Raw genomic sequence first — 72,089 nt, 5'->3', positions numbered from 1 at the left:
TGAACTTGGCGTAGAGCTTGTGTTCTCGAAGTCGTTGTAGCACCATCTGAAGATGTAACTCATGCTCCTCTTCTGACTGAGAGTACACGAGGATGTCGTCGATAAACACAATCACACAGATATCGAGGAAATCCTTGAATACTCTATTCATCAGGTCCATGAATGCTGCAGGAGCATTGGTTAGTCCGAACGACATAACCAGAAACTCGTAGTGTCCATACCTAGTGCGGAAAGCCGTCTTTGGAATGTCCTCCTCTCGGATCCTCAACTGATGATAACCCGAACGGAGATCAATCTTAGAAAAGACCGTCTTCCCCTGAAGCTGATCGAACAAGTCATCGATCCTAGGTAATGGATATTTATTCTTCACCGTCGCCTTGTTCAACTCCCCGTAGTCGATGCACATCCTCATAGATCCATCCTTCTTCTTCACGAACAAAACCGGGCTCCCTGTGGTGACACACCGGGCCGAATGAACCCTATGTCAAGCAACCCCCGGAGCCGAATCTTCAATTCCTTAAGTTCGACTCGGAGCCATCCTATACGGGGCTTTAGAAACCGGATCCACCCCTGGTGCCAAGTCAATCACGAAGTCAATCTCCCGCTGAGGTGGTAATCCTGGAAGTTCTTCGGGAAAAACGTCCAAAAATTCCCGAACCACTCTGATGTCCTCTGGCCGAATGGTGTCTGGCCGAGTGGTGTCCACCACTACGGCCAGAAACCCTAAGCACCCACCGTGCAATAGTTCTCTCGCTGACATAGCCGAGATCACCGGATCCGAGATCCCCGAACCGAACCCACAAATACGAACGGTTCTTCACTTTTCGGTTGGAAGACCACCATCTTCCTCTTACAATCAATGCTCGCCGAATATTTAGATAGGAAATCCATTCCTAAAATAATATCAAATTCGACTAAGCTCATCTCTATCAGATCAGCGCTTAACTCTCTACCATCTATCCTGATCGCATAGACCTAATCCACCTATTGGAGATAACCAATTCTCCGCTGTGTAACAGTGGTTCCAAACCCCGATTCATATTTATCAAAGGGTCTACCCAACTTACTAAAGACTCGGCCGCCACATAAGAACGTGTAGCCCTTAATCAAACAAAGATCGAATAAAACGAGTTGTTAATAAAAATCGACTCCGTAACAACCGATGGGCCGGCATCCGCATCACCTGCGTGATAGCGAACACCCCGGGCTGGAGTGGGTATCGCTGGAGCTCTCGGTGCCTCTGGCCGGAGCTGGGGACATTCCCTCTTGAAGTGCCCGGGCATGCCACAATGAAAGCATCCCTGCCCCTTGCACTCTCCCCGATGGTGCCTCTTGCAGATAGGGCACTCGGGGTAGGAGAATCGGGTCTCATTACCACCAGGACGACTCCCTCTGTTCTGGTTCCCCCGGAACCTCTTGTTCGACTCCTCGAGCCGCCGAAGCGGTGGGTGCCCTCTTCCTCCGATCAATGGCCGAACCACTACTCCCCCGCCGAGGCCCGATGCGGGAGGGGTAGGAGCTCCGCCACTAACCGAGCATCCGGGCCGATTCCCGACATACACCCCACCGCGCCCGCCGCGGTGCCTTCTCCACCATCCGAGCATAGGTGGTGCCGTCGTCGATGGTAATCATCATGTCATGCCTGATCTTGGGATTCAACCCGTCCAGATACTTCTCCTTCCCGCCGAAGCTCTGCCTGACAATTCCCGAGGCTAACCTCGCCAACCGGTCAAACTGAGTAGTATACTCAGTGACACTCATGTTCTCCCGCTGGGTCAGGTGAACGAACTCTTTCCTCTTGGCGCTTCTGACCGCCTCATTATAGTACTTCGCGTTGAAGAGTTCTTGGAACCTCTCCCAAGTCATGGTGGTGACGTCATGGATCTGAGACACCATGTCCCACCATACCAGGGCGTCCTCCTGGAACTGAAATGTGGCGCACACCACTCTGTCATTACCGGTGACACCCATGAAGTTCAAGATTCGGTAATCACCGTCGCCACCGCTCGGCTTTCGACACATCTGGACCTCCCAGGAATACCGGAGGTGCTTGCTTCCGGAACCGCTCATATAAAGGTTCCAATCCGTGGGCCGCCACTACCATCTCGGCCGAGCGGCAGGGGCGAGTGCCGCCGGAACCATCGGGCACCGGAACCGCAGGAGCACCCCGCCGTCTCAACCTCTGAATCTCGAGGTCTTGTTCTTCGATCCGGGCTTGCATCTCCGCAAACCGCAACTCCCAGTTCGGGGCTCCCTGATCGGCTGGGGGAGCCTAGGCAGCCTGTGGCGGGTTTTCATCACCCCGGCCACGAGCCCTGCCTCGGGGACCTCTACCTCGGCCCCGAGCAGGTGGGGGAAACCGAGCTCCCTCTCCCTGATTCGACCCCACGGAGTTGCCCCGACTCCTGGTAGTCCGCCTGGCGTCCATCTAATTAGAACCGCATGCGAAACCAAGAGTTGGCATATCAGGTCGTATTCAAGGCGAGCTTACTAATGCCGCTTAATTTGGAAATTAGAAATGAAACATGCGCCTATTCTACTATCAGGCTACTAACATGCTTCCTAACAGGCTTTTCTTTTTTATAACTGAATAAAATAAACTACTAAAGCAATAAAGGCTTACTGAACCGTGAACCGAGCTAACTGCTGATGATGATTGTACATGTCGTGACGATCTTCGGAAGACAACACAGCGGCTCTGATACCAAATTGTAACACCCTAACTATCTTAGGCGTATTACGTGATTTTTAAACGTACTGTGCAGCTCGTTGCTAATCAACGAGGTTTATGGAAAAACGTGATTAATTAAAATTTTGCTTTTTCATTAATCTTATAAACCATTTTACAAAAGTCTCGGGATCCCGATTTATAAAAATATTTACAAACGTTTTCACTGTTTAACTTTTACATCAAAATGAAAGTCGTCTAACGACAGTTACAAAATCTCAGCCGTGCTGTCCCGAGGATCGTACGCTCCAGGCCTAACCGCCCCGACATGTACAATCTCATAAGCTCGCTCACGGTCCATCAAGAATCGCCTTGCCTTTACCTACACATGAACATAAACCGTGAGTCGACGTACTCGCAAGAAAAGCATAATAATATCATTCATAAAACCGATCGCCGTGTCCAACACGATACCGAGTCCCGCCATCCGCCATGTCCAACATGGTGCCGAGCACTACCGCCATGTCCAACATGGTGCCGAGTTTTGAACGTTCAGGGGACGGTACTATTGACAAGTATCCTCCCGATCGGCCGAACCGGCCATACTCCGCCGTCTGGTCATACTCCAGCTGTCGTACCGACGGGATAGGTCAATAAGATCGAACCACCAACCGTTGTCGGCTGATCGGCCGAACCGGTCATACTCATTCTTGGTCATACTCCACCTCGTACCGACGTGACGGGGTTGGGTGGTTCGAAGCCTAAATACATATCTAATGTAATCTAACAAAGCTTCCTACATGCACGCTAAACATGTAATCTACATATGCATACCGTTATACTAATCTTACTCGGATTCCGATTTCAGTGTCTTGGCCAACCCGACTGAACCGAAGCCGACCCGGCGGACATCGGCTCCTAAACCATAAAAATCACAACGCTATAAGTGACACGCTAAATCACTTCCCGGACTAAAACTTGAAACTAAAAGTTTCCCTATCGATAAAAAGCATGGCAATACCCCTAAAAACCCAAAAACGAGGAAAACTAGGGTTCGAAAAATCCCCAACCTAGACCGGTTGCCCAACCTAATTCCGGTTCGGGAAATTCGAACCCCCATCCGGACCGGATGCTCAACCGAATTCCGGTTCCTCGCAAAAGACAAACATAAAATCTCATAACTTGACCAATTCGACCCCAATTGGTCCCAAACTTTCCAGACCTGATCTATAGGTCCCAAATAACAATTCTAGAGCATCAAACCTACCCAGAAATCACACATGCAAAATTCACCATTGGAGCTCAAGCTTTGAGTTCCAAACTCAAGCTTGAGCAAAACCACTTAAACAAGCAATCCATAGGCTTAATTCAACATAACTAAGCATAAACTAACCTCTGCAAACTAACAAGAACAACAGCAACAACACAGAACATAAACACAACACTTTCCTACCAAAATTCATACTTTTTACATAAAAACAACAAAGCTTAGCTCAATCTAACTATCATGCTTCAAAACAACCTAAAAAGCCTTAATCTAACAAGCATTAACCTCTGAAATAAACCTCAATTCACAGCAGTAAGAATCACATAAAAAACCAACATGCATTTCACATTTTCACACATTTTCTTCAAGAAAAACAAGCAAGAATTAAAGCCAAGAGTTACCTCAATTAAAATCACTATGATCTTGCTAAAAATAACTTGAAATCAACAAGGAAATCCAGCCCTAGCTGCTCCCCAAGCTTGGCCGAACAAGAGAGGAAAGGAGAGAGCTTTGTGTGTGTGTGTTTTGGAATTTCTTGATTTTTTTGACTAAGTGTAAAATTGAGAGAAAAAAGGGATTTAAGTCATATAAATCATTTACTTTCAGCCAACTAAAAATAATCAAATAACTTATAATTTCCATTTAATAAATCACATAAGACAAAACACAAATGGGGCAAAAAGACCATTTTGCCCCTCCACCATAAAATCATGAAAATCATACTAAAGGGGTATTTTTGGGACATTCTAAATTCCCGGCCATTCCCAACATTCCCAATGTCTAAAACCCGTCCCCAAAATACTAACATACTAAGTTGTGATTTCTACTGAGCCAAACGCCGCGTTCCAAAATACCGGACACCGGAAATGCGAAACATAAAAGCTACTAATAACATACTCATGCATATCTGAATTCCATAAATAAATTATTTAAATGGCTATAAATAATTTCATGATTAACATAAATAACTGCTAATTTCTAAATTAACTAAGCGGGCTTTACATCCCTGTTCATCAGTGTTTTGGATTTACACTGATGTGATAATCAGCGATGAAGTATACTTACACTTGGAGTAAGTGTTATGTTCTTTCCAGGACATTGGCAAAGTATACTCGTTTCGAATATACGGAGTATACATTGGACTGGACCGATATTGAACTTAGATAAGATATTATAAACTTACCGTTGTATCTTTGCAAGTCAATATCAGAAGTTGATCTTAGATTAAGAGAATTTAAATCTATATATGCTTAGGCTCAATCTCAGGAGTGCTATTCATGTTCTTTGATTTATTAGTTAAGCCTACTTTTGGGTCAGGGTGATACGTATATTTTGGGAACATGATAGCATAACTGAGTGGGACTGCTGAACATAAATATGGAATCTATAGCTTCTACTGGTGTATAGAAGTCAAGTGATGATTCCCTTCGAGCTTAGTTAAATAGAAGTAAATGGATGAGCTCTTGTTTCAGTGATTACATATTAGATCACTAAAATATCATTTACAGGTAACTAAGTGTTTTAAGGGGCAAAATACATTGAGGGGTGGAAACGGTAAATTTATCCCATCTCGATGTAAATCATCTATATAGAGCATCTTTTAATCACATTAAGATTATAACAATGGTTAAATGAGATAGCATATCTATATCGTGAAACATATAATATGCTCTATATAAGTCTGAGAGTGCAATTCCAAGTTCTAAGAGTGGAATTAATAAGTTAGGGATTTACTTGGCAAATTCGGTTCAACTTATTGGAAGCTCAGCAATATAGATCCATGGTCCCCATTCTAGTTGAGATCATACTGTTTATAAGACTCTATAATTGATTTATGATTAATCAATTATAATTCTAAAAGTTAGACTATGTCTAATTTGTGAATTCTCACTGTTTAAGGATGAAATTGTAAATAAAAGGGTTTCTAGGTTTAATTATTAATTGGGAGACTTTGTATGTCTAATTAATAATTATTTTAAATGACAATATTATTTGATAATCTATTTTAGTTATCAAATAATTATTTTACAAATGCTGCACTTGCCAAGAAATCTCGGCGCCTTCCCCTGCAAATCCCTCCTCTGGGCGCGCATGAAGGCTGCGTGCAGCCTGTTGCACGCCCAGTGCTAGGCAGCAACCCAAAAATTGCGATTTTTGGGTTTTTTCTCCAAAAATCCAATTTTTTTCATGGGATTGTTTCCCAAAATTCATTTTTCCATTTTTTAAATATTTCTAAATTGAAATATTTCCAATTTTAAATATTTCCAATTTGAAATATTTCCCTTTTTCAAATATTTCCAATTTAGAATATTTCCAATTTTAAATATTTCCTATTATGGTCAGATTTAAAAATTTGTTAACTTCTTTAATATTTATATATTGTTTAATTATAAGATTAGATATTTTGATATTTAACATATTTTAAATTAAAAGATAACATTGTCTTTTTATTTAAAATATTATATTAAAATTATCTTATATGACAAATTAAATAATTAATAAATTTGAAATTAACATAGATATTTTTATAGATATACTTACCATAATATTTTCAAATTCAAAATTTGTTATTTTGTTAAATATTTAATTATTTATAAATTATAAGTTTAAAAATGATATTTTTCTATATATATCATTTTTTTTTCTTATTGGAAATTTATAAATCATATCTTAAGTATTTAAATAACTTAGATATTTTTGTAGAAATTTGAATATTGCTTAATTTGAGATATTTTGACATATAATTATGGTAATTATTATTCATTTATTATTCCTAAAATAATAATTATCTAACCAAATCTATTTTAAAATTGGTTTATTTTATTAAATTATAAGATTTGAAAGTGATATTGAAGATTCTTTCCTTTCAAATCATTGATCTTATTAGATATTTAATTTAATTTGATTCAAATAAACCTAGATATTTTAAAATTAGTTTCCTTTATTTTGAGATTTTTAGGGTTTGTTTTAACAACCCTAAATTTTCAAAATTTATTTGGTTAGTTTAAGAATAATAATTTAATTATATTAATATCTTATTTCACATCTGTTACATGGACAATGTTTGTTTATTTATTAATATTGTTTATTCAAAAAAAAATTTAACAAACCTATTATTTATTTGATCTAAATTGCTATGATTAACTTGTTGACAGATCCAATGATCTGATTTTAATCATAGTCCAATTGTCAATAGATCTTATAAATAATTTGTAACAGGTAAATTTTTGTACTTCTTTCATCTGTGTAAACCTAGTAACATGATAGGGCCCATCCAAATCATGTGACCTGTGTGAGCCTATATGTTTGCTATTGGGGTTAGATGCATATAGGAAACCCATTTAAGTTTTACTAAGTAAATGGACTAGGTTGCTAAAATAAAATTTGATATAAGTAATTTTATTTAGGCCCAATTAGATTTGGGCTTATTCAATGAATAACAATTATTTATTTTAAGGTCAAATTCCTCTTTTTTGGGCCTTGTGTGAGAGTTGGGGGCCAATAGAAGTGGGTACCACATACTGAACCCAGCTCTCCCTCACATGAACTACCCTAATTGTGAAGGCCCATTTGCCTTATTTAAATAATTGTATTAGGTTAATTATATTAGTCTAACCTAATTAAAATTGAATTAGCAACATAATTAACTTTTAAAATATATGAAGTTTATTTTTTATTTTTAATATTTTAAAGTTAATTTTAGAAAAACACTTAGTTAATGATATATATTCTAGATAGTCATTTCTATACTAGTTATTATTTCTAATATTTGTTGCTCCAGAATTCGCCCAAAATACGTGGACCAGTCGAGAGGGGACACGTGGATCAGATAACCTGTAAACATTTGCTAAGTCTTTGCGCGTCACAAGAAAGGGCTGTTAGCATGGGTCCTGGAGTAGGCTCCCGGAGTACAAGGTACTCCAGGAGGCGTGCATAGCGTGAAGGCTCTCCGGGATGTGTCAGGTCTCTCCCGAGCAATCAAGTCGCATTTAATGCTGCATGGGAGGAAGCGTGTTGGGACTGTAACACGCAATAAAGTCTGACGGCACAACCCCCAAACAGCAGCGCTACAGTAATGATCATTTAAGTCTAGCGACGGCTACTCTGCGAAGAGTCACGTCAATCACAAGGCAAAAAGGACATTCTTCATAAAAGCCCTACAGCACCTAGGGATTTGACCATGCATCACCCATGGTATATTCATCGGAAATGCCCAACTTTATGGATACTTACAGACACATGTGTAAGAACAATCCTAGGGATTACCCCACCAAAACACTATAAATACCCCCTCAAAGCTCATTTAATGGGGTCGAGAATCTTGGTTTGTAGAAGAGCAAGAAGAGAAAATACTCACCAAGAACATTCTCTGTATTTAAGAGAAAAACATTCTCTCAAGTGTAGAATCTGTATTAAATACATCCATTAATAACAGAGGCTCGTGGACTAAGGCTCATTAACGCCCCAACCACGTAAAAAATCGTCATCTCACTTTCTTACAGCTCTTTATTATAATCATATTTTAATAGTTGCCGAAAACCTCGGTCAACATTTTGGTGCTTTCATTGAGAGCTGAGGAAAGCTGCTACATAACAAGCATTTAACTTCACAACAATGGTGGAGACAAGAGCTACACGTCATCCTCGCCCTCTAGAAGACGCTCAAGATCCCAATGAGGAAGATGTAGCCTCAAGGGCAGCAGAGGAGTCCGAGGAAGAAGAAGAAGAAATAGTTCCCGACGAGAACTACGAGGAACACCTCGACGAGTATGCCTATGACGGACGAAGCTACTCGGAGTTGGTGCTCCTTAGACAAAAAGCTATCGATCATGAAGCTGAGATCGAAGCTCAGAAAGCGCAAAATCAAAAAATGCAGGAAGTGATGCTAGCCACGCAGAAAGCCATGGAGGCAGCTGGTATTCACGTGCATCCCAAGGCGATGGCCGCTGGGCTCGACGGGGAGCCAGCGACGTCTTCGCCTAATTCCCAAGAAAGACCTAGGGAACCTAGCCCTATAAGGCACCCCGCCGAGGAAAACCAAACAAAAAACCCTACTTCTACCCCCGGTCGGAAGAAAAGGTGCGGGATCCGCGAAGGGTCCGCTCGGATTTCCTAAAGGGAAAGGTCCGCAGAGGGGCAAGCCCCAAAGAGGGAGTCGTGGCCCTCGGGATCGAGGGACCGGAAAAGCGTTTCCGTGCACCAGAACTGTGGGGTAGAGGAAGAAGAGGACAGAGATGTCCTCCCATTGATCCGAGAAATCAAATCAATGGGAATCAAGGTGACCTCCGGATCACCTTGACCAAAAAAGATACGGGCCGTGGTCTCCTCGGGTGCGTAGAACGAAGGGATTATGGCGGAACTTGCCATACTTCGAAAAGATATTGCTCGAGTCTCCCGGAGGCAGAAGGGAGACGACTCCGACTCGGACAGTGAAGATCGGGAGCCTTGTGCCAAACATATCCTGGAGGCGGAGCTCCCTAAAAACTTCAAGATGCCCGAAATGGCGGCATATACTGGGAACTCCGACCCCAGTGATCACTTGTCACGGTTCAACCGTGTCATGACAGTCATGCGGGTCAGCAATGACGCCAAATGCTTATGCTTCCCCCTCACCTGAGCGGATCAGCAGAGGAATGGTTCAAAAAGCTGGAACCAGGATCGGTGGGTTCGGAACAAACTCCAAACCAACTTCCGGAGACAATTTGTCGGCGCCGGAAGGTCAACTTGGAGGTTAGTGCCTTGACCAACATCAAGCAACTGCCCACCGAGACCTTGAAGAATTACATCAAGAGGTTCCGAGAGGAAGCCTCGAAGACCAAGAAGGTCGACGACGGACAACAGCTTGCGCTTCTCCAGCGAGGAATCCGCACCGGGACTCCCTTCTGGAACGAGTTGCAGCAAGAAGGCGCTGCTAGCCTTCAGGACTTCCAGAAGCGAGTCCAAAAATATATTAACCTCGAAGAAGCCCAGATCGTGGCTTACGGAGGCTACTATCCCACCGGGATAGCGGGATACATGCCAGGAGTGTCGCCCTCGGGTACTGTCCCGACCGCAACTCCACCGGTAAGTGGCATACAGTTCTCCGCTACTCCCGGATACAGCCAGGGTCAAGCTTTGGCACCGGCGTCTTCCCATTACGGCAACCCGTCCGGGGTGAATGGGCGAGCTCCTTCACGGGCTGCCCCGACCGCTAGCTTAACGAGGCCCTACCCGGGGGTCGAGGAGTAAAAGGTCCTCCAAGGGCAGCACCCGAACGGGAGAGAAGCGCCAAAAGAAGGGGTACACACCCCAATATACTCAGTACACGGAGCTCACGGACTCCCAGGAACGTGTATATTTTGCCACTAGGCAAAATACACACTACCGGAGGCCCCAGCCGTTGTACAAAGATAGCTCCCGGAGAGATCCGAGTAAAAGATGCGAGTACCACAACGACATTGGTCATAGCACCAATGAGTGTAAAAATCTCAAAGACGAGATTGAAAATTTGATCCGTTTGGGCCACCTCTATGAGTGGATCAAAAATAGGTTACCCCACCTTAATCCGGGGCAGGTGGCCGGGGGCATGCCTCCGGGAACGCCAGGGGGTACAGCAGGAGTATTGCCTCCAGCTGCTCCCGCAGGTGACACCCAGCATATCCCCGGCTACCGCCCGGCCTAATGGACGGGTAGCCATGATCTCCGGAGGTCCCCATATCGGAGGAAACACTCGCAAGGAGCAAAAAAGATATGCCGAGGCCGCAAGACACAGTGAGGTGTGGGAGGTTACTCAACTCCCGGCTCAAAGGCCTCGGCTAATGGACCAGCCCATAACGTTCACGGAAGAAGACGCCAAGACGGTGCGTTTTCCTCACCACGACCCGCTGGTCATAGAGACCCCCATCGCAAATAAGGTGGTGGCTAGGGTCCTGATTGACAATGGGAGTTCCGTGAACTTGCTCTTCAAAGAAGCCTTCCGCGATAGGGTTGACCGACCGGGACCTCTCGCCTAGTGGATCACAGCTCACAGGGTTTAACGGGACGACGCTAACCCCGATGGGAAAAGTTAGGCTCCCAGTTACCCTATGCCCGGATACCCCCCAGAGCACATTTAAGTATTGCACCTTCGTGGTGGTAGACTGTCCAACAGCCTACAACGCAATCCTAGGCCGACCGGCCCTCGTCGACTTTGGTGCAATTACTTCAATCCGACATCTATGCCTAAAATTCCCTACCCAGGAAGCCGGAGTCGGAAAGGTGAGGGGAAATCGGGGAGAGGCTGTGCAATGTTACAATGTTGCCACTCACTTACCAGTACTCATGGTCCGGGGGCCCCCTGAGATAGAGAAGGCTGAAGAGGACGAGTTGGATCCTCGCATAGGGTCCGAAAGGGTCGTGGAACCAATGGAGGACGTCGAAGAAATACCAGTGTGGGACGACGACTCCACCAAAGTACTCCGGATAGGGAAGAGCCTGGATCCGGAGGAAAAAGATAAAATAATAAAAACACTGAAGGGCGCCATCGACATCTTTGCGTGGCGCCAAGAAGACATGACCGGCATCAGCCCTCATGTCATCACCCATGTACTCAATGTCAACCCGGACATGCCCCCGTATGACAAAAGAGACGCCCGCTCGACTCGGTGAAAGCCGAGGCCTTAGAGAACGACGTGGACAAACTTTTGTCCAATGGCATGATCCGCGACGTATACTATCCGAATAGCCGACCAATCCGGTCCCCGGTGCCCAAGCCGAACGGGACTTGGCGGTTTGTATAGATTTCACGGATCTAAACAAAGCTCGCCCAAAGGATCGCTTTCCGCCGCCCGGGATCGACCGGATGGTAGACGCCACGTCCGGATTTAAGCCGTTGTCTTTCATGGATGCCTATGCCGGGTACAACCAAATAAAAATGCATACGGCGGATCAGGAGTGCACTAGCTTCAGGACCGATAAGTGGGGTATACGTTACCTAGTCATGCCTTTCGGATCGAAAAACGCCGAGCAACCTATCAAAGAATGGTTAACCGGATGTTTAAAAGCCTCCTGGGACGAAACATGGAGGTATATGTAGACGACATGCTCGTCAAATCCAAAGCATGCAACAGCCATGCAAGCGACTTAGAAGAATGTTTCGAAGTCGTCCGGAGATATGGCATGAAGCTCAACCCGAAAAAATGCACCTTCGGGGTCAAATCGGGAAAATTCCTGGGCTTCATAGTCAGCCAAAGGGGGATCGAAGCAAACCCGGAGAAAATCCAAGCTCTCCTGGATATGCCATCCCCCAAGAAACATAAGGACGTGCAGAGCTTGACCGGAAAGGTAGCCGCACTGAGCCGCTTTATCTCACGATCCACGGACAAGTGCATACCCTTCTTCAACATACTGAAGAAATGCCAAAAGTTTGAATGGTCGGATGAATGCGAGGAGGCATTCAAAAGGTTGAAAGACCACATGGCCAAACCTCCTATCCTATCAAAACCCGTCCTTGGAGAAGACTTGTTCCTTTACTTGGCCGTCTCCGAGCATGCGGTCGGCCGCACCGGTCGGGAGGAAGAAAAATTCAGCACCCCGTGTACTATGTTAGTAAGCGCATGATAGGGGCCGAGACAAGGTACCGGTCATTGAAAAATTAGTATTCGCCTCCCGATGGCATCAAGGAAGTTGAGACCGTACTTCCAAGCCCATCCAATCGCAGTCCCGACCAATCATCCGCTCCGCAAGTTCTCCAAAACCTGAAGCATCCGGAAGACTCCTCAAGTGGGCAATGGAGCTAAGTCAATTCGACTTACATTACGTGCCCCGGATTTCCATAAAAGGCCAAGCCTTGGCAGACTTCATCACTGAATGCAATGAAGCCGAGGCAGCAGCCAATACACCGGAACCACCAATCCCCACTTGGAGAGTATTTGTAGACGGAGCTTCTAATGAAAACGGTTCGGGAGCCGGAGTGGCTATGATATCACCTACTGGATTGCGGCTCCAGGCGGCACTCCGATTCAACTTCACAGCTTCGAATAACGAAGCCGAATATGAGGCCCTGATAGCAGGGCTAAAATTGGCTAAAGCTGTAGGAGCCAAGAGAGTGGAAATCTACAGTGATTCTCAGCTGGTCGTAAACCAAGTTTCCGGAGAATACCAAACTCGCGGCGAACGGATGGCCGCATACGTAGCCATAGTCCGAGAACTGCTCCACGAGTTCACGGACTACAAAGTAGAAAGAATCCCCCGAGAGAAGAATGCTCATGCGGACTGTCTGGCTAAGTTAGCCTCGGACAGCGAAATCGAAGAGCTGGGGGTAGTACCAGTGGAACGCTTGGCAGAGCCAAGCATCAAAATAAAAGAGACCACACAAACGGTTGGGCAAGAACCCAGCTGGATGGTCCCCATCATAAAGTACATAACCACAGGTGAGTTGCCCCAAGAGAGGGCACTGTCTCGAAAGATTCAGTATCAAGCTCATCGTTATGTAATGATGGACCAAATTCTCTACCGGAGAGGACTCAGCATGCCTTATTTAAGGTGTGTATCGGACCCTGAAGCTAGACAAATCATGCTGGAGGTCCATGAAGGGTTCTGTGGAGATCATACGGGAGGACCCAGCCTCTCAAAGAAAATATTGAGGCAAGGGTACTTCTGGCCAACAATGAAAAAAGATTGTATAGACTATGTCCAAAAGTGTGACTCGTGCCAAAGGTACGCGAACATACCGAGAGCTCCTCCAAACGAGATCACCTTGATGACCTGCCCCTGGCCCTTCGCGGTCTGGGGAATAGATCTCATCGGGTCTCTACCTACGGGAAAAGGAGGGGTAAAGTATGCAATAGTAGCAGTGGACTACTTCACCAAGTGGACAGAGGCTGAGCCTATGAAGACAATAACTGCTAAGAAGGCATTGGACTTTGTTATCAAAAACATAGTGTGTCGATACGGCTTGCCTCACAAAATAGTCTCGTACAATGGAAAGAAATTTGATTGCGAGGAATTTGCCGACTTCGCAACCGACACGGAGTGGTAAAAAGCTTCTCGCGGTAGCCGGCCTCAAACAAACGGCCGGGCGGAAGCGATCAATAAAATCCTAAAGGTCACCTTGAAAAAGAAGCTACCGTCTGTAAAAATAGCGGCCACGAAGAATTGCCAAGGGTATTGTGGGCCTACGGATGACCCCGTAACCACGGCAGGTCACTCGGCTGTTCTCAATGGCGTACGGTTGTGAAGCAATGGTCCCGGTGGACACATTATTCCCATCCCACAGGAGGACGACTTATGATCCGGCCACCAATCGAGCCTTCGCTCCAAGAGGCTTTGGATCAAGTCGAAGAACTCCGGGATGAGTCTCAAATACGGATGGCTGCTTATCAAAAGAAGGTGACCAAGTATTTTAACTCCAAGGTTAAAAACAGAAAATTCGCTATTGGGGATATGGTCCTAAGAAGGGTTTTTCCAGCCACCCAAGAACTCAGAGTGGGGGTACTTGGACCAAATTGGGAAGGACCATATGAAATCGAGGACGAAATCGGTTCTGGCACTTACAAACTAAAAAGAATGGACGGAACCACCGTCCCAAGAGCCTGGAATGCCGATCACCTCAGAAAATATTACCAGTAGCGAATTTAACTTAGATTTTGTTCAAAGGGTTTGTACCGTCCAAATGTATACCTCCTCTATATTAAATAAAACTGAGTGCCTTAAAAACAAAGTTTCTATGCCACTCAGAGGGTACTAGGGTATACCGCACGGACAAACAAAAACAAACTAAGTAAAATATCCTGACCCAAAGGGCAGGTCAAAAAGTATGCACAAAAATGAAAAGCATAAGTATAAAAACCCTGAGCCAAAGGACAGGTTAAAATATATAAGTGTGACAAATAAAGATCGCATATATAAAAAAAAAATATCCTAGCCCAAAGGGCAGGTCATATACATATAAATGGCCCGGGGACAGGCCTTAAAATATAATTGTCTCCCCTTCAAATGAAAGCTGCCGCCTATATGTAAATTGTTCTAAGGCAGCAGCAAATATGTACAAAACAAAAAAAAAAGAGAGTTATAAAAGAAATGGGTAGAATCTGGGTCAATAATACGACAGCTCAGTCAGCCCGCGGAGGAAGACGAGGTCCAATCCGTGCCTCAAGCACGGCATCAAGCTTCTTCTTCTTTTCCCGAAATCTGGCAATCATCTCCTCGGGTTTGGGATAAAAAGTAAGCTTGATACTTTGATCATTGGTGGCCCAAGCCATATAGACACCATCATCAAAGCGCTTGGGGACCCGCGCGGAGGAACAAGGAGAAAGGAGCTCGGCCCTCTTGGCCTTCCTGGTGGATTGTTCTTTGAAGTCCCTAAGCTCCTTCAACTCCGCAGCTAGAGCGGCCTTGGATTCAATGTCCGATTGGTGAGTCTCTTCTAAAGATCTCACCTTGGCGACCATTTCATCCAAAGCCTCCCTGGCCTCCCGGAGATCTCGCCTGGCCTTCTCAGCAGCCTCGGTTTGGGCCCTTAGTTCCTCCTGATGATGGGCCTCCATCCTGTCTCTCCGCTGAGCCTCGTCCCGGATCATGGCCTCCGCCTGAGCCTCCCTCCGTTTGGCCTCCTCTTCCTTGGCCTTGGCCGCTGCCTCCTGGCGCTCGGCAGCCTCCTGGTAGATCTGCCTCTCCGCTGTGAGGTCTTGGAGGACCTTCCTGACGTCATTCATGTCCCCAAAGTCGGACAGAGCGAAGCCATGGTTTATGATGTTCCTGGAGAGGCGGCCAGCCTCAGCAGCAAGCTGAACCATAACGAAGTATAAGGAAAAATTTCTCAAAGGAAGAAAACAAAATACAAACAACAAAAAGGAAACGCAAAAATTGCAAAGTACTTACCACCGTGAGAGAATGGCTGAGGTCCTGGACCTGGAAGATGGAGTTCAAGGAAGCACAAGTGGCAAACCGCTTGGGCGCACAACGTGTAAGCTGAGAAGCGAACTCGCCGGTCATCTCCGCGGCAAAGGGAGCCAAGGTAGGCCCTAGGAGGGGACGGAACCAGTCCGTTAAGGGGTCCAGATTAAGGTTCCACGGATCCTGGTATTCCGGGTGGTTGATGCTCGCCTCAACCTCAGCTCGCAGAATCCTCCTAAGGGCCTCCACTTCGGCATACCCCCGGGAGTACTCATCCATAGCATAGTTGTGTTTGGCTATGCGAAGCTCCTGCCTCACCTCATCCCCAGGAATCGGGGTAAGCTCGATGTGGGGAGGAGCAGGATTTTCCTCCATCGGGGAGACCCCGCCGTCTAGGCCATGGGCAGGAGTGTCGGCTCTCCGAGGCCTCTTCGGCTCATCCTGGGCAACCATCTTGCCCTTAGCTTACGAATCAGAGCCACTTCAGGCTCCTCCTCGTCCTCCTCTGCTACCTCCGGAGGGGCTTGAGGCTCTCCTGCACCCTCAACGGATTCCTCCGAGAAGTCCCACCCTTTCCCTTGGCCTTCTCCCGGAAGCACCTCCTCGTCATCCACTAAGTCAATGGTTTCGGGGGGAGCGCCGGAAGGAACCTTCAAGGAAGGGGCCGGGGGAGAGGGGGTGAAGGCCGGAGGAGCCACGGGAGTATGAACCCCGGCAAGCTGTTCCAGGATGGCATCCATGGAGATACCTGTTTCAAAAAATAAGCAAGTGTTAGAAGTCCGTGAGGAACCGCTTATACAAGATACAACAAATAAGCTACTCCTACCCGAACTTCCTAATTCGGCCCTAGCAAAGTCCTGTACTTTAATGCTGGCGGCGTCATCTCCAAGATAACTGTCCGAGGGCCGAAACCAGCTGGACGTTATGTAAGCTGATGGACCTAAGGGAATAGGTTCCGGAGGGCCGGAGCCCATCCGGGACCGACCTAGGTAATCTCCTAAGTTCGTAAAATAAAATTTCTTCAAACGATCCCCCCACCGGGTCAACGGCATCTTGAATCTACAAAGACGCTCGTCGAACCCTACGGGCCTATGACTGGTGTATTCATCAACGGAAGGAACATAGCGAATTATCAAGGGAGACTTACCGCCGGCACCGAAAGTGCGCGCACCGGGAGCACCCGAGTTTGGTTCGGGGGCTGAAGGCTGTGGCCGGGAAGTCTGTTTCTCGGAAGAATCTTCAAGACGAAGGGGCCTCCCGGCGGGACGATCCCCAATCTCTTCTTGAAGTATCTTCTCAAAAAATTTAGCTTCGGACTTCCCGCCAATGGCTTGGCTCCTTCGCACCACCGGACTCCCCACGCGAAGCCCTCTCCCAGAGGCAGCCTGGGCCTTAGAGTACGCCTTCTCCTGGGCCTTCCGGTAGAGATAATCTTGGTACTTCTTCTCTGCCGTAGCAATGAGCTCATCCCGGAAGGCCTTCTCCGCAACCGGCGCCCTCACATTGGGGCAGATGACCCGTGAGAGGTTGGATTCATCCACGGAATGGTGAGAAAGGATAAGTTTGGCCTTCCTACAATTCTCCGTGGTGACTAGGCCCCCGACATCAAGATCGGCGTGGTCATAGGAGGCGAAGGCTTGGGCCCTTCGAAGAAAAGCTTGAGTGGGAAGCGTCCGCTGGTAAGGTGGGATCCGCACCCACTCCGTGAGAAGCTCCGGGTGGTCCACGGCCCTGAACCCGGACGAGAAGAAAAAGCGGTGGCGGTACTCCTTAACGTGAGTCTGCCTGTTATACGGAACCACCCCCTCGTTAGCAGGGTGGATCCGGAACCCATAAAAACCATCCTTAAGTTTGTCCCCTTTCTTGGGGACGGATACAAGTTCATAAAAATATAAAATCTCCGCCGGGCTGGGAGACCCCCAGCCACGGGCGGTGTAAAAAATAAATAAGCCTGAGAGCAGGCGGTAAGCTTGAGGAATAAGTTGGTATGGCGCAAGGCCGACAAATACAAGAAAATTAACAAAGTAATCTTGGAGCGGGAGCATGGCACCGGTCATCAAATGGGTCTGACTCCAAGCCCCGAAGCCGTCATAGTTATGATTAGGCGTCTCCGAGTCACGAGGAGGCCGATGAAAGGTCCCTGAGGTGGAGGGTTTGATCCCAGCCACATTAATAATGTTCTCCAGCTGGTGAGGACAAGTCAGGGTTGATCGAAGCTCGGCCGCTTCCCAACCGGTTGCGCGGGATTTATACCCCTCCTGGGCAACGGGTCCCAGAGAAACCTCCTCCAGCGTGGCCATACCTTTCCCTTTCTTCTTCGAAGATTTTGAGCCAGAAGCAGACATTTTGTGTTCTGAGAAAAACAAAAAGGGAAAAAGAAAAGTCCAGCAGTTAGGTCCCATACCAAACCCTAAATCAAGAAAAAGGGAGTGGGGGTCCCCTAACCGCTGGAAAGAGGCCCCCTCCGGACACGTGTCACATGGGAAACTCTGGAGAGACTCCCTGAACAAGTGTCGGGTGCAGTGAAATCGCAGAAAGTGGTTTTGCGAAAAGAAAAAAAAAAAGAGAAAAGCCATCTTATGCCTTAAGCAACTGTTAAACGAAGAACACATGGCCCTCTTCAAACAGAACTGTATAACTACAACAGGGGCATGATAATGGCGATTCTACAACTAACGCAGTAAACATAAAGCAGAACTCGAAGAACTTAAACACTCACACACCCAGAAGCCTCTAAGTACGAACCCAGAAAACGAACGAAGTAAATATAAGCATGTTATTATCTAAGGATGCAAGAAACTTACAGTAGATCGTTGAACTGGGGGTACTGAATGTGGTTGAGTGAAAGTTGAGGAGAGCCGGCGAAGTCAAACACTGGAAAACTGAATGAAGTGCCGAAGTGTTAAGACAGTTCGTGCTACTTTGAGGAATTTTCTCTCTGGGAAATTCGAGCAGAAATGGCAAGGAATGGAAAGTAACCGAAATGAAGGAAAGGTGGTGGCTTTTATAGGCAAAAACGCATGAGGAACAGGCGTCATCACCTACCAATCGCACGGTGGGGGAAACGCACGATTCGAATTCCCGAAGATCAACGGATCAGATCAATCTGCCATAAAGGCGGTGGAAACGTTTGAGTATCCGTCTGACACCATTAATGCGCCGCATCAATCAAAGGGCGTGAAACGAATCGACCTCTGCAAAAGCGAATCGCTGCATTTAATGCCATCATTAGACACGCCTTCACGCGCCCCAAGCTCGTGTCGGAAGGCCGAGGAGGCGGCTGGAGACATTCCTGCAAAAGGCGAATCGCTGCATTAAATGACATCATTAAATGTGCCCCCACGCGCTCGAGGCCTGAGCCAGGGAAACGAGAAGTCGACCGGAGACACTTGAACAAGCCTTGGTTTATTTTTACTAAGTAAACAAGGCTTGGGGGGTAAATGTTGCTCCAGAATTTGCCCAAAATACGTGGACCAGTCGAGAGGGGACACGTGGATCAGATAACCTGTAAACATTTGCTAAGTCTTTGCGCGTCACAAGAAAGGGCTGTTAGCATGGGTCCTGGAGTAGGCTCCCGGAGTACAAGGTACTCCAGGAGGCGTGCATAGCGTGAAGGCTCTCCGGGATGTGTCAGGTCTCTCCCGAGCAATCAAGTCGCATTTAATGCTGCATGGGAGGAAGCGTGTTGGGACTGTAACACGCAATAAAGTCTGACGGCACAACCCCCAAACAGCAGCGCTACAGTAATGATCATTTAAGTCTAGCGACGGCTACTCTGCGAAGAGTCACGTCAATCACAAGGCAAAAAGGACATTCTTCATAAAAGCCCTACAGCACCTAGGGATTTGACCATGCATCACCCATGGTATATTCATCGGAAATGCCCAACTTTATGGATACTTACAGACACATGTGTAAGAACAATCCTAGGGATTACCCCACCAAAACACTATAAATACCCCCTCAAAGCTCATTTAATGGGGTCGAGAATCTTGGTTTGCAAAAGAGCAAGAAGAGAAAATACTCACCAAGAACATTCTCTGTATTTAAGAGAAAAACATTCTCTCAAGTGTAGAATCTGTATTAAATACATCCATTAATAACAGAGGCTCGTGGACTAAGGCTCATTAACGCCCCAACCACGTAAAAAATCGTCATCTCACTTTCTTACAGCTCTTTATTATAATCATATTTTAATAGTTGCCGAAAACCTCGGTCAACAATATTAAATAGGAAAATATCATTGATTGTGAAATTAATTGTTTAATAATTAATTTTGGTACAATCTAAGTTTAGTATATTTTCCTAGTATTAAACTAGAATTAATAATTAAGTTTCCTCTATACTTAATTATTTATTTCTTGAATTTAATACATTTAATTAAATTAAAAATTAAATATCTAAGTTGATTTTCATAACGATACTTAAATATTGTTATTTTCATGTTATTCAATTAAAATTGAAAATTATCTTAAGTTTGGAATCTTATTTCAGAATAACTAAAAGCTGAATAATTTTCAAAATATATTTTATTTAATTTTATTAATCTTATTTGAAAAATAGATTAAAGTTGAAAATTATTTATTTTGGACCAACTTAAATCAATGATTTTTTCATTTAATGATTAATTAAATAAATGAACTAAAATATATTATAATTAGAAATTGAATTAATTAGTCCATGAAAGTCTAGATAGATATTATCTGTTTTGCTTAAAGTATTTTTCTAGTAATATTTAATTAAATAGAAAATTAATATTTAAGTTGATTCTTAATCATGATACTTAAATATTTGAAATTTTTCTTAGATATTTAATTAAATAGGAAAATTATATTTTTTGTTGAAAATTAATTTTTATTAATTTTGGGCCAACATAAAATTAGAGTAATTTTCCAGGATTTATTTTTATTTTATTTTAAAGCATTTTCGAAAGTAGTATTCTTATGCACTTCCTTTTTCGAAATGCAATATATATTTATAGAAAATTAAATTCGAGTTGTAAATTAATTTAAATTAATTTTGAAACAACTTAAATTGAATAATTTTCTAAATATTTATGGAAATTATTACTAAGATGGAAATAATTCACGTTATTTTCATATCCATCTAAGTATAATTTATAAATATTACATTAAAATTTATATTTAGAATTTTTCATTCTAAATTGGAAATTTTAATTAAATATATATTTAAAATAAATTGATTAAAATAAATATTAGAAGAAAATACAGCTTTCATTAAATAATGAGCTTTATTATTATTAGGATATTCGATCTCCATTGTTGGTTTTTACATAGTTATTGTTTTAGTGAGTAATCCTCCCTAATGGAGGAACATTCATTAGCAAGTTAGTACCGTTTAATCTCGAAAGATAAGTAATCTTGTAAGTTTTTTATATAGTATTGATCACCCTAATGGTGGCGACTGTATAAGACTTGCAAGAATATGAAACAATGGTGGAAGCTCATAAGATAGAATAGCCTTGACTCTCGCCTAAACGGGACAACGCGGATTCCAATCTTGATCGAATAAAAGGTTGCTAGAATGTTTATCATTTTAGATGAGCTGACAACTCTATTCAATGGATGGTATCACTGACTCTCGCCTAAACGGGACACTGATATCAGTTTGTTGAAGACCTTGGAAATTATTTAGGATTGTATGTTTTAGTATTTTCACTTATCATTCCTACTTGCTATGTGATTAATAATTTCTGAATTGTGTATGAATTTATATTGAACCATGTTATTTTCTGTTATTAAATTGTAGTTTAATTTCGAATCTTCATTGTTGGTCTAACTTGGTTTGTTTTTCTAATGAGATAAATCCCTAATGGATTTTCACCATTAGACTAACATAATAGTGTTAGATCTCGAAAGATAAATATTGTATATGCAACATCTAGCTGTTCATCAATTGATGACACCTTAGACTAGTATTTTACAATATGAAACAAGAAGATTGTATAAATAAGATTACTTTGACTCTCGCTAATCAGAGCATCGTTGGATTCTTATTTAAAACGAAATTATCCTAATTCCTCTTAGCTTATTCATTTCAAATTAGCTCAATGACATATCATTGGATGAATGGTCTATAAATCATTTCATGTCATTTTATATTTTCTCTTAAGAAATTAAATGACGAACTTGACCATATTCCCGAAATTCTATCCCAAAATGATATAAATCCACAATCTTAGAAATCTCCTACTTGTATGGGCAAATCATAGAGTTAGATTAGTAGTGGTGGTCCAAGAAAGAATTACTAATTATACAGTTACACTTTCACAAGTGTTTCATAACAATTTTCTTTCAATGGATTCAAACTGTATGAGTTTAGTATTCTGTGACCAGAATCCACTTGCACTATTCTAAGAACTCTTTGATGTAACTAAACTTAAGTCATCAAAAGATACAACCACATATTTTATAAATCTATGGCATTTGTATCTTGTTCATAGTGGTTTTGACAAGATCATTCTCAGCAAAGAGTTAATATGCCTATATCCACTGAAAGTATAATCATCTCATTCGCAGATGGATTTACATTCAGGGGTGGATATGAGTTTTCGTTGTATTCTTAAAACGATCACTCTAGGTTTTACCTTATGCAAAAGAAATTTGAAATGTTTGAAAAAATTCATGAATTTCTAGCAATGGTAAGTGGTTAAAGATCTTGCGAACTGATAGGGGTGGAGAAAAAGTTAGTAGATATGCAGTTCAAAGATCATTAAGTTGATTTTTGAATTATATCCAAACTTACTGTAACACCCTAACTAACTTAGGCGTATTACGTGATTTTTAAACGTACTGTGCAGCTCGTTGCTAATCAACGAGGTTTATGGAAAAACGTGATTAATTAAAATTTTGCTTTTTCATTAAACTTATAAACCATATTACAAAAGACTCGGGATCCCGATTATAAAATCATTTACAAAAAGTTTAACTGTTTAACCATTACATAAAAATAAAAGTCGTCTAACGACCAGTTACAAAAATTCAGCCTTGCTGTCCCGAGGATCGTACGCTCCAGGCCTAACCGCCCCGACATGTACAATCTCATAAGCTCGCTCACGGTCCATCAGCTATAGCCTTGCCTTTACCTACACATGAACATAAGCGTGAGTCGACGGACTCGCAAGAAAAGCATAATAATATCATACATAATTCTAACTCGCCGTGTCCAACACGATGCCGAGTCCCGCCATCGCCATGTCCAACATGGTACTGAGCCACTACTGCCATGTCCAACATGGTACTGAGTTTTGAACGTTCATAGGGACGGTACTATTGACAAGTATCCTCCTGATCGGTCGAACCGGTCATACTCCGGCTGCTGGTCATACTCCATCCTATACCGACGGGATAGGTCAATAGTACGGAACCACCAACCAAATGTCAGCCTGATCGGTCGAACCGGTCATACTCCGGCTGCTGGTCATACTCCAGCCTGTACCGACGTGACAGGGTTGGATGGTTCGAAGCCTATATACATAACTAATGTAATCTAGCAGGCTTCCTACATGCACGCTAAACATGTAATCTACATATGCATACTGTTATACTAATCTTACTCGGATTCCGATTTCGGGTGTGCGGTCAACCCGACCGGAACTCGAAGCCGAGCGGCGGATTACTGGCTCCTAAACCATAAAAATCACAACGCTATAAGTGACACGCTAAATCACTTCCCGGGGACTAAAACTAGGAACTAAAAGTTTCCCTATCGATAAAAAGCATGGCAATACCCCCTAAAACATAAAAACGAGGAAAACTAGGGTCCCTGAATTTTCCCCAACCGGTAGACCGGTTGCCCAACCAGAATTCCGGTTCTGGAAAATTCAGAACCCTCATCCGGAATTCCGGATGCACAACCGGAATTCCGGTTCCTCGCAGGCAGCAAACCAAATTTTTCATAACTCGACCAATTCAACCCCAATTGGTTCCAAACTTTCCGTACCGCTCTAAACACCCCAAAGAACAAATCTAAGGCAACAAACTAACCCAGAAATCACAGAAACAAAAATCACCATTGGAGCTCAAGCTTTGAGTTCTAAACTCAAACTTGAGCAAATCCACCTAAACAAGCATTCCACTAGCTTAATTCTACTTAAACTAGCATAAAATCACCTTAGAAAACTATAAAGAACATCCAGCAACTTCACAGCAACAAATAGAATCATTTCATTCAAAATTCATAACTTTTTCACATAAAAATCTAACCAACTAGAGCAAGAACTTAAGCATGCAATTCAATCTCATCAAACCTACTGAATTCAACACTTTAATCATAGAAACAACAACAACAATAACCAAGAAAGAACAATACCAAGACACCATGCATGCATCACCATTTTTCATCATTTTTTTCAAGAAATTACAACAAGAAAAGGTTAGAGACTTTACCAAGGATTAGAAGAATACTTAGATTGGATGAAACTAGCTTGAAAATTGAAGAAAAACCAGCCCTTGAACCCCAAGCCTTCAGCCGAAAAAGAGAGAGAGAAAAGAGAGTGTTTTCCTTTTTCAAAGTTTTTCTAAAATATGCTAAGTGTAAAATTTGAGAGAAAATAAAGTTTTAATGCATATAACACCTTATTCCAGCCAAAATAATTATTTAAAATAAACATTTAATCCATTTAATAAAACACATAAGACAAAATACTAATGGGGCAAAAAGACCATTTTGCCCCTCCACCATAAAACCACATAAATCATACTAAAGGGGTATTTTTGGGAAATTCTAAATTCCCAGCCATTCCCGACATTCCCAATGTCTAAAACCCGTCCCCAAATTACTAACATACTAAGTTGTGATTTCTACTGAGCCAAACGCCGAGTTCCAAAATACCGGACACCGGAAATGCAAAATATGCAAGCTACTGAATAACATAAATAACAGTATAATAAATTATTTAAATAGCTATAAATAATTTCATAATTAATCACAATTAACTGATAATTTCCAAATTAACTAAGCGGGCTTTACAACTATCCCCCCCTTAAAAGGATTTCGTCCCCGAAATCTAACTCCGAATAACTCGGATATTGAGCTCTCATATCCGTCTCTAGCTCCCAGTGGCTTCTTCCACCTTACTGTTTCTCCAGAGAACCTTGACCAATGCTATGGTCTTATTCCGAAGGACTTTATCCTTTCTATCCAGGATCTGCACTGGCTGTTCCTCATAAGTCATATCTGGCTGAAGCTGAAGACTCTCATAACTGAGTATATGAGAGGGGTCTGAAACGTATTTTCTCAACATTGAGACATGGAATACGTTGTGAACTGCTGACAAGGCTGGAGGCAATGCTAACCGATATGCCACTTGACCTATCTTCTCGAGAATCTCGAAAGGTCCTGTAAATCTAGGGCATAACTTGCCTCTTTTCCCGAAACGTTTAATCCCCTTCATCGGAGATACTCGTAAAAACACATGGTCCCCTACTCGGAACTCAACATCTCTGCGTTTCGGATCTGCGTAACTCTTCTGTCTGCTCTGTGAGGCAAGCATTCTAGCTTTTATCTTCTCTATCGCCTCATTGGTCCGCTGTACTGACTCAGGACCTAAGTATTTCCTCTCCCCTGTCTCATCCCAATGGATAGGGGATCTGCATTTCCTACCGTACAACAGTTCATAGGGAGCCATCCCTATCGTACTCTGATAACTGTTGTTGTAAGAGAATTCTATCAACGGCAGATACTTACTCCATGAGCCTTCAAAGTCCATAACACAGGCTCTCAACATATCCTCCAATATCTGAATTGTCCTTTCGGACTGACCATCTGTCTGAGGATGAAATGCTGTACTGAATTTCAGCTTCGTACCCATTGCCCGTTGCAAACTTTGCCAAAATTTGGAGGTGAATTTCGGATCCCTGTCCGAAACTATAGACTTCGGTACCCCGTGAAGTCTTACTATCTCTCTGACGTACAGTTCTGCCAACTGATCCACTGAAAAAGTTGTTCTAACCGGCAGAAAGTGAGCAGATTTTGTAAATCGGTCCACCACTACCCAGATGGAATCATACAAACCCGTGGTCCTAGGTAACCCGACCACAAAATCCATCGCAATATCTTCCCATTTCCATTCTGGTAGGGTTAGAGGCTGCAACAACCCTGCTGGTCTCTGATGTTCATCCTTAATCTGCTGACAAGTGAGGCATCTCGATACAAATTCTACCAAATTCTTCTTCATACCGCTCCACCAGAAGTACGGTTTCAGATCTTGGTACATCTTGGTGGTGCCGGGATGCAGAGAATACGAGGTAGAATGAGCCTCCTCAAAGATCTCATTTCTCAGTTCCACACTGCTCGGAACACAAACTCTGGCTTTATACAAAAGCATCCCACTGTCTGACACTGAAAAGTCCTTGGCTTGACCAGCCAATACCTCATCTCGGATCTTCACTAACTCCGGATCTGTCATCTGAGCGACTTTTATTCTTTCCAATAGATCAGATTGCAGCGTCAAGTTGTGAAGCTGACCTACCACAAACTCAATGCTGGATCTAACCATATCCTCTGCTAGCTGAGGTGAGATCTGAATCATGCTAGCTACTTGCCCGGGACCCTTTCTGCTCAGGGCATCAGCCACTACATTGGCTTTTCCGGGATGATAGAGGATCTCACAATCATAATCCTTCACTAATTCTAACCAACGCCTTTGTCTCATGTTCAAATCTTTCTGAGTAAAGAAATACTTGAGACTTTTATGGTCGGTATAGATCTCACACTTCTCCCCATAAAGGTAATGCCGCCAAATCTTCAGTGCAAAAACCACTGCGGCCAATTCTAGATCATGAGTCGGGTATCGCTGTTCATAATCTTTTAACTGACGAGAGGCATAAGCGATAACCCGGTCGGCTTGCATCAAAACACACCCCAAACCCTGTTTGGATGCGTCACCGTAGACTACGAACTTCTCCTTGTCCGAAGGCAAAGCTAGCACCGGAGCAGTAATCAATCTCTGCTTCAGCTCCTGAAAGCTAGCTTCACATTTATCTGACCAGATAAATCGCTGATTCTTCTTTGTAAGCTCGGTTAGGGGCATAGAAATTTTGGAGAACCCCTCCACGAACCTACGGTAGTACCCAGCTAATCCCAAGAAGCTTCTGATCTCTGTCACTGTCTTCGGTCTCGGCCAATCCCTAACGGATTCAATCTTCCCGGGATCCACCTTGATTCCATCTTTACTCACAATGTGCCCTAGGAAGGACACCTGAGATAGCCAGAACTCACATTTCTTGAGCTTGGCATAAAGTCTATGTTCTCGAAGCCGTTGCAGTACCATTTGAAGATGTAACTCATGCTCCTCTTCTGATTGAGAGTACACGAGGATGTCATCGATAAACACAATCACACAGATATCGAGGAAATCCTTGAATACTCTATTCATCAGGTCCATGAATGCTGCAGGAGCATTGGTTAGTCCGAATAACATAACCAGAAACTCGTAATGTCCATACCTAGTGCGGAAAGCCGTCTTTGGAATGTCCTCCTCTCGGATCCTCAACTGATGATAACCCGAACGGAGATCAATCTTAGAAAAGACCGTCTTCCCCTGAAGCTGATCGAACAAGTCATCGATCCTAGGTAATGGATATTTATTCTTCACCGTCAGCTTGTTCAATTCCCTGTAGTCAATGCACATCCTCATAGATCCATCCTTCTTGACGAACAAAACCGGGGCTCCCCAGGGTGACACACTGGGCCGAATGAACCCTATGTCAAGCAACCCTTGGAGCTGAATCTTTAATTCCTTAAGTTCAGCTGGAGCCATCCTATACGGGGCTTTGGAAACCGGTTCCACCCCTGGTGCCAAGTCAATCACGAAATCAATCTCCCGCTGAGGTGGTAACCCTGGAAGTTCTTCGGGAAAAACGTCCAAAAATTCCCGAACCACTCTGATGTCCTCTGGCCGAATGGTGTCTGGCCGAGTGGTGTCCACCACCACGGCCAGAAACCCTAAGCACCCGCCGTGCAACAATTCTCTCGCTGACATAGCCGAGATCACCGGGATCCGAGATCCCTGAACTGAACCCACAAATACAAACGGTTCTTCACTTTCCGGTTGGAAGACCACCATCTTCCTTTTACAATCAATGCTCGCCGAATATTTAGATAGGAAATCCATTCCTAAAATAATATCAAATTCGACTAAGCTCATCTCTATCAGATCAGCGCTTAACTCTCTACCATCTATCCTGATCGGCATAGACCTAATCCACCTATCGGAGATAACCAATTCTCCGCCAGGTAACAGGGTTCCAAACCCTGATTCATATCTATCATAGGGTCTACCCAATTTACTAAAGACTCTGGCCGCCACATAAGAATGTGTAGCCCCAGAATCAAACAGCACTGAATATAGCGAGTTGTTAATAGAAAGCTGACCTGTGACTACTGATGGGCTGGCATCTGCATCAGCCTGCGTGATAGCGAACACCCTGGCTGGAGTGGGTATCGCTGGAGCTCGCGGTGCCTCTGGTCGGAGCTGGGGACATTCCCTCTTGAAGTGTCCGGGCATGCCACAATGGAAACATCCCTGACCTTTGCACTCACCCCGATGGTGCCTCTTGCAGCTAGGGCACTCGGGATAGGAGAATCGGGTCTCAGTACCACCAGGACGACTCCCTCTGTTCTGGTTCCCCCGGAACCTCTTGTTCTGACTCGAGCCACCGGAAGCAGTGGGTGCCCTCTTCCTCTGATCAATGGCCGAACCACTACTCCCCCTGCTATAGCCTGATGCAGGAGGGGTAGGAGCCCCGCCACTAACCGAAGTACTCGCTGATTCTGACATGCACCCCACTGCGCCCTCAGCTCGCAGTGCCTTCTCCACCATCTGAGCATAGGTGGTGCTGTCGTCGGTGGTGATCATCAGGTCATGCCTGATCTTGGGATTCAACCCGTCCAGATACTTCTCCTTCTTGCTGAAGTCGGTCGGCACAATTCCCGAGGCTAACCTCGCCAACCGATCAAACTGAGTAGTATACTCAGTGACGCTCATGTTCTCCCGCTGGGTCAGGTGAACGAACTCTTTCCTCTTGGCGCTTCTGACCGCCTCATTGTAGTATTTCGCATTAAAGAGTTCCTGGAACCTTTCCCAGGTCATGGTGGTGACGTCATGGATCTGAGACACCATGTCCCACCATACCAATGCGTCCTCCTGGAACTGAAACGTGGCGCACACCACTCTGTCGTTACCGGTGACACCCATGAAGTTTAAAATCTTGGTGATCACCGTCAGCCACTGCTCGGCTTTCATCACGTCCGGACTTCCCAGGAAAACCGGAGGTGCTTGCTTCCGGAACCGCTCATACAATGGTTCCAATCTATGGGCCGCCACCACTATCTCGGCCTGAGCAGCAGGGGCAGGTGCCACTGGAACTATGGGCACAGGAACTGCAGGAGCACCCTGCTGTCTCAACCTCTGAATCTCGAGGTCTTGTTCTTCGATCTGGGCTTGCATCTCCGCAAACCGCAACTCCCAGTTCGGGGCTCCCTGATCTGCTGGGGGAGCCTGGGCAGCCTGTGGCGGGTTCTCATCACCCCGGCCACGAGCCCTGCCTCGGGGACCTCTACCTCGGCCCCTAGCAGGTGGGGGAAACTGAGCTCCCTGACCTTGATTCGACCCTACGGAGTTGCCCTGACTCCTGGTAGTCCGCCTTGCGTCCATCTAGTTAGAACCGCCTGCGAAACCAAGAGTTGCCATATCAGGTCGTATTCAAGGAGAGCTTACTAATGCCGCTTAATTTGGAAATTAAAAACTAAACATGCGCCTATTCTACTATCAGGCTACTAACATGCTTCCTAACAGGCTTTTCTTTTTCTTAACTAAATAAAATAAACTACTAAAGCAATAAAGGCTTACTGAACCGTGAACCGAGCTAACTGCTGATGATGATTGTACATGTCGTGACGATCTTCGGAAGACAACCTGGCGGCTCTGATACCAAATTGTAACACCCTAACTAACTTAGGCGTATTACGTGATTTTTAAACGTACTGTGCAGCTCGTTGCTAATCAACGAGGTTTATGGAAAAACGTGATTAATTAAAATTTTGCTTTTTCATTAAACTTATAAACCATATTACAAAAGACTCGGGATCCCGATTATAAAATCATTTACAAAAAGTTTAACTGTTTAACCATTACATAAAAATAAAAGTCGTCTAACGACCAGTTACAAAAATTCAGCCTTGCTGTCCCGAGGATCGTACGCTCCAGGCCTAACCGCCCCGACATGTACAATCTCATAAGCTCGCTCACGGTCCATCAGCTATAGCCTTGCCTTTACCTACACATGAACATAAACTGTGAGTCGACAGACTCAGTAAGAAAAGCATAATAATATCATACATAATTCTAACTGCCGTGTCCAACACGATACTGAGTCCCGCTACTGCCATGTCCAACATGGTACTGAGCCACTACTGCCATGTCCAACATGGTACTGAGTTTTGAACGTTCATAGGGACGGTACTATTGACAAGTATCCTCCTGATCGGTCGAACCGGTCATACTCCGGCTGCTGGTCATACTCCAGCCTGTACCGACGGGATAGGTCAATAGTACGGAACCACCAACCAAATGTCAGCCTGATCGGTCGAACCGGTCATACTCCGGCTGCTGGTCATACTCCAGCCTGTACCGAAGCCTATATACATAACTAATGTAATCTAGCAGGCTTCCTACATGCACGCTAAACATGTAATCTACATATGCATACTGTTATACTAATCTTACCTGGATTCCGATTTCAGGTGTGCCGGTCAACCTGACTGGAACTGAAGCTGAGCGGCGGATTACTGGCTCCTAAACCATAAAAATCACAACGCTATAAGTGACACGCTAAATCACTTCCCGGGGACTAAAACTAGGAACTAAAAGTTTCCCTATCGATAAAAAGCATGGCAATACCCCCTAAAACATAAAAACGAGGAAAACTAGGGTCCCTGAATTTTCCCCAACCGGTAGACCGGTTGCCCAACCGGAATTCCGGTTCTGGAAAATTCAGAACCCTCATCCGGAATTCCGGATGCACAACCGGAATTCTGGTTCCTCGCAGGCAGCAAACCAAATTTTTCATAACTCGACCAATTCAACCCCAATTGGTTCCAAACTTTCCAGACCTGCTCTAAACACCCCAAAGAACAAATCTAAGGCAACAAACTAACCCAGAAATCACAGAAACAAAAATCACCATTGGAGCTCAAGCTTTGAGTTCTAAACTCAAACTTGAGCAAATCCACCTAAACAAGCATTCCACTAGCTTAATTCTACTTAAACTAGCATAAAATCACCTCAGAAAACTATAAAGAACATCCAGCAACTTCACAGCAACAAATAGAATCATTTCATTCAAAATTCATAACTTTTTCACATAAAAATCTAACCAACTAGAGCAAGAACTTAAGCATGCAATTCAATCTCATCAAACCTACTGAATTCAACACTTTAATCATAGAAACAACAACAACAATAACCAGCAGCAACAATACCAAGACACCATGCATGCATCACCATTTTTCATCATTTTTTTCAAGAAATTACAACAAGAAAAGGTTAGAGACTTTACCAAGGATTAGAAGAATACTTAGATTGGATGAAACTAGCTTGAAAATTGAAGAAAAACCAGCCCTTGAACCCCAAGCCTTCAGCCGAAAAAGAGAGAGAGAAAAGAGAGTGTTTTCCTTTTTCAAAGTTTTTCTAAAATATGCTAAGTGTAAAATTTGAGAGAAAATAAAGTTTTAATGCATATAACACCTTATTTCAGCCAAAATAATTATTTAAAATAAACATTTAATCCATTTAATAAAACACATAAGACAAAATACTAATGGGGCAAAAAGACCATTTTGCCCCTCCACCATAAAACCACATAAATCATACTAAAGGGGTATTTTTGGGAAATTCTAAATTCCCGGCCATTCCCGACATTCCCAATGTCTAAAACCCGTCCCCAAATTACTAACATACTAAGTTGTGATTTCTACTGAGCCAAACGCCGAGTTCCAAAATACCGGACACCGGAAATGCAAAATATGCAAGCTACTGAATAACATAAATAACAGTATAATAAATTATTTAAATAGCTATAAATAATTTCATAATTAATCACAATTAACTGATAATTTCCAAATTAACTAAGCGGGCTTTACACTTACCTCCCCACAAATTCAATTTGCATATTGATAATTAGTTACAAGTTGTTCCCTAAATCCTTCTATGGTAATATAATTCCAGAATGATGCAATGGTTGTATACTTAATGAAAATCAAAACTAGATTCATGGATGACCTAATCGAAGTCTTAAGAAAAGCTAGAACTGTTAACACTGGTTTGCATGTTTGTTAGCTATTCTAAGTGATTAGAGGTGGACCATCCCATAGTTTTTAGATAAGAAAGTGTTTATTTAAACAAATACTACTTTCTAAGAAAATGACTAAGTCTGAAAATAAAGTAGCAAATAAAGGAGATAATTTTTTTTTCTTGATTCCATAAGTGTTCTGTCATCTTATTCGTTACAAGATGATCCCACTGCCTCTGTTGTCTTAACACAACCGAAGAGGTCAATACCATTTAGTTTTCTTAGACATACCTTGTCGTAGTAGGAGAGTTTCAAGGAACTTTACCTTCTTATAACTTGGAAGACACTAGTGATTAAAATCCATTGTGAGTTTAAACAAGTAATGGATTGTCAAGATAAGAAACTAAGAAGAAAGCCAAGAGAACTATGGTTTAATCCATCCACATGGAGTAACCTAAAGTTTTCTATTACAAGGACATGAAAGGAAATTTTCGTTAATAAGTCTATTCAATGGACTTAACAAAACTTCCTATTCCTAGTATTATAGGTTTGAGTTTATCTAAACCTATGGCTTGTGGTATACCTGGTAATTACTTACTCTAATGCAAGCATAAGATGCTGAAGCATTTTCTTTCCAATGGCAATCTATAGAAGCTTCACAACTTCTTAGATATAGATTTTATTTATCTAAGGAAAAGTCTCAACTATTCCAGAGAAGATAAAGCCATGAAAGAATTTCTTAAATCAATAGTGAGAGATCTCAGATATGCTTTAGTATGCCTTAGACCAGACACCTGCTGTTGAGTGGGAGTAATGAGTAGGTATCAGATTAATCCAGGAGAGGAACATTGGAAGACAATCAAGTAAATCTTAAGATTAAGAAGATGAACTATATGTTAGTCAATAAGGGTGGTTTTAAACTCTTAGACTACACCACATCAGATTTCAAGACTTGCCTTTGTGCTAGAAAGTCTGCTGATAAGATGGTGATTACTTTGGGGGTGGAGTACTGATTTTGGAGAAGTGTAAAAACCTATCTGAAATCTCTTAGTCTACCAGAGAGAGACTGAATGTTAAAGTTTCAGGAAAGATACTTATTCAGTCTAAGGAAAGTTCTATACAATTGTGGCACCGTTCCAACTTGTCTTAACTACTAGTGTTATTTCCTGAATAACCAAAAGTAGTTGCCAAAGGTATAGAATCCAGTATCCCAAAAGAGTAGACATATAGAGAGGAATTTCACAATATCAAGGATTTTGTGATTAAGGGAAAGTAATGGTGGAGAAAAGGTTGTTGTTAATTCAACTTGTCAGATCCTATTACGAGGAGTGTACTACTACTACACTTGATTTGTATATCAAGGTGTTAATGATTATTTGAAATGCACATTTTGTTTTATATTAGTGCAAGTGGGAGTTTGTTGGGTTTTGTGCCCTAAATAAAACTCATTTCAATATAATCAGATTTACTTATTAATAAAGATCAGAAATAACATTTTATGTTGCATGGTTCACATGATTTATTTCATGATTATATACATATAATGTATGAATTCTTTTTTAAGTCTAGAACATATGAATTTGTTAAAGATTATAGTGTTGTCAGCATAGTGGAATATAATCTTAATTATATGTTCAAAAGTTTATTCCCTGATTTGTTAGAACACTGGATTTAGACTGACATGGTATAATCAGCGATAGGTATTCTTACACCTTGGAAAAGTGTTATGTCCTTTCCAGGACATTGGCAAAGTTTACCAGTATCGGATGTATGGAGTATACATCGGAAGGGACCGATATTGAACTTTGATTAGATATATTAAAACTTACCGTAATATCTATTCAATTCAATATCACCTGTTGATCCTAGATCAAATGACCTTAATCCTGATATGGTTAGGTTCGATCTCAAGAGTATTATACATGTTCTTTGATTTGTTAGTTAAGCCTACTTTTGGGTCAGGGTGATACGTACATTTTGGGAACATGATAGTATAGTTGAGTGGGAGTGCTACCATAAATATGGAATCTATAACTTCTATAGGAACTTAGAAGTGAAACGATGATATCCTTTGAGCTTGGCTAAGCAGAGATAAATGGTGGAGATCTCATTTCACTTTGCTGAAATATCATTTATACGGAGCTAAGTGTTTTAAGGATAAAATACATTGAAGGTGTAACGGTAACTTAGTGCCTTTTCAATGTAGATCATCTACTAGAGGGTCATTGATCACATTAGGGTTATAACAATGGATAACTAATGACGTGTCTATATCATGGAACATATAGAGCGTTCTATATGACTGAGAGTGCAATTCCAAATTCTAAGTGTGGATTCAACAAGGAATTAATAAGTTAGGGAATTTACTTGGTAAATTCAGTTCGACTTATTTGAAGATCGGTTATATAGACCCATGGTCCCCATACTAGTTGAGACAATACTGCTTGTAAGACTCAGTTAATTGATTTTAATTAATCAATTATAATTCTAAAGTTAGACTATGTCTACTTTATGAATTTTTACTAAACTAAGCAAGGGCGAAACTGTAAAGAAAAGAGATTCTAGGTTTATTTATTAATTAAGAGACTTTACATGTCTAAATTAATAAATATATTAAATGGCAATATTATTTATAATTATTTTCAAGTTATTAAATAATTAGAATTGGCATTTAAAAGGTTAAATTGGGAAATTGGCATTTTTGAGAAAATGGGAATGGAAAATAACAAAATGGGAAAGTTGCAAAGTGAGGCCCAATTCCCTTTGTATGGTCGGCCACATGCACTAGAAATTACCATTTATAGTTTCCATTATTTTAATGCCATACAATTCTAACCTAAACCTAGAGGGTATTCTATAAATAGAAAGTGTTGGCTTTAGGAAACACACAACTTTGAACATTGGTTTCTTTCAGAAAAGCCACACGCCCCTCTCTATCTTTTCTTCTCTCTAAATTTCGAAACACTTGAGTGAATGAGTAGTGCCCACATACATCAAGTGGTACCTCAATCATAGTATGTAAGACTATGGAAAACCTGCATCAAAGAAGGAGAAAAGAAGATCCAGATTCGGATCATGATTATGCTCTGCTACAGAAAGGAATCAAGGGCTAGAGATGTTAATGGAAGGAGTCATAATATTCCGCTGCACCCACTGTAAGGTTTCTTAAACTCTTATGTGTTTATTTCATTGTTTTAGAATTCATATTAGGATGTTAATGAAACATACTTGTCAGTAAATCTAGATCTTGGTAAAATAATTCCAACAAAAACCTGGTTTTATCATTTGGCTACCTGTGACATGTTTATCAATGACTCGGTAAAGATTCTGTTTTCTTTTAAAAACCCTAACTTGCATACTAAATAATTACTCATATAACATATTATAGCATGTTCAATGATTTTGTGATTAAAGGAAGAGTAATGGTAGAGAAAAGGTTGTGTTTAATTCAACCTTTCAGATCCTATTACGAGGAGTTTATTACTACTACACTTGATTTGTATATCAAGGTGTTGAGATTATTTGAAACGCACTTTTTTGTTTTATATTAGTGCAAGTGGGAGTTTGTTGGGTTTTATGCCCTAAATAAAACTCATTTCAATATAATCAGATTTACTTATTAATATACATCAAAAATAACATTTAATGTTGCATGGTTCACATGATTTATTTCATGATTATATGTACATAATGTATAAATTCATCTGAAACCCTTTTCACATACTTGATCCTGTTTATTGTGCCATCAACACATTGGAAAGTAAACATGACTATGTGAATAAAGTTTCCTAGATTTATCAGACATAGGGTTTTACTGATATGATAATCTACAACAGAGTTTACTTGCATTTGGAGAAGTGCTATGTTCTTTCCAAAGCATTGGTTAAAGTAAAGCTCAGGTTGGATGCATGGAGTATGCATCGGAAGGGACCGATATTGAACTTTGACTTAGATTTATTAAACTTACCGTAATATCTATTCAAGTCAATATCGCCTAGTTGATCCTAGATCAAATGTTCTTAATCCTGTTATGATTAGGCTCAATCTTGAAAGGCTATTCGTGTTCTTTGATTTGTTAGTTAAGCCTACTTTTAGGTCAGGGTGATACGTACATTTTGGGAACACGGTAGTGCAATTGAGTGGGAGCGCTAACATAAACATGGAATCTATAGCTTCTATCTGGCGAATAGTAAGCAAAGGATGATCTCCTTCGAGCTTGACCAAACGAACATAAATGGTGGAGTACTCATTTCACATAAGCTGAAATATCATTTATATGGGGTCAAGTGTTTTAAGGATAAAATACATAGTAGGGTGTTACGGTAATCTAATCCCTTTACAGTGTAGATCATTCATATAGAGGATCATTGATCACATTAGGATTATAACAATGGATAACTAATGATGTGTCTATATGGTGGAACATATAGAGCATTCTATATAACTGAGAGTGCAATTCTAAGTTCTATGCGTGGATTCAACGAAGAACTAATAAGTTAGTGAGTTTTAGTGCTAAATTCTTGATCTACTTATTGGAAGCTCGGTTATATAGACCCATGGTCCCCGCACTAGTTGAGATAATATTGCTTGTAAGACTCATATAATTGGTTTTGATTAATCAATTATAATTCTCAATTTAGACTATGTCTATTTGTGAATTTTTCACTAAGTAAGGGCGAAATTGTAAAGAAAGAGTTTTAGGGGCATATTTGTTAATTATGATACTTTGTATGGTTCAATTAATAAATATGATAAATGACAATATTATTTAATAATTATTTATAGTTATTAAATAGTTAGAATTGGCATTTAAATGGTTGAATTTGAAAATTGGCGTTTTTGAGAAAATCAGATGCAGAAAAGATAAAACTGCAAAATTGCAAAAAGTGAGGCCCAAATCCACTAGTATAGGGCCGGCCACTTTTATAGGAATTTACCTCTAATATTTTCATTATTTTAATGCCAAATAATTCAAACCTAACCCTAGTGGAATGCTATAAATAGATAGTGAAGCCTTCAGGAAAATTACACTTTTCTTCTGACACTTCTGACTCAGAAAAACCTGAGCCTTCTCTCTCCCTATCTAGCCGACCACTCCCTCTCTCTTTCTTCTTCCTTAAATTTCGAAATTACCTTAGTGTATGAGTAGTGCCCACACACAGCAAGTGATACCTCAACCATAGTGAGGAAGATCGTGAAGAAAGACTTTCAGCAAGAAGGAGTTTCAGCATCAAAGATTCAGAGAAAGAGATCCAGGTTCAGATATTGATAATGCTCTGCTACAGAAAGGAATCAAGGGCTAGATATCTGAACGGAAGGAGTCATTATATTCCGCTGCACCCAATGTAAGGTTTCCTAAACTTTATACGTGTTTATTTCATCGTTTTAGAAAGTTCATATTTAGGGTGTTAATCAAAATACTTGTGAGTAGATCTAAGATCCTGGTAAAATAATTTCCAACAGTTACTACACATCGTTGCTTTCTTATCTTCGTGTAAATTCTAAAGTAATAACCCTAGACCGCATTTCTAATAAACTTAGGGTACCAATTTACCAAGTCTAATTTAATTATGTCTTGAGCGCATAATTCTTTATTCCAACATATTTAGCATGCATAACACCCAAAATCTTTAATTACTAGGGAAATAACCCTAGGCATATAACCGCTCATTTTAGGGTAATAACTCTAATCCTGGTTCTTAATTAATCACAACCATAGTATAAAACATGAGCGCCACCACGCTTAACTCTACATGCAAACTATTGTCTTACCTGTTGTCCCAAGTACGTGGAGATTCCAAATCTCTGGGTGCTCCTGACCAAGTGTTGGTAATCCTAGTCATAATTTTTGGGATTCACAAATAGGGTTAATCCATTTTCACATACATAATAAAATTGGCATTCAAATCTAGATAAACATATAGAGCTCAAAATAAGCTTTCCAACGATATAAAGAACTTCCAAAACGGAGTTCCGAGTCAAAAGTTATGGCCAAAACAAAATCGGGAAAAACAGACATTCCCACTACCAAACCTAGTCGCGACGACCAATAATCCCGTTGCGGGGATTGGGTTTAGAACACCCAAAAATCCCATTTTTAAGGCCTAAAAATGCCCAAACACAACTCTAATTTCACCTAAGTCATACACAAGAAAAAACCATGCCAAACCAAGGTATTATCAGGCGTTAGTACCACAGAATATAAGCTCAAAATAACCAATTTATACTCATCACTAAGCATGAAACACAAATCACACCATTGCATAAAATTCACAAGCTTGAATTTCAAAGAATTCAAACCTTCAAAAGATACCCAGAAAATTCAGAGCATAAACACAGAATTAAATCACATTTCACAACCCTAAAATCAACTAAAACCATCTAGATGCGATGTACATAATCCTATTAGCTCAATTACACAACAATCACCAATATTTCACCTCAAAATCATCAACATGCACCATTAGATCACAAGAACATCAAGAACATCTTCAAGCATTATCAATAAGCTTTTAATTTCAGAAATTAATCAAGAACAATTCAAGATAACTACCTCAAATTCTCCAAACTCCCAATCAAGTAAGATCACACCAAATCCAAACTTTGTCTTCCACAATTTTAAGTTAGAAAAATATCAAAAGGAGAGGGTGAGAGAGGGAGGTCGTGTAAGGGTTAGGAAAACCAGAAAAGATGAAATATATTTTGCTCAAAATTGCATTTTGATGAAAAAAAAAATACATTATATGGTTAAATGACCAAAATGCCCCTAAGGCATAAATATGTCATAAACAATTTTTAAGGGTAAAATTGTCATTCTAATCAGACATAAATAATACATGCATTTAAAATTTCTCAATTATTCATATAATGCCAAAATAAAATCCTAGAAATGTATTTCGGGCCCCGATCCTGATTCGGCCCAAAATACCCGATTGTGACTATACCGCTCCAACTTATCAAAAAATACATGCAGAAAGATAGAACGAATATACTATATAATAATATAGCCCAAAAACACGATATAACATTAAAATTACAGTTTTACCCTTCTCGAGTCAAAATTACGAAAATGTCCCTAGCTCACCAACGGGTCTAAACATGTCATTTATTAGTATAATTCATATATATATTAAATTATATAATAATATAATTACATATTAATACACATTTAACTAGTTAGAGTTTGCTAATCCGATAATTAATCTTAGGGTATTACAATTATCCCATCCTTGTAGAAATTTCGTCCTGAAATTTACCTAAACAACTCTGGATATTTTTGCTGCATATCCATCTCGAGTTCCTAGGTTACCTCTTCTACTTTACTGTTCCTCCATAACACTTTGATCAGTGCAATTGTCTTGTTTCTCAAGACTTTTTCTCTTTTGTCCAGCACTTGCTAATCAATTTTATTAGGTTAAACTAGTTTAATTAACCTATTACAGTTATTCAAATAAGGAAAATGGGCCTTCTTAATTGGGGTTGTTCATGTGAGGGAGGGTTGGGTTCAGTGTGTCGTACCCACTACTAGTGGCCCTCTAACTCTAACACAAGGCCCAAAGGAGAGGAATTTAACCTTAATTTAAACAACTATTATTCATTGAATAGGCCAAATACTTATTGGGCCTAAATAAAATCTATCATATGTGATAATTTTATTTGGTAACCTAGTCCATTTTAATTATAAAAATTAAATGGGCTCCCTATATGCATCTAAGCCCAAAGCAAACATATAGGCACAGGCACACACTGATTTGGATAGATTTTATCATGTTACTAGATTTATACATAGATGAAAGAAGATTGCAAAATTTCCCTATTACAAATTATTTATTTGACCTATTAATAATTGAACCATCGGTTAAAATCAGATCATTGGATCTGTCAACAAGTTAACCATTGCAATTTAGATCAAACAATAATAGGTTTTATAAAAAAAAAAAAAAAAAGTTTAATAATTAAACAATATAAAAAACACACACATGCAACAAACTGGATAGTTAAAAATAGAATTTATTTAATTTAAAATTAATTAAATTATTAAATTATTTTCGAAAAATCTAAATAATAAATTATTATTTTCGAAAATAATAAAATTAAATTAAATAATTAATTTTAAAATTAAACTTATAAATTTAAAAAATTAGATTTTTAACAAACCTAAATATCTATTCAAAAATGTCAACTAACTTTTCAAAATTTATGTTATTTCTAAAAGAAAATAAAATTAAATATCTAATAAAATAAAATGGTAAATAAATATCATTTATCTAATTTTTAATTTAATTTAAATAAAATAACAAAAATTTGAAAGTTGACAAAATATGTGGTTACATTTTTAAAATTTTCAAGATTAAAATAATCTTATTTTAAATTTCAAATAAGGTCATTTTATAAAATTAATTAAATAATATAAAATATAAAATATCTGACCTTAAATCTAAAAATAAGATAAAATAATCAAATTTTAAAAATAAAGGTAACCAATTAAGCAAAATATCAGATTTTATTTATTTTCAAGTTCAGAATCTACTAATATCTAAAATTAATTAAAATAAAATTAAATAATTTTATTATGATAATTAAATTTGAAATTTAAAAAATAAAAATCTAAATACAAAATTACACAAAAATTCGAAATTAATTCCATGAAAAAGCATGAAAAAAAATGAACAAAAAAAAACAAAAAAATTGCATTTGGCTTGGATGGTAAGCATTGCATACCATCCACGCGCATGCATCAGGGGGACTGGGCGTGAAATGTTGCACAAGCATGCTGCACGCAGCATTTTCGCGCACGGATCTGAGCTTCAGACACATCCCGCGCGTGCTTTCTCGGACAAAAGCTGTCCGAACACGCGTGACACCCGTGTGTCACGTGGTGTCCGTGCGCGCATGGGGTGTCACCACCCCTAGATATTGTTTGATTTTTTAAAAAATCATAACTAATTCAAATAAAATCGAAATTAATTTCTGAAAAAAAAAAAAAGTAAATTGCTTAATTTTTTCGATACTATCCAAGAAAAATAATTCGACAATGAAATTCTAACTATTTTACGTAAAAAATTTGCAAACATCAAACACTCATCAATAAACACATAGATCAACATGAATCACATCCAAATCACACATACATCGTTTTAAATCCATATTTCTTGAAAATAAATCAATTACCATGGCTCTGAGGCCAATTTTTTGGAATATCTTTTACCAGGACCTAGATTTACTAACAAGTATGTTTTTAACATCCTAAATATGAATTTCTAAAACAATGAAAATAAACACATAAAAGGTATGAGAAACCTTACATTGGTTGCAGCGGAATTAAATGACTCCTTCCGCTCATATCTCTATCCCTTGTATCATTTCTGTCGCAGAGTATCACCAAGATCTGAGCCCAAAACTCCTTCAGTTGTTTGGATTCTTCACAGTCTTACACACTATGATTAAGGACTAACTTGCTATGGGTGGGCATGCACTCAATAACTAAAGGTTGAATTTTATTTTATGAAGAACACTAAGGATTTTGAATTAGAGAAGAAAAGAAGAAGAAGAAGTCTCAAACTCACTAGTTGTGAGATAGAATGAAAACTAGGTCAAGAGTCATTAGTAGCATTAGTTGGATAATGAGACCTTTCTTTTCTTTTTATACTAATTCACTTAGGGTTAGTATTGATTTATTTGGAATAAAAAAATGATAAAATAATGGCAAAATTAACACCGAATGGCCAGCCATGAAGTGGGCCCAATACTATTTAGATTTTTGCCACTTTTCTCAACCATTAATCTATTTTTCACAAATACCACTTTTTGCAATTTCAATCCTATAAATGTCAAAAACGAATTATTTAATAACTAAATTAATTATCAAATAAAATTTTCATTTATATTATTCATTAATTAGACTCGACAAAGTCTTTTAATTAATAAATGAACTTTAAAATCCTATTTCTTCACAATTAAATCATATGTTAGTGAAAATTTATAAACTAGACATAGTCTAATTTTAGAATTATAATTGATTACCTAAAATCAATTAATTGAGTCTTACAAGCAGTTTGTCTCAACTAGTATGGGGACCATGAGCCTATATAACTGAGCTTCTAATAAGCAGATCTAGAATTTACCAAGTAAATTCATTAACTTATTAATTCCTCCTTGCACCACTATAGATTTAGAATTGCACTCTCAATTATATAGAACACTCTATATGTTTCATGATATAGATACGCTATGAGTTATCCATTATTATAATCCTAATAATCTATGATCCTCTATAGATGATTTACATTGAGTAGAGACAAAATTACTGTTACACCCTTCAATGTATTTTATCCTTAAAACACTTAGCAACTTATAAATGATATTTCAGTGAACTAATATAACCACTAAAATGAGCGCTCTATCATTTATCTCTTTTAAACCAAGCTAGTAGAAAATTATCGTTTCACTTTTATGTCCAGATAGAAGCTATATATTATGTATCTATGATTAGCGCTCCCACTCAATTGAACTACCATGTCCTTAATCTATATGTCACGAGAAGATCCATTGGTTGACTTTAACAAATGGATTGAAGAACACAAATAATACAATTGAACTAAAACCTAACCATCTCACAATTGAGATCATTTGATCTAAGATCAACTAGGTGATATTTAATCGAATATATATTACGGTAAATTTATCATATCTAGTTTTAGTTCAATATCGGTCTCTTCCGATACATACTCCATAGGAATACATTTAATCACACAATCTTGATTACTTTTCACTGTGCTGACAACACAATAAACAAGAATATCAATGCGATAAGGATTTGGATGAATTTATAAATAAAATAAATTAATAAATGATCACATGAACCAAATAACACATTAAACAAATAATAAAATTAAATCTGTTTCTTTATTGATAATTGAATAGAAAAGATTACATTGAAATAGAGCTTTATTTAAGGCACAAAGCCCAACAAAAATATGTTGACTAGGCAGATTGAATACGGTTGGATTTAATCAAAATTGTGTACTTTGATTGTGGGCAATTAACTGTGAATTAATTGCTTGATTCCTATTGTGGGAAGTTTTCCCATTTAGCTTGATACGATCCTCTGTCGAGATCTGCCAAACAAATATTTCCTTATTTGTGCACAAGGATAAAATGGGAAACCGAACTGGTCTTCCAGGAATACACTATCTCATCCTCACAGCCTCATGGTATTGGACATGCTTCCAGACACGAGCTGTCATTGGCAGAAGGTTATTCGATCACGGAACTGAAATACGTTTCTCGAATGTCTTGTCTAAATGGGCCTGACCCACTTTATCTTCATTGGGAACCCATTAGGGGGCCTTTGATACCGATTTGGATTCTACGTGTCTACTGCTAAAAACATGAATGACAGTATTTATTACATAATAAAGTATTTTATTCTTTCAATATAAAATCACAACCTCAAGTAAGAAAACAATTAAATAATAAATGAAAAATATTCCCAAAAAGGAAAGTTAGAATCTATTCATTCAAGTTTCTTTGTAGTAATAAGGAAACAAAATATATATAATGGGTGTGTTTGGAAAGCCACAATGTAATTGAATTTGTGTGGAATTAGAGGTAATTACACAATTTGGCATATTTGTCTGACCATGTAATTACACTTTAACTGTGTAATTGGAAGTAATTGAGGGGTTCCAATTACACTTTCCAATTCTCATGGCCCCTATGAGAATTGAATGTAATTACACTGTGTAATTACTAAAAACTTTCCATATTAAATATTAGCTACTATTTTCCCATCTAATTAGTAACTATTTTGCCAAACAAGATATTAGGAATTCATATGTAATTACCACCTCATATCCAAACACACCTTGCATTTTAAAATATAGTGTAATTACTAAACTGTGTAATTACCACCCTAATAATTACCTTACTTAGTAATTACACAGTTACTTCCAAACACATAGGCACAATGGTACACCTCTAGAAAATAAGTCTTTTTAAAAAATAATAAATTTAAATACTCAAAAATAAAAAGTCAATCATGAGAATTTAAATAAAGAAATTCAATATTTATTTAACCAATAAAACAATTTAAAAAACTTTTTACACCAAAACAAGGTCTCAACCTTATTTCCAAAATAAAGTACATAATTAATTTTATCATCTTTTCTAAATATGCCAACTAAAAACTTTACATATGTTTTGATAACACATTTCCAATCTTATTAAAGGCATTTTTTCTTGTAGTGTTAGTCATGAAAAGAGGCATAAGGCATTAAGACATTAAGGCATATTCATTAAGTTATTGAAGTCATTCATGTAGTTCAGAGAAAAACCTGGTAACAAATACTGGTTATTAGAAAATTGGGGATTGTTAGCAAGTTGTACATGATTGTGTATTCTTCTCTCATATGATGTAATTACGGATCGTTGCTGAACATCCAGAACTTGTACTCGAACCTGTTGGGTAAAACTAGAAAGAGTTAGAGAGATAACTATAAACTTAATTTAGGCCAATTAAATATAAAAGAAAAGTTAGAATTTCAAGCATACTATCACCATCCCAACTTGGGAGAAAAACAGAACTAAACCTGTAAAAGAGTAGAAATAGAAAAGATCATTTCAAACACTGTATGTACCTTGGATTTCCATTGCTAAGCATTGTTTGACCACACCTACGCCAGCAATGACTATCTTTTAGGATATTCAGTTGGCAAAAGTATATTTGATCCTCCAGCAGCCATCAAGGACAAAGCTGTTGTTTCAGTTGAGTTGTTCAATTTGTTACTGTGAAAGAGGAAAAAACAAAGCAGAACATAATTATGTACCATGCAAATACAGCTTTCTTTCTGCTTCTAAGTAAAATATACCTTCTTTCTGCTTAAGATTTTTCACAATCTTCATCTAACACAAATGATTTGTGTCACTCAATATTTGAAGTTGATGCCATATTTGTCCTTTTTACAGATTTTCTACGGTTGTAGTCAAAACAAAAATTTAAAAAATCGGAGGAAGAAGAAGCTGGAAAGTCTGGCAAGAAAGACCCAACAGAAGTACCAACAACATGTTGAGTCTCAGCGCGGTTAGGATCATACTTACCAATACTGTCTTGTTGAGGGCCAATAATGGGGTTAGGATTTAGTCCATACAAGTGAGAATTACTCAAGGGAAAATAATGGTGTTAGGATTTAGTCCATAAAAGTGAGAATTAGTCAAGGGAAGTGAACCTGAAAAGTCTTGCCTCGAAGAGTCTAAAGAAGTACTGCTTTGTTGAGTTGCAAATGTAGATCCATAAGCCATAAGGCATAACAGATTTTTCACTATTGTAGTCAAAACCAAAATTTGGAAAACTGGAGGGAAAAGAAGCTGGAAAGTCCAGCAAGAAAGACCCAATAGAAGTATGACTAATGAAACCCTATAAAGGAAATAAACCTTCGATTTGTATTTCCTTTGACAGCTTTTTTACCATACTTTCGCCAGCGGTAACCACCATCAAGTATGTCTAAATCAGTTTCAATTTGGATAACAATTTTTGGCTCACGAACAGCCGTTGAAGGCAAAGCTGTTGTTTGGATCATACCTCCTCCACTTACATCAAGCATTTATTCGTCAAATGAAAGCAGCTTCTGATGATGATGATGATGATGATGATCCAAGACCTGCTATACAGTTTGGAAGCGGTTTTGCATGATTATGATTACTCTCTTAAGTAGTTTCTTTTATTTGACCATCATATAATACTTCCACTCTTCTCTTCACAGTTTTGATGAGTGCATTAACAATAACTCCTCTGATATTCACTACCCTTTACCTGTTTTTGTCCATATTTTCTACAATTGTATCCATCTTCTGAAGTTCTAGCCCCAACTGAGCAGTTCAATTTCTTCATGTGAATGAGAGAGGAACAATGCAGAATATAATTATCTACAATGAAAATATTACCTTCTTTCCGCTTCTGATTTTTCATCAAACCCAAGTGAGTTTTTTCCCTCAATATCTGAAGATGATGCCATTTTTGTCTTTTCTTGTAAACACTGGTCTTGATTTTGTGATTCGAACAAAACTTCAGAGCATTCCAAACATCTCTGGCACTTTCATTACCCGCCATTTGAGCTTCAGCTCTCCAGTCATGGAGGATAACAGTAAATTCAGAAGCTGGTTGTCCTGTTCCAAGTTCAAGAATTTTTGGTTGATATTTTCCAAGAAATTCATCTTCATTATTCAGAAGGTTATTTGGGGGTAGCTGTGCTTGGACCAAATAGGTACTTCTCAAGCTCGTAACGATGCACAATTTCTAGAATCTTTTTCTGCCATGAAAGAAAGTTCGAAGAATTGAGCTTGACATCAAGCTCTTAAGGAAAGTTTTCCTCCATTAAAGACCTTCAGCAGCTTGTCAATGATCACGGCACTTCACAGTCCTGATAAAATAAATGAACGAGAGAAATTTTAGAGAATGAATGATCTTCAAAATGTATTAATGAAAACATGAGTGTGTTAAAGAGTTACAAGTTGTCAAAAAAGTACTTAGGTAAGTAACGAAATACCTTAACTGAAATATATTCCACCTGTCTTGTCCAAATCTGTAAGAATTTTCTTTTTTGCTTGAAATTCAAGAAAGTGACTTGACTAACCCAAAAACACAAAATTCCCACAAGTATTTTTTTTTATTCGCTCTATTAACCTTAACAAGTGAATAAATAAATGTAAAAAGAAATGTACCTGTTTAAGGGGAGAAGAACAAGATGTCAAAAGAAAAATGTATCTTTATTTATGTCACATGTAAAACAAAACCTGGTCTGCCAAAGCGCAAAGTAAAATTGTAGAGTTGAGCCCAAAATTGCTATATAATAATAGCTCATAAAATAAAGGCTTTTCGACCAATTTTTAATGTAATTTGTAAGCAGAAAACGAAACCGAACACAGTAAATTGCTACCATCCAAACGCCACCACCCATGTTCCATTTGGTGAATTTTGAAGCTCCAAGAAGAAATTAGAAATTCACCGGTAGACTTGACCCGAAATCGTATATATTTGCCTTGCCTCATTTACAAACTTCTTGGAGATGGAGAAAAAGAAAAAAAAAAAACTACTAAAATCTTCCAACGATCCGGTCGTATGATGATGATGATGATGTTGTATTAGCATCATAAATGATTTCATCGTCATTTCGTTCTTGTTTAGGTTGAATAAACCTTGTGCCATTTTCATGAACTGTTGCAGCAACAACAGATTTTCCACTGTTGTAGTCAAAACCAATATTTGGAAAACTGATGGGAAAAGACGCCGGAAAGTCTGGCAAGAAAGACCCAACAGAAGTACCAACAACATGTTCAGTTGCAGGGCGGCTAGGATTTAGTCCATAAGTCATGGGATTTTGTAAAGGAATGTTCATTTGGTAAAAGGAAGAAGGTCCATATCTGAAATCACTAGTACTGAAATTCCCAGGAAAATTTGGCCTCAAAAAATCATTGTTACAAAATTCTGGTTTTCTGTCAAACAAAGGCGTAAGACCATGAATTTGTGTTTCAGCTTTTGGAATGTTGGTGTTTCTTGGGTGAGAATTGATAGGAGTTTGTGTTATAGGTTGTGGATTATTAGGTCCAGCTGAGTTGATATGGTTATTGCTGTTTCTAGCAGCAGGCACATCATGGTTGTGTTTTCCCTCATATGTTGTAATAATAGCTTTTAGATCGCCTGAGGCTCTCTCCACATGCTTCCTTACTATACATCCAGCACTTGTGCATTTGTAGTAGCTCCTGTGGGAGTGAAACTATATTCTTATAAAAATAATTTACTGGGCTCTATAAAGTATAAAGAAAATTAAGTTCTTTTTTATATAAAGAAAAGTACATTGAAAACCTGTAAAGGAAGTACACCTTGGATTTGGATTTCCTTTAACAACTTTTTGACCATACTTACGCCACCGGTAACCATCTTCAAGTATGTCTGCATCAGTTTCTATTTGGATAACAATTTTTGGCTCTCGAACAGCCCTTGAAGGCAAAGTTGTTGTTTCAATTGATGAGCAGTTCAATTTCTTCCTGTGATGAAGAAATACAATTATGTGTAGGTATTTTTTACCAATACCACGTTAGTCCAAACAGTTACCAACTCTAAGGAGACTCCATATATCTTAGGTAAAATAGTAACTTTTGTTCATCTCCTCTGTTTTAACAAAAGTAATTGTACAATTATATTAAAGTAATTATAAAATAAAAAGATAGCTGTCCAATATATTAAAAAAATTATAACGTAAAAAAATTTATTGTCCAATATATTAATAGTGTTTCTTTTCGTTCTAATAATATGAAAATATTTGTAAAAGAAAAAAGAAAAAAAAAAACAGAAGCTCCCCACATATACTACATTTTGTTAAGCAGTCACTTTTAGTGAGCTTAATACTACCTTCTTTTTGCTTCAGGTTCTTCATCATCAAGTCCGTCACCCCTAAGCAACATGTTCCCCTTTTCATCATCATGACTAGAAGAAACTGTAGTTGAAACCTCAGGAGTATTTTCTCCCAATTCAATGGATTTTCCATGGATACTTGATAAAGGACCATTAGAAAGTTCATTTGGTGTTCCTGTAATTTCATTGGTACCATCATGATGATTGTTCTTCCTATCCAAAGATGATCCACCTTCAACTTTAACCGAAATCCCAGTTCCTCCACTTAGTTCAAGCATTTCATCAAAAAACAATGCTGCTGATGATGATCCAACTCCTGCTCTACGGTTTGGCTGAGGTTTTGCATGATTATGATTACTCTTATAAATGATTTCTGTTATTTGACCATCATGTGATCTTTCCACTTTCTTCTTCACCTGACAATTTGGATGTGTACATTTATAATAACTCCTGGGATATTCACTACCCTTTACCTGTTTTTGTCCATATTTTCTCCAATTATATCCATCTTCTGAAGTTCTCACCCCAACTGAGGGGTAATAGTCGACCTGGTTTCTTTCTGATATTGATGAGGTGGTGGTGTATTCTTCTGTCATATCATTTTTAATAACATTTGATGAATCGATAGAGTTTTTGGTGACAGCTTCCACTTCAATGCTCTCAAAAGCATCATTAGACTGAGAATATTCAAAAAAAAAAAAAAATGGATAACAAATGACTTTTGTATTGTATGTACATGTTTGGATTGAAATTTAAATTTAGGTTGTTTGAGAGCACATCACACTACAAGAATCATTTTTTTTAATTTGTTAATAACTTTGCAATAGTCTTCCCCTTTTACCTTTCTCTCTCTACATCTCACCCTAGTTTGCTTCCGCCGGCGTCTTCTGTTCTCCGATGTTGTTCGTTTTCCTTGGGTGAATTCACACTTGCTTTCGCTTCTGAACCCTAGTAAGATTCATTCCTTTTAATATTCTTGTATATCTTTTGAATGTCTTAATTTTATTTCATAAAATTTGTTCTAGGTATATCGTTTGAGGTAGAACGAAATATTGAATCAAAAAGGTAGAAGAGAAAGGCAGTGACTTCAATATGTATATTTTTGTATTCGTGCATGCAATGCAAAGTATGCTCATATGTTTTTCTGATCCAATTTTTCATTTCAAGTTAGTGTTAGATTTTGCCTCTATGACTAACATTTCTCTCTTCCCAACCTTTTCAGGTTTGGTCCTTTCGATCTCTTTCACATTCTATTTGCGCTATGTATAGGTTTTTTTAATTCATTTCTTTAATTATTTTGAGAATTTGGTATGTGATATTCTTGTTTTGTGCCACTGGTAAAGGGCTTTAGGGATTCAAATGCTTTAGTATACTCATCTAATTTTCTATGACCAAAAAACAGAGCACAAGGTCCTTGCATAAGTTGGAAAGTGGTGAGGAAGTCAATCAGGTTTGGTTTCTTAATTTAATAAGTGATTTTGTTGGGTTTGAATGGTGAATGAGGTTTAGAAAGCATCTTTGGACATTCTGATGAATATATACTAATAAATTTTTATATGCTATTAATGTAGGAAATGAGAACATCAGCTGGTTTTTGCATCAGTAGATGGTTAGCTGTTTACTTATCCAAGGTATAAATTTATACTCTATTCATTAAGAATTGAATTGTTGAATATTATTTGTTCAGGTCAGTTTCTGATTTGAAAAAAAAAAATTGATTCAGGGAGCAATGTTTCTTGACATGGGAAGACTATTCACATGCTATGACATTGGAATTCTCTGTTTATGTGGTAGCTTCTCTGAATACCACTTAACTGTTTTAATAAATTTTTAAGAATAAAATATATTCAAATTTAATAAGATTAGTAATGTGAAAAAATGAACAGGTCCCAATATATATATATATATATATATAAATATATATATATATATAGCTGAGATGTCACCCAAGCATCTCCATGGAGGTCTTATACAAAACTTAATTAGGTACGGTAAGAGATTAATTTCATCTTAATTCTGTATGAGATGATCCATAGACATCTACTCTGTACACCATCTATTCAATTTTATTAGAGTATGGCATATGCATTATAATAAAACTCTTTCCTTCCTTTTTGTGTTGAATGGTGATAATTCATATTGTTTGATGTTGTAGTATCCTTGAGGCTTAAGCAGTACTATAAGATGGATTCTAATTTTTCCTTTTAATTGGATGTGAAAAATTACAGTGATTAGTTGCTTCTAAACATCTTTGTATGATAATATTTATGGTCCAAAGATCGCCTTTATCATGAGAAGGGCTGACGACCAGGTTCTACTGCCAGAGAACTTCTAAGGCTCAATGCTATGATAAGTACATTTAGATTGGCACATCTATGCTTCAAGTCAATTATAAGATGCAAGAATGTAATTATTTTGCATTCCACTAATCTATTTTCTATCATGTCTACTTTCATTGTGTTTTCAGGTTTGCAAAATGAAGGTTTGTCTTTTATTATTTTGTTCATATTAGAAATAAACATTGAAGAATTTTGTTTTATTGAATGAGTAGTATATGTACAAGTTTATAGCAAGAAAAATCAACTAAGTATACACTTGTGCTACTTAATGATCAAGGGAACTTACTATTTTAATTATTCCTTTCATTCTTTCTTTCTAATGTCCTGCCACTTTTGTTTTTCACTGTTGTAGTAGTATGAGTTCTGATTTCAGATGTTTGGATTGAGAAAGTATGGAGCAGGGAGACAAATGTGGTAGATGATACAAGGTATAACATTGCTCTATTTACTTTATATGTTTTATTAATATTGGCTTTTGTTCACTCTAAAACACTTATTTTGAAAACTTTGGTGTATAAAATTCTTAATTATTTTTTTGTATCGTTAGAAGTTAAAGTTGGGCATGGATTTACCTCTTAAATTTAATTTTGTCTTTCATTTTATCATTTTATTATGTGCTTTTCTTTTTTTATAATTTGTAGTTTAGTGGTAAATATTAATGTTGAAACCTAGTTCTAATGAGAGAGTTTTTTATTGTGATAGATTATTGATAAGAATTTTTTTTGGAAGGAAGGCTGGCAGCTGGGGCAAAATAGCTCAAATAGAAGAAAATCATTAAATGAAGACTAAGCAATATATGAATATATAAATAAGAATATAGCTCTAACCTTATTTTCAAAAGTTTCGAATGAATTGGAGGACTCAAATCTTCCAGTGGTGGGAGACTGGAGAAATTAACAAATTAGTCTCTCTATAAATTAATCAATTAATTCAGTAATTGAAATGTGAACATTTTTTTTTATTACCGGACAGGATGATGAATTGAGCAATGAATCGAACAGAGCTGATGAGGGAGAGGGCAAAGGAGAAGACTCATTTATTTGAGTTTTATAAACATGAAAATCTCTTTTTTCAGAAAGGGTGACGCTCATTCTGCAGCCAGTGTTCCAACCCCTATTATGATCGTTGGGAGGGTCCGGAAGCAGAATCTCCCGACCGTCTGTAGAAGAGTGTGCGAAGACCTTTGGTACTTTTCCCATTGATACTGTTAATATGAAGAGAAAATATAATTTCATCGATGTTAAAGTAAGCCACTTTAACAACGATTTCCTTCCTCCTCTGTTCCTCAAAAGGTATCCACGCATACTCGATCAATTATTGTTCGTAGAATGATGTAATGACAATGGTGTTGAAGGTGGGCGTGGTTTAGATTCGTGTTTTCATGGAGTTTTAAAGAGTTTAGATTCCTCTTTTCATGAAGAAAAATGGAATAGAAAGAACGAGCTCAGCTTTTATTCTGCTAGTCACAGCGTAATGGTAACTCTTTCCATGTATATATATAGTTACCCTAGCCTTGTGGTGTACTTATAATTTTGTTTTTTAAGGAATACGTGTAAATTATTACATTAAATTATAATAAATTATCTTAATTTAAAAAAAAATTATAAGTCAAAAAAATTAACAAAATTAAATTCTTGTTAGTGATAAATTAATTATGTTGGAGAAATTAGCACTTTAGTAGCATTTATACGTGCTTTTCACTGATTGGTACAAATTGCATCCCTAAATATAATTTCAACAAAATTGATTCTAATATATTTAAAATTTCACATTTTAATTACATAAAATATCTAATACAGTAAAATAAACTGAATTTCATTAATTTCCAAAATTAAGACCAAAAAAAATTTGTGCAATGAATTAAAATCAAAAGTAAAAATATTTATTATTATTATTATTAATTAAAAATTTTAAAAACCTTAAATAAAACTATGAATGGATATTAGGTTTTTTTTAATTAAATCTGTTTAAAATCATTTTTATTTTGTACGTGGATTTGAATTTTACAACATTATTCTTAAAATTAATAATTAATTTTTTTAATATATCAATTATATGTTTTATGTAATCAAATAGAAATATAAATAAATTAAGTAATATTATAAGAAACCAACAAAACCAACTAAAATGTATTAAAAAAATATAATATAATTATTATCTCAAATTAGATATAATATTATCTTTTATTTTGAGGTGAGTATTTACGTACTATATATTCGCACGAATGAATTTTTAAAATATATTTTCATTTATATTTATTCCACTAATTTTATTATGATAGGTAAATATACCATGATAGTTTTTCTTTTTATTTTTCTGTTTTTTTATATTAATATATTTATATATGGTGTTTAAATTTAAAAAAAATATTTATTACTTAATAAAAAAAATTAATTATACTTATGTACGTAATTTAAAATTAACTAGGTAAATGTTACGTGCAATGCACTTATTTCCAAATTTTAGAAAAATATAGGTGCCGTTTGGTAACACTTTTGTTTTTTAATTTTTTAATCACAAAATGAAAGTAAAATTTTGTTTTTAAAAAATTTATTTTTGAAAAACAAAAATGCGTTCTGTAATCACTTTTGTTTTTCAATTTTAAAAACAGAAAACAAAAGTGTGTTCTGTAAAGTTCATTTTTATTTTTATTTTTTGATTTTATTTAAGTCGGGTCTAGGTCCGAGGTCGGATTCAGGTTCAAGTCAAAAGTCGGGTTTAGCGCCAGGGCCGTAAGGAGGGGATTTGGGTCTGGGTCTGTTCGTAATCTAAAAGATTCATTAAGAAAAAAAACTGTTTAAAAAAATATTAAAAGTAATTTTTTTTGTTTTTAAAATTTTGATTTCTAATTGTAAAATTGAAAAGTAAAAACAGTTTTATAGAACATGTTTTTTAAAAATATTTCACTTTTCTACTTTTAAAAACAGAAAATTGATTAAAAAAGTATTACCAAACGCCATCATAGTGTGTAATCAGTTTATCATACAATCAATTTCTTATTACAACTATTTCAATTTAAAATATAAAATAAATAATAATAAAGTTATAAATTTAAGTTTCTTTAAATAAATTATACATAATTTTTTTTTATTTTAATACGTATTTTAAATTTAAATTTAAATTTCTTTATATAAAATATTTACATAATTTTTATTTTTAAATATATATAATAATATTATAAAATTAATAAAAATTATTCTGTTAATTAATAAGATATTTTGTTAAGTTAACGTAGAAACCGTATCGTTAAACTAAAAATTCTGTTACAGAATAGATATATATCTCTCTAAAATATTTATTTTGCTAATTTTATTTATGAGTATTATTATTGAATATTATTGGTGTCCAATAGGTAGCACTTCACAATTGGTTAACAATATTGCTTAAAATTTATTTTGACATGATAATTAAATACACCTCCATATAACACTGAAAAAAAAAAATAGTAGGCACTAACAGTATTTTTTTTTGGCAATTATTAAGTAAATAGTAAATAGGATAGAAGTTTTTTTGAAGGAAAAATAGGATAGAAGTTAGGGGATGATATTAAACAAGTAGGCGCGTGCAAAACATGGTAGAGTCGTAGAGGAAGTTGAGAGTCAAATCGGATCGAGTTATTTATGATTTGTTAGAGTGAGGTAATAGTTGCAGATTTTTATGATTTTTTAACAAAAGGTGCAACTAATTAACCAACATTTACTATTTATTTTCTAAATTATTATCAAATTTAGTTTATAAAAATTCTAATTAGGATAAAATTTATGTTTAATTTATTTAAATTTATTATTATTATTATTATTATTATTATTATTAGAAAATCCTGAAGTAAAAATTATTTATCTTTTTTTTTACTAATTTACCAAACAAAGATATTACTAGAATTCTTAGAAGAAAAAAAAAAAAAACCAATATGACAAATTTTTTTATTTTATTGTTTGAAAGAAATTTAAAATATTTTTTTTTAGATATGAAGATTGGATAAAAAATTATAATAACATTATTTTTTTAGATGAGTGGAATGAATTATTATATTTTTTTAAAAAATAATAAACATTACTCATGCACATTTAATACAAAAAAAACATAAATATATATAAAAGATAATAAAAAAATAGCCTAAAATTAATTTTACTTTTTATTCTAAAACAAAATTTAAAATTTGTTGAAACACGTTAATCCCAGCCTTTTTAATTTTTATTTTCCTTTAAAATCTAAAACTAATAACTAAAATAAATAAATAAAACCTAGAACAAAAATAAATAAAACAAATCTATAATTAATTAAATTGATTGAATTATAACGAAAAGAATCAAATTAAATTTCATAGTCTATTTTAGAAACCATAACTCAAAATCATAATGGACACCTATTAACGCAAATTTTTGTTAATTAAATATTTAATACCTTTACGTAATAAATGTATTATAGAATTTAATAATAATAATTAATGAACACGAGATATTTTACGTAGTTTTTTTCTTTATGGTGTATAAGATGACAGTTATTTTTATTAGGATCTATACAGTTATTATTTTTTATATGTATATTTATTTAATTATTTTATGTTTATTCAATTATACTTATGTTAAAGTTTTTATAATTATTTGAATATTTAGAAATTAACACTAATAATTATAAAAAAAAAGTGAAGATAGAACAAAATTTTAAACTTCTTCTAATTTTTAGTTGAGTTACAATTATTTTGGTTAGTAAAAGTATGCTATATCAAGTGTATTCAATATATCATAAGTACAAAAAGAGCGTCCGCTCCCTGTTTGCTCTGTGGCGGTTTTTTCTTTCTTCTTCCTTAATCGTGTTTATCCAATTAACAGTCTCTCCTTCTTCTCCGATCGTGCGTAACCTCCATTAAACTGCCATCCCACCTTCAACCTCCACTCCGACCCCATGATTTCCATCCCCTACCAATTCTCCATCAGTATCTCCACGATGGAAAATCACCATATATACAGGTTCTTAGTCTTGACAAATCACTCATACCCTAACTTTCTACCTATGGAGCGAATCCTCAAAGATATGTCTTCCCAAATTCAACTCACTGAGAAAGAAAAAGTTGTTCATGAAATTGGAGAATCAAGCAACTCTGCCATTCCTACCATCTCTGAATGGAGTGTTTTTGCCTATGTTCTAACCCACAAAAAAATCAACACAGGTGCCTTCATTCTTCAAATGTCTGATCTCTGGTCCAAACGTTTTGAAGTCACCATAACAAATCGAAGGGGCTATTTTCTGGTTCAATTTGGCTGTGCTGGCGATACACAGAGGACTCTTTATCATCAACCTTGGCATTTCAATAATCAGCCCATTATTTTTGTTGCTATTTCTAATTTTACAATTCCTATTGAATCCAACTTTACTCACATTTTCCTTTGGGTTCAGGTTCATGGTCTCCCATTTCTAAGCAAAAGCAAAGTCTTGGTTGATAAAATTGGGTCTGATATGGGTGAATTTCTGGAGGTTGATGATGAATCTTTAATGGAGGGTTGGGGCTCTTTTATGCGCGTCAGAGTTGATATGGATGCTACCCAACCCCTCCTCCGTGGAACCTTCCTCAAATTCATCAACATGAATGATAGTTTATGGGTTGATTTCAAATATGAGTCACTACCTGATTTTTGTCACAAATGTGGAAGGTTGGGACATACTTATCTGAGTTGTCTGCAATTTTTGGAGGTAGAGGACAATAGTGGTGATACTTCTCTTCCTTATGGAGTTTGGATGAAAGGTGACCCTCTCCCCCGTCCTGGTGTTGGCCGTCCTTTGCGAGGAAGTAAAGCCAACAATGTGGCATGGCCTTTACTAACTCGTTTTGTCCGCAACACCATACAACAAGCCTTACAACCTCCCCCGAACACCATACCAGCATCTTCCCATCAAAATCCCATAATATCAAACATTACAAAAATCCCACCACAACTCATCACCAACACAAACCCACATTCCACTGCCCACCCATCTATCTAATCCCCCCAACATCTTGCCAAAATTAACTTTGCCAACACACTCTGCTCATGGCTCACCCATAATATCAACTCCTCCTAACACTACCATAGCTGACAATAACCTTCCTACTGCTACTCATACTTACAAACGCCAAGCTGTCCATACTGGAGATTCCTTGCGATCTATACTCAAACGCTGTCGACTACAGAATACTGCTGAAAGTTCCTCCAACCAAGACCTTATGTATACCATGATGGACACTATTGAATCCTCAACTGTCTTGCCTTCTGAAGCTTCAGATGACATTGCAGCCTTTGTGAATGACCAATTATCAACACATTCTGCTGATTGAGCAACACCCGCCACTCGCCATGATTGCTATAAGTTGGAATGCTCGGGGGTTGGGGAAACCGAGCAAATTCCGTCAACTGCGCCTGCTTAATTCTCAACAGGCTCCCCCATTTATTGTTTCTTATGGAGACAAAGTTACCTACTGGGTCTATTAATAAGATTAGAGCTGCTTTGAATTTTCCCAATGGCTTTGAAGTTCCTAGGAGGGGTCTTGGGGGTGGATTAATGTTGTTATGGAAAGATAATATTGATGTAACTTTGCTGAATTATTCAATGAATCATATTACTTGCTATGTTCAATGTGACAATATTCCCAAGTTCTATTTTTCTGGTTTTTATGGTGCACCCGAAACACAACTAAGACCTCATACTTGGAGAGTTCTCAAGAGACTTGCTGATATTTCCCCTATTGACCCTTGGTTGGTAATGGGGGAATTTAATGAAATTTTCTCCCCTGATCTCAAAGTTGGTGGTGCCACTAGAGACCTTACATTCATTGATAATTTCCATGAGGCAGTGAATTATGGTAACCTCTCTCGTTTGGATTATACTGGGTGTGACTTTACTTGGACTAATCGGGCTCCTGGTTCTCTACACATTAAAGAATGTCTTGATTATGGATTTGTTAACTCTTCTTGGCATAATGTTTTCAATACCACAACTCTTCACCACCTGGACTATTATTCTTCAGACCACAGGGCACTCAAAACTGAATTCCACACCAGCAATGACCCTCCTCTTAACCAGAAATTCAGATCACGTTTTCGCTATGAAGCTCTTTGGCTCAACGATCCTGAATGCAATGAAATTGTTGATCGACATTGGACTATTTCTGACCATAATTCTCTACACCAAGTTGTTCAGAATATTCACACTGTTTCCTCACATCTGCAATCATGGCACATTAATAAATATGGTAATATCAAGAGGAAAATATCTGATGCTCAGAAAAAAGTCTCAGATCTCAGAGCATCTGATCTCTCTAGTCAAGCTTTCTTCTATGATCTTCATCAATCCGAACGAATCCTTGATGATCTTCTTGAGCAAGAGGAAACTTATTGGCACCAGCGTTCTCGTATTAATTGGTTAAAAGCTGGTGATGCTAATACCAAGTATTTTCACTCCCGAGCTTCTGGTAGAAAAGCCAATAACCACATCAAAAACCTTCAGACTAATAATGGAGAGTTAGTGACTGATCTGCAAGGTATTTCTGGCTGTTTCCAGGACTATTATGCTAACCTCTTTGCCACTGCTGGTGTTGATGCTACTGCTATGGATCTTGTTTTGGATACTATTCCCACAACCATTACACCCGAAATGAATTTCATTCTTCAGCAACCCTTTACAAGTGATGAGATACTAGCTGCTTTAAATAGCATGGGAAATGACAAAAGTCCAGGGCCAGACGGGATGTCGGTTATGTTTTTTACTAATCATTGGAGTACCATTGGTCCTCATATCACTACTGCTGTTTTGGATGTATTAAATAATTGCTCGGATCCCTCATGTATCAACAAAACTCTCATAACTCTCATTCCGAAAGTCAAGCATCCTACCTCTGTCACGCAATATCGACCCATCAGTCTCTGTAATGTCATCTACAAGCTCATTTCCAAGGCTATTGTTCTCAGGATGAAGCCAGTTTTGCACTTAGTCATTTCAATTTTCCAAAGTGCCTTTATCTTTGACCGGTTAATTATTGATAATGTGTTGGTTGCCTATGAATTGCTTCATTGTCTACGCAATAAAACCAGGGGTAGAGTTAGCTATGCGGCCCTTAAACTTGATATGAGTAAAGCATTCGACAGAGTAGAATGGCATTTTTTAGAGCGTGTTCTATTGAAAATGGGGTTTGGCCACGGTCTTGTTGGGCTTATTATGCGATGTATCTCTTCAACAAGCTTTTCATTCCTTATTAATGGTCATGTTACGGGACAGTTGCAGCCTCAACGTGGTATTCCACAGGGAGATCCACTTTCCCCATATCTCTTTCTTGTCTGTTCAGAAGCACTTTCTCGGTTGCTGCAATTACATGAACAGCAAGGTATGCTTACGGGGCTCGGTGTTACTAGACAAGCTCCTAAAGTCTCGCATCTCCTCTTTGCGAATGATAGCCTCCTATTTTGTCGTACTGATGCTCGTTCTCTTGCTGTGGTTAAACACACGTTGGATGTTTATAGCAATGCTTCCGGCCAACTCATCAACTATGATAAGTCAGTTATGTCTTTCTCTCCAAACACTTCCACAGCAGATCAGAATGCATTTAGTCTCCTCCTTGGAATGCCTATCTAGTCTTGTCATGAGCAATATTTGGGTCTTCCCTCCTATACTGGGCACAATAAGAGTGAAGCGTTTAATGAAATCAAGAATCGTATTTGGAAGCTTCTTACGGCTTGGCAAGAAAAGCTCTTTTCCATTGGGGGGAAAGAAATTCTTCTAAAAGCTGTGGTCCAATCTATACCTACTTATGCTATGAGTTGTTTCAAGCTTCCTGTATCTTTCTGTAACAGTATTGAGAGCATGATGGCTCGTTTTTGGTGGGGTTTCAAAGCAAATGGTCATTCTATACATTGGAAGAGATGGAACTACCTATGCCGAAGTAAACAAATGGGAGGCCTTGGATTCCAATCTTTTATTGACTTCAATCAAGCTCTCCTTGCTAAACAAGCTTGGCGCTTGCTTGATAAGCCTGATTCGCTTCTTTGTCGAATTCTCCATCACCGTTATTTTAGCCGTACTGGTTTTTTACATGCCAAGTTGGGCAACAATCTCTCTTATACATGGCGAAGTATCCATTGGGGTAAAGAGCTCCTTCTTGACGGTCTTATTTGGAAAATTGGCACAGGTACTTCTGTTCGTATCAATGACTCCTGGCTCCCGGGGATTACCAACTTTAAACGGATGCATCTCATGAATCCTGACAACAATCTCCATGTTTCTGATCTTATCACCACCGATCGTACTTGGAATATCACTGCCCTCAAGAGACACTTTCTCAGCATTGACATAGACCGTATATTGCAATTGCCTTTATGCCAATATGCTTCTGAAGATAAACTCATATGGCATCACTCAGCATCGGGCATATACTCTGTTAAGAGTGGTATCATCTGGCGTCTTCCCTACGAGAATCTCGATCTCCTTCACACTCTCAATCACAAACCAGCTGGTGGAATAGGTTTTGGAAGCTCAAACTACCCCGCAAGATCAAGATTTTTGCCTGGCGTACTCTCCACAATGCACTTCCCCTTGCTGCTAACCTTCACCATCGACATATAATAGATGATCCCAAATGCTCAAGATGCGCTCACAGCAATGAATCTATTAACCATGCTTTCTTCCTCTGTCGGGCTGTGAAGAACCTATGGTATAAACTTCCCTTTGCCATTGATTTTTCTGGTTTGGTTAACAATAACAGCAATGATTTTCTTCATCTATGTTTCTCCCGCCATGATGATGCTCAATTGGAGACTATCCTCACTCTCATGTGGTTTATTTGGTATGATCGGAATAAGACACTACATCAATCCTATAGTCTTCCACAATCTGTCCTTTTAGACAAAGCAATGGCCTATCTTTATGAATTTCGTCAAGCTACTACTACTGCTCAAACCCAGGGGACCTCTTCACTCAGAGATTAACCTTGGCAGCCTCCCCCTCACGGTTTGTACAAACTCAATGTTGATCTTTGCTTTAGATGTTGACAATCAACAGATGGGAATTGGTGGTATTGTTCGCAACTCCAATGGTCATGTCATTGCTGCAATTTCTTTGCCAATTAAAGGGAATTTCACTGTCAAAGAGATAGAAGCAAAAGCCATCTCCTACTGCCTTAATTGGCTGCATCACATTGGCTGCCAGATCCACTTCATTGAAACTGATGCACTCATAGTCTCTCAGCATGTTAATACTCCTCAGCAACATTATGGGCGATTCAATGACTTAATTAATGATATTATTTGTCAGATGTCCTCTTTCCCCGGTATCTCTATTAGTTATGCTCCACGAAGCGCTAACTTTGCTGCTCATGGTCTAGCTAGATATGCCTTAAGGGTGGATTCTGATATTGTTTGGAGGGCTGTTTGTCCTAGCCCCATTGAAGCTATTCTTGTAAATGAATTTGTTCATTAATAATAATAGCTTTTCTCTCAAAAAAAAAAGTATGCTATATCAAAACTAAACCAACCGAAAAACTCCCTGTTTAAAATTGTTTTGAGTAGGCCATTTTTTAAGATAAAGTTGGAAAAAAGTGTAAATTTTGGAAATAAGTTATATTCTACAGTTTCATCACTTTTTCTTTCCAATTAATTTATCTTGTCATCTATTGGAAACTCGGACAATATTTATATATAATAATAATTTTTTATTAAAACTTTTTTTAGTATTATTTTTCTTAATCTATTAAATTTAAATAAGTACTGTTTTGTGTTCTTGTTGAAGAAAACACAAGTTTTAAAATAAAAATAAAAAGAAGCAATGCGAAACCAGTTTCGTAGTTTTTAGTTTTATTGTATCACACATTTGTTAATTTGAATCTTCTTCCTTTATAATAATATCTTTGTTCGGGATCAACTGAAAATGAAGCGAAATATGTTAGCCTCTGAAATAGAGGATGGTGTTCGAATTGACTTTTGTTCCAATTTGCAGACACGATACATGTGGGAGAGGTCAGCTACTGAATCTGTTGCCAGATCTGATAATATACATATAATAGGGTAAGGCAATGTATATCCACAACCTCGTTTAATCTATGCCTGAATGGATATCAGATTAATAGGCTTACCCCCAAATGCGATTTAAGGCATGGAGATTCTCTATCCCTTTATCTGTTCATATGGGCGGCCGAGATTCTATCGCGTATTCTTGAAAGGGAACTAGACAATAGAACCATTAAAGGAATCAAGTGGAGTAGGAATGGTACTCGAATTTCCCATCTATTCTTCGCGAATGATCTTATTCTTGTGGGTAGGGCCACGTTGGAGGAGGCTAAGGGTATTTAGAGGTGTTTGGAAAAATTATGTGACTAGTCGGGACAACGTATAAATAAATTGAAAATTTCTATTTTCTTCAGCAAGAATACCAGCGAGGGGATGAAACATAATATCAAGAAAGAACTTGGCCTTAACATTGCCGCTAGAAATATTAATTATAGGGGGCTCCCACTGTTTCATAGTTGAAATAAAGATCCAAACTTTAATTTCATTCTTGATAACCTAGTCTCCAAGCCTCATGGGTGGAAGTTGAAATTTCTCTCTAAAGCAGGTCTAGCTACTTCCGATCAAATCAGTAGGCCTCTCCTTACCATTTTACGCAATGTAAACAACGAAGCTATCTAATAGGTTGCTTCTAAAATTGATGGTATGGTTAGGGATTTTTGGTGGGGTTGTGAGTGGGGAAACAAGGGTATCTACTTGAAGGCTTGGGATCATATTTGTTTGCCAAAGTCTAGAGGTGGTCTTGGCTTCAGGAAAACTCAGGAAATGAAACGTGCACTTCTGGAAAATGGGACTTGGCTCTTCTTACTGGAGATCAGTCACTATGTTATAAGGTCCTAAGTGCTAAGTACCTGAAGGGAAGATCGTTCTTGAATTGTGCCTACAAGAGCTCAGACTCTTGGTTCTGGAAAAATGTGGTAAAAACTAAGGTAATCATTAAACCGGGTGCCTATAAAATAATTTCAGACGGGAAAGATACTAATATCTGGGAGGATCCGTGGATTATGCATGGCAAAGATTTCTACCCTCAACCGAATTGCAATTGGATGGAGGGTTTGGAGAAAGTAACAGACTTACTAACTGAAAATGGGGACTGGAATTTAACTAAGATACCAAGGGAGGTAAACCTAGAGGTCAAGGTACGGACATGTGGATTTGGACTAAAGAGTCAAATGGTTTATTCTCTACTAAGTCGGCCTACCTGGTTCAGACCTTGAATCAGGCTCCTCATTGCAGTTTTGCTCCGAGTATGTGGAATAAAATTTGGAATTCAAGAATTTTGGAGCGTCACAAGGTGCTTTGGTGGAGCATTCTCTCTAAAGCTCTGCCTATTCGCTCCATTCTGGCTAAAAGGTTGCATATTGAGGATGTTTCCTGTCCTTTTTGTAGAGAGAGTGATTAAACGATGGAACACATTTTTCTCTATTGCAACTTTATCTTTCACCTTTGAAGATCATCCCCATGGGTTGTTTTCCCTATCCTGGAATCTGGAGCCCAAATGTGAGATTAGGTTTAATTTCTCTAGAGTTTAAAGACTAGAGGTGTGAACGTTCAAGAACTTTTCCTATATGCTTCAATTGTAGTTGACACAATCTGGAAAGCTCATAATGAGAAGGTGCATAATAATTCTATATGTTATACTAAACAGTATATTGACTCTATTTATATGTGCTACGCAGATTATGGTTCATGTTTGTTAACTTCTCTGATGACATCTGAGTCTCCCGCTTGGTCCCCTCACCTAGATGACTAGGTCAAAATTAAATGCGATGTGAAAATTGGCTTCGATTCGATGTACGTGGTGGCTTTGGTTAGAGATAATAAGGAGACAATTTTGTGGGCAACATCAAAAGTGCTCAACTTCTCCGACCCTCTAATTGGAGAAGCGATGGCTTGTCTGTTAGTTGTGGAATCAGCGGTCTCGAAGAAGTACTATTTTGTGATGATTGAGAGTGACTCCGAGAATGTTATCAATGCGTTGAAGGGAATTTATTCCTATTGGAGCATCGATAACTATGTGATTCAATGTAAACAATTCTCAATTCTATTCATTAGCTGTAATTTTATTTCTATTTCTATCACATAATATGATTAAAACTTTTGTCACGAATATAATTAGAATAGTCGATCTTGTCGAGATTCCAAATAATATTTTATGTAATGACCATGAAGTCTAATTTTTAGTTTGAGGAAATTACACATACTCTGGGATTTTAAAAGTTTTATGATAAATATGGCACATTTAAGTTTGACCAATTTATATGGTATTTTTTTGTTTTTAGGTCTTTTTATGGTATTTGATATGCCATATATATGTAATAGGTTTTTAAATCTCATATTTAATGTTTTTATTTGTTTAGGAAGTTTTATTTGTTATTGATGCCGAAAAATTCACCAGAGTTTACTGACGGTGCCGAAAAAGTCACTAGAAAAGCGGTCGGTGCCAGAAAAGTCGCCGCAGTTCTTTGCCGACACCTTAGGAAAATTCGTTAGAATTGGCATTTTTCGCCGGAAAAATCACTGAAAAAATCACCAAGAAACCGGTTTCTTGGTATTTTTCCGTTGACAATGCCAATTCTGACGACTTTTCTGATGCTAGCAGCTACTCCGGCGACTTTTCCGGCACCGACAGCAAACTTCGAAAAAGTCATCAGATTGGCATAGTCGCCGGAAAAATTACCAAGAAACTGGTTGTTGGTTTCTTGATGAAGAAACCAGTTTTTTGGTGATTTTTCCAGTGATTTCTCTGACGACAATGGCAATTCTGACGACTTTTCTGGCATTGGTAGCAACTTTGAAGACTAATACACCGACAGCTACTCCGGTGACTTTTTCAGTACCGACAGTAAACTCTGGGAAATTCGTCAGAATTGGCATTGTCGCCGAAAAAATTATCGAAAAAATCACCAAGAAACTGATTTTTTTTCTTCATCAAGAAACCAATTTCTTAATGAAGAAACCAGTTTCTTGGTAATTTTTTTTTGTATTTTTTTTCTCTATTTGGTTGATTGATGAAACTAGTTTCAATTATTTTCAGTGTATATCATTTTTATTTTGTTTTCATAATCTTTATTGTTGTTGTGTAACAAAATTAGTTCCTTCATGAAGAAACTACATTTTTGGTGAAGAAATCGGTTTCTTGATGAAAAAACCAATTTCTTGGTGATTTTTCTAGTGATTTTGCTGGCGACAATACCAATTCAGATGACTTTTTTGACGCCGGCAATAACTCCGGCGATTTTTCCGGCACCGACATCAAACTCCAGAATAGTCGTCGGACTTGGCATTGTCACCGGTAAAATCACCGAAAAAATCACAAAGAAATCGGTTTTCAAGAAACTGGTTTCTTCATCAAGAAACCAGTTTTTGGGTAATTTTTCCAAGGACAATGCTAATTCTGACGACTTTTTCGGCGCCGGCAGAAACTCTGACGACTTTTCCGGCACCGGCGACTACTCCGACGACTTTTTTCGGTGCCGACAGTAAAAACTCCGGCGACTTTTCCGGCACGAGTGACAACTTCGCGCGATCACTATAGTTTTATTTGTTTTTATTTTTTTTAAAAAAATAAATATGAAGGGAATTTTAATATTTTTTATGGTAATTTAATTAAGTTTTTATTTTTTATGAATTTTAAATTCATATTTTTTTTAATGTTTTATATGTTTTTTTTTTTTGGGTAAATATTATTTTGGACCCTCTGTTTTACAAAAGTTACCAATTAGACCCTGTGTTTTGTTAAATGACAAAATGGACCCTGTATTTTCTAAAATAGTACAAATAGGACCCTGAATTGATTTTTTGTCAAAATAAAGTTTAATTATAATTCGATCTAAAAAGTGCTATATGACAAATCTGTTTGCATTTTTTGTATGTGTTCGTATTAAGCATTGTCTTCAAGTTGGTTGTATTAAAAAAAAGTTATCAAAAATTAAGCTCAGGGTCCTATTTTTACTATTTTAGAAAATACAGGGTCCATTTTGTCATTTAACAAAATACAAGATCCAATCTGTAACTTTTGTAAAACACAGGATCCAAAATGCTATTTACTTTTTTTTTTTTTAAAAAAAAAAAAAACTATATTTTTAGTTTGATTGGTTAGATAATGTCATATTTAGTGACATTTACCTTTTATGCCATATTTATCATAACCTTAATAATTTTTTCCATATTTTAAAAAATAGCCTTTTTAGTTTTAATCTAAATTCGCTTTTATTAAAAAAAGAAATAATCTCCCCTCACAAATACAAAATTAAAGACACAACAAAATTAGCAGTTGCATTATTTTCGAACAAATCAAGGGAACTCATAAACGCCACTAAGCTATCCAGGACATGAACAATTGAGCTATAGCTTGGTTGACAATTATTTTTTCATACATGAATTAAAATTTTGAAGGCTTATTGTTTTGTTCTTAACATTTTTATCTAAAACTCTCTGTATATATGTCAATAGTTCACGGTGATACTTAGCTAAATTTTTTAGAGAAAAGTGTAAAAAGTAAAAGATAATAGGTTCATTAAGTGTTGAAAACATAAAATAGCGATTTTCCCGTAAATATTCCTTAATTTATTTATTACCCCACTAAGATTTCGTTGTTTTCCTAGCAAAGTAAACGACAATCGTGAGACACTTATCTCTTTCGGTAACACTTGTCATCTATTCACTCTGTTCTCGTACCACGTCTTGTTCTTCCCCTTCTCTTCCATGCACAATGCCCACCTGGAGCTTGAGACCTCTGCTTCTCTCTCTTCTGATAAAAATCATGGTCACGTCATTCACCACCGACCCACCATAGCCGCCATAACCACAACCACCATAATGGAAGAACAAGATAAGAAGTACTTCTATTACAAACCCATTCCCGAACCAGACTGGTTCACAAAGCTAGTGCTTCTCCAAGCCGAGTTGATCCACAACTCATTGTCGTTTCTCTTCTCACCTGTGATTTTCCTTATGTCCCTTGTCTCCGACTCGTACCGCCGCGCAGAGAAGACAACTGTCTCTATCGAGACGGCGGTTCAGAAAGCCCCAACTGTCCTCACCCATGGGACCATCGCATTGCTGAAGCGATTGGGGTTTGGGATTGTCGGGGCCGCCTACGTCTGCATGGTTCTGCTTCTTGTTATGATTTTTGCTGTCGTTTTGGGTGTTGGGTTGGTCCGATTTTGGGTGGAAGAGCCTGTGATTTTGAAAGAAAGGTTGCATTTTGATTTTACCGAACCTCACCCAAGAGCAATGTTCTCGTTCGGGAATTGGCAAGGGTTTGAAATGGGTCAGAAGAAGAAACCAGTTATGGGTGTTCCAATGGGTCATACATTCTCCGTCTCTGTTGTACTTCTGATGCCTGAATCTGGTTTCAATAGGGAGGTTGGTGTATTTCAGGTATCCACAGTTTTGTTTTGTGTTCCTATTTCTCAATTTGTTTGTGCACCATTTATTAAGAATTATGATGCTTTTATCAACCGAAGAGTAATGAGTTTTTCTTTTTACTTTTTATTTATTTATTTATTTTTTTTTTTATGAATATAGTTCTTTGAACTTGGTTATTACATCGTAAAATATCTAAAATATTATTCAAAAGAAAAATCTCAAATATTGGTGTATTTGTGTACCGAAACTATTTGTGAATTTGTTTGTGTACTGTGAAGGCCAAAATTTTAAGAAATTGGAAAAAATGTAACACTTAAAAAAGTGTGACTATCTTATTTTAGATTGGAACACCGATATCTTGAATAGTTATAAATTAAATTGGACTAAAAGTTTCTTAAGGTGCATGAGTGCATTCCTTTGATAGGGGCATTGTAGAAGATACGGAGACAAAATCAAAAAAGTTTTGGATCTGTTCGGTACAAAATAAAGTTTAATTTTCATATGAAAATAGTACAAAATAACACCCTTTAAGCTAATTCTGTAACAGCCTGTTTTTTTTCCGCTATTATTTTATACCATTATGACACCTGATGTTTAGCACAATGGGCACCTTGTAAATGACCAGCTATAATTCATAATTATTTTGAAATTAAATTTTGCGAGCCAGATAATTCGACGCAATATGAGATTTTGGATAGATAGCGATAAGCACTACTAGTGGTTTTTAGCAGTTTTTTTTAAGAAATACATTTAAATTTTGCAAAATACAGCATCTTTAATTTACTCTTTATAAAAGAGGCTAAATATGTATTATTTTTTCAGTTGAGTGGAGAGGTTTTATCCACCGATGGTCACGTAATGGGAAAATCAAGTCTGCCTTGTATGTTACGTTTCAGAAGCCTACCAGTCCGATTAGCAAGAACTTTTATTATGAGCATACCCCTAGTACTTGGAATAGCTGGTGAAACACAGAAACTAACCATTGAAATACTGAAATACAAGGAGGGATATCCAAGAACAGGAGCTATAAGAGTAATAATGAGTCCAAGAGCTGGAACCCATTTTCTCCCACAGTTGTATGAATCTGAAATTGTCATGAAATCAAAGCTTCCATGGACGAAAGAATTCGTTCGAAGTTGGAAATGGACATTCTATGTGTGGTCATCTCTGTACACTTACATTATTATTTTGATTGCTATGTTTTCTTGTTGTAAATCAGTCTTCTTCCCATTTTCGGCTGCAATCTCGGGCGACCTTGGTGAGAGAGGAGCATTGGCAGGTGAACCAGCTATGGATCATCCACAGATGAGTGGTGATGAAGGAGAAGATGTTTCAGAGATGCTGAGAAAATGGAGGCGTGGCAGAAGCAAGAGAAAGGCTTTATCTTTGCCAGAAACTGTTGGCTCTTCTGCCTCATCCTTTACTATAACAAGAGAAGAAAGTAGTGCAGCTGGTGATGTAGATGTAGGGGACTCAGAATCAGTGTGTTTAGATCAAGAATGACTTGGTTAATTGGTTCAACTGTTTATTAGTATCAAAGTTTTTGTAAACATTGCTTGGAATTCTTTAACAGATATCATAATAACGAGAATACTTTTATGTACTGAATTACTTTTCCTACTTGTATTGATCGTAACTTTCCTTTTTTGTTTCTTCTTTGCCTCGTAAATTTTTTCCACGTATGAGGAAGTTACAATGCAGATTGGAGGACCTTGATCATATGCCACATTATCATCAGATATTGGGCTGAAATTCAAACCTTCAAATTCAACTTAGTACTACAATCTTTTTGCTATGGGGGCGGGAATTGTGTTCTATAACTACAAAAGTGTGTTTCAAATTTTTTATTTTTATTTTTATTTTATTTAGGAGATTTTTCACATATATATATATATATATATATTTATTTATTATATCTCTTGCAAGTTTTTGACTTTACCAGCACATCAACATAAACTTTCATGTTCTTCCCCACTATTTTTTTGAACATTTTATTGACCAAGGGCATGACCTTGTATCAGTAAATGCCAGTCTAAAAGCTCTGTGTGCTTTTAGTCAACCACATGCATTTTTATCTAATTGTAATTAGAGTATGTATGCATGAAGCTTAGGAGTTCGTAACTCGAAGTTGCGTCAACCATCTGATCAATTCGCAAAAGTAGAAATCGGTCTTAAAGGCAAGCCTTATTTAAATCTATAAAATCTATACACATTCTCCATGTTCCACTAGGCTTTGGGACCAAAACCTGATTGGCTAGCCATATGTGATATAGAGCTTATTAGAGGAAGTCGATGTTTGTTAGCTTTTCTACTTTTATTTTTACTACTTTCCCTTTCACTGGATCTAGAGGTCTTTACTTTTGCCAGAGTGGATCTGCCTTAGGATCTATGTTCAGTACGTGACAGATCACATGAGGACTAATTTCGGCCATCTCAAAATGATTCCAAGCTAATACATCACTGTTCTTCTTTGACTTTGGAGACAATCCTTTCTTTAACAGCTAGAGGTAGATTCTTTCCCACCTTGATGACTTTAGTAGGATCTTCATCATTGATGCATACCTTTTCTACCTATTCTATAGTTTCAATTATCCATTCCATGCCAATCTGTGGATCTAGCTTATCCTCTTCTCGGACCACCCCTAGTGCTGGCTGAGAAGATGTTTTGGCTTCTGTTATGTTTCCTTCCTAGACCATGAGGACAGTTTTAGTTGAAACATTGTAGCAACTTCTTACACTCTTTTGGTTTCCTCTGATTGTTCCAATACTTCTAGTATCACTTGGGAATTTCACACATAGATCGCGGATGGATGTTACCGCCCCAAAGTCGACTAGAAAAAGTTGTTCTAGATTGATGATATAAGTTGTTGGACAATCAACTATCATAAAGGTGATGTACTTGAAAGAGGACACCGCATTATTTCCAGAGACCACTACGTTTATTCTCACTGCAAGTTGTATCTTTCCCACTGGGATCAAGGTGTCTCTGTTGAAGCATTGTAATTGAACTAGACAAGGTGATCGATTCGTTTCCACTAGACTGATAGCTTTAAAAGCATCTTTGAAAATGAAATTGACTGAGCTTCCATTGTCTACAAGAATTCTGGAAACTCTTTTGTTAGCAATATGTGCTTCTATTACCAAAGGGTCGTTGTGAGAAAAATGCACATGCTTGGCATTATCTTCCGTAAAGGTTATCGAAAGATTCACAATCCAAGGGCGTTGAGCAGGTGATTGTACCAAGTGGCAAGTTTCATCTTATTCCAATTCATTTAAGCAGTTTTTTTTGTTCATTCTGGGTGCTTCCGACAATGTGTGAGCCTCCAAAAATGGTTACGACATGGCCATCTAATGTTGGTGGTGTAGCTTCGGGAGGGTATGGATTTCTAAGACCGGGAGCAATGCAGGTCTTTCTGTTGGAGCATTCTGTACCCCTTGAGGGCCTGTGGGTTTGGAGCTTAAATTCAAGGAACTTGTGGATGACCTACTCCCTTAGGAGGATTAATTGCTTAATGTTGTCCTAGAATGAAAAGCTGGCCATGTGCTACCCTTTGTCCAGGACAAATGACTGATATCCTTACCCAATTGGATGGATGTCCATTTTACACCAATCTTTGATCTCATCCCTTAGACAATCACATTCATTAGTGGTATGCCCGATATCACCATGGTATTTGCACCTCTTCTATAGGTCTCTTTTCTATCTTCCACCCTTGTACATTGGTGGAGGCTTCTTGTAATGGGCCATGTTACAAGTTTCCTTATAAAAATTTTCACGAGTATCGACATGGTTGGTGTACTCGGAGTATCTTGATTCTTGAGTCTTCCCTTTCTTTGTAGAATCACTTCGGCTTGGACCCTTGGAACCTCTTTTGCTTTGAGATTGGCTTACATTGGACTCTAGAGCTTCTACTTTTTGGTTCGTTTGTCCGGGAGCAACACTGTATTCAGTTTATACCACTCCAAACCTGGAAAAATTAGCCTGTGTAGCTAGCTATGCAAAAATACTTGGTGCATAAACTGTGGGAGTTGAGAGGGTTGTTATCGGAGCGAAAATTGATGGAGTTTTCATCTGCGAAGATGGGGCAGTTGTTGTTGGGTTTTATGCCCTAAATAAAACTCATTTCAATATAATCAGATTTACTTATTAATAAAGATCAGAAATAACATTTAATGTTGCATGGTTCACATGATTTATTTCATGATTATATGTACATAAGGTATGAATTCTATTTAAGTCCAGTACATATGAATTTGTTAATGGTTATAGTGTTGTCAGCACAGTGGAATATAATCTTGATTATATGTTCGAAAGTTTATTCCCTGATTTGTCAGAACACGGGATTTAGACTGGCATGGTATAATCAGCGATTGGTATTCTTACACCTTGGATAAGTGGTATGTCCTTTCCAGGGCATTGGCAAAGTTTACCAGTATCGAATGTATGGAGTATACATCGGAAAGGGCCGATATTGAACTTTGATTAGATTTGTTAAAATTTACCGTAATATCTATTCAATTCAATATCACCTGTTGATCCTAGATAAAATGATCTTAATCCTGATATGTTTAGGTTCGATCTCAAGAGTATTATACATGTTCTTTGATTTGTTAGTTAAGCCTACTTTTGGGTCAGGGTGATACGTACATTTTGGGAACATGATAGTGCAATTGAGTGGGAGCGCTAACATAAATATGGAATCTATAGCTTCTATCTGACAAATAGAAAGTAAAGGATGATTTCCTTCGAGCTTGACCAAACGAAAGTAAATGATGGAGTACTCATTTCACTTAGCTGAAATATCATTTATACGGGGTTAAGTGTTTTAAGGATAAAATACA

At 38.1% G+C, this 72,089-nt stretch overlaps 2 protein-coding genes and 1 long non-coding RNA gene across 4 annotated transcripts; 2 read left to right on the top strand and 1 right to left on the bottom strand.

The window, feature by feature from the left end:
* Positions 1-45,351: 45,351 nt before the first annotated feature.
* LOC115720869 (probable WRKY transcription factor 33) lies at positions 45,352-52,151 on the bottom strand. Its single transcript, XM_061110242.1, has 5 exons — positions 51,813-52,151; positions 51,675-51,731; positions 48,506-49,185; positions 47,977-48,141; positions 45,352-47,856 (listed from the first exon to the last, which is right to left on the bottom strand). Exons 1-5 carry the CDS (start codon positions 52,149-52,151, stop codon positions 47,190-47,192), a joined length of 1,908 nt encoding a protein of 635 aa, XP_060966225.1. The 3' UTR covers positions 45,352-47,189.
* LOC115720871 (uncharacterized) lies at positions 49,192-52,314 on the top strand. Of its 2 annotated transcripts, XR_009686168.1 has the most exons (5): positions 49,192-49,459; positions 49,731-49,958; positions 50,080-50,139; positions 50,232-51,275; positions 51,820-52,314. It is a non-coding gene; the product is annotated as an uncharacterized LOC115720871 (long non-coding RNA). The 2 variants fall into 2 exon arrangements; XR_009686167.1 differs by having other exon boundaries at positions 49,192-49,958.
* A 14,215-nt stretch (positions 52,315-66,529) lies between these two features.
* On the top strand, positions 66,530-68,867 carry LOC115718489 (seipin-1). The gene is made up of 2 exons (XM_030647287.2): positions 66,530-67,259; positions 68,070-68,867. Exons 1-2 carry the CDS (start codon positions 66,582-66,584, stop codon positions 68,748-68,750), a joined length of 1,359 nt encoding a protein of 452 aa, XP_030503147.2. The 5' UTR covers positions 66,530-66,581; the 3' UTR covers positions 68,751-68,867.
* Positions 68,868-72,089: the final 3,222 nt, after the last annotated feature.

Source organism: Cannabis sativa, chromosome 2 (assembly GCF_029168945.1).
Source record: "Cannabis sativa cultivar Pink pepper isolate KNU-18-1 chromosome 2, ASM2916894v1, whole genome shotgun sequence".
Lineage (NCBI taxonomy): Eukaryota > Viridiplantae > Streptophyta > Magnoliopsida > Rosales > Cannabaceae > Cannabis > Cannabis sativa.
The sequence above is the reverse complement of the archived record's forward strand: the minus strand, read 5'-3'. Positions and strand labels throughout refer to the sequence as shown.

Excerpts from the sequence above, each read along its gene's own strand:
- LOC115720869 (XM_061110242.1), bottom strand. The coding sequence starts at position 52,151 with ATGCGTGGATACCTTTTGAGGAACAGAGGAGGAAGGAAATCGTTGTTA. Across the intron at positions 51,732-51,812 it reads TCAATTCATCATCCTGTCCG|TCTCCCACCACTGGAAGATT; the intron begins GTAATAAAAAAA and ends TAATTTCTCCAG. Across the intron at positions 47,857-47,976 it reads AAAGGAAATCCAAATCCAAG|GAGCTACTACAAATGCACAA; the intron begins GTGTACTTCCTT and ends TCACTCCCACAG.
- LOC115718489 (XM_030647287.2), top strand. The coding sequence starts at position 66,582 with ATGCACAATGCCCACCTGGAGCTTGAGACCTCTGCTTCTCTCTCTTCT. Across the intron at positions 67,260-68,069 it reads GGGAGGTTGGTGTATTTCAG|TTGAGTGGAGAGGTTTTATC; the intron begins GTATCCACAGTT and ends TTATTTTTTCAG.